Here is a 72089-nt window from a genome sequence, read left to right as displayed (position 1 = left end):
TCGTACGTCTTCACGATCCGACCGATCAAGTACCAAACGCACGGCACCTCCGAGTTCAGCACACGTTCAGCTCGATGACGTCCCTCGAACTCTGATCCAGCCGAGTGTTGAGGGAGAGTTTCGTCAGCACGACGGCGTGGTGACGAAGATGATGTTCTACCGACGCAGGGCTTCGCCTAAGAACCGCTATGATATTATCGAGGTGTAATATGGTGGAGGGGGGCACCGCACACGGCTAAAAGATCAATAGATCAATTGTTGTGTCTATGGGGTGCCCCCTGCCCCCGTATATAAAGGAGCAAAGGGGGGAGGTGCGGCCAGCCTTGGGGCGCGCCAGGAGGAGTCCTACTCCCACCGGGAGTAGGACTCCCCCCCTTTTCCTAGTTGGATTAGGACTTGGGAGGGGGGAAAGAGAAGAGGGAGAAGAAGGAAGGGGGGCGCCGCCCCCTTCTCCTTGTCCTATTCGGACTAGGGGGGAGGGGCGTGCGGCCCAGCCCTAGCCGCCTCTCCTCTCTTCCACCTAGGCCCACTAAGGCCCATTAAGTTGCCGGGGGGTTCCGGTAACCTCCCGGTACTCCGGTAAAATCCCGATTTCACACGGAACACTTCCGATATCCAAACATAGGCTTCCAATATATCAATCTTTATGTCTCGACCATTTCGAGACTCCTCGTCATGTCCGTGATCACATCCGGGACTCCGAACAACCTTCGGTACATCAAAACATATAAACTCATAATATAACTATCATCGAAACGTTAAGCGTGCGGACCCTACGGGTTCGAGAACTATGTAGACATGACTGAGACACGTCTCCGGTCAATAACCAATAGCGGAACCTGGATACTCATATTGGCTCCCACATATTCTACGAAGATCTTTATCGGTCAGACCGCATAACAACATACGGTGTTCCCTTTGTCATCGGTATGTTACTTGCCCGAGATTCGATCATCAGTATCTTAATACCTAGTTCAATCTCGTTACCGGCAAGTCTCTTTACTCGTTCCGTAATACATCATCTCGCAACAAACTCATTAGTTGCAATGCTTGCAAGGCTTAAGTGATGTGCATTACCGAGAGGGCCATAAGATACCTCTCCGACAATCAGAGTGACAAATCCTAATCTCCAAATACGCCAACCCAACAAGTACCTTCGGAGACACCTGTAGAGCACCTTTATAATCACCCAGTTATGTTGTGACGTTTGGTAGCACACAAAGTTTCCTCCGGTAAATGGGAGTTGCATAATCTCATAGTCATAGGAACATGTATAAGTCATGAAGAAAGCAATAGCAACATACTAAACGATCGAGTGCTAAGCTAACGGAATGGGTCAAGTCAATCACATCATTCTCCTAATGATGTGATCCCGTTAATCAAATGACAACTCATGTCAATGGCTAGGAACATAACCATCTTTGATCAACGAGCTAGTCAAGTAGAGGCATACTAGTGACACTTTGTTTGTCTATGTATTCACACAAGTATTATGTTTCCGGTTAATACAATTCTGTCATGAATAATAAACATTTATCATGTATTCACACAAGTATTATGTTTCTGGTTAATACAACGAGCTAGTCAAGTACGACTACATCAACCGCATTGTGTTAACGCTTCCGCTTTCGGTCTACGAGGGTACGTGGACAACACTCTCCCCTCTCGTTGCTATGCATCACCATGATCTTGCGTGTGCGTAGGAATTTTTTTGAAATTACTACGTTCCCCATCAGTGGTATCAGAGCCTGGTTTTATGCGTAGATGTCATATGCACGAGTAGAACACAAGTGAGTTGTGGGCGATATAAGTCATACTGCTTACCAGCATGTCATACTTTGGTTCGGCGGTATTGTTGGATGAAGCGGCCCGGACCGACATTACGCGTACGCTTACGCGAGACTGGTTCTTCCGACGTGCTTTGCACAGAGGTGGCTGGCGGGTGTCAGTTTCTCCAACTTTAGTTGAACCGAGTGTGGCTACGCCCGGTCCTTGCGAAGGTTAAAACAGCACCAACTTGACAAACTATCGTTGTGGTTCTGATGCGTAGGTAAGAACGGTTCTTGCTAAGCCCGTAGCAGCCACGTAAAACTTGCAACAACAAAGTAGAGGACGTCTAACTTGTTTTTGCAGGGCATGTTGTGATATGATATGGTCAAGACATGATGCTAAATTTTATTGTATGAGATGATCATGTTTTGTAACTGAGTTATCGGCAACTGGCAGGAGCCATATGGTTGTCGCTTTATTGTATGCAATGCAATCGCCCTGTAATTGCTTTACTTTATCACTAAGCGGTAGCGATAGTCGTAGAAGCAATAGTTGGTGAGACGACAACGATGCTACGATGGAGATCAAGGTGTCGCGCCGGTGATGATGGTGATCATGACGGTGCTTCAGAGATGGAGATCACAAGCACAAGATGATGATGGCCATATCATATCACTTATATTGATTGCATGTGATGTTTATCTTTTATGCATCTTATTCTGCTTAGATCGACGGTAGCATTATAAGATGATCTCTCACTAAATTATCAAGGTATAAGTGTTCTCCCTGAGTATGCACCATTGCGAAAGTTCTTCGTGCTGAGACACCACGTGATGATCGAGTGTGATGGGCTCTACGTTCAAATACAACGGGTGCAAAACAGTTGCACACGCGGAATACTCAGGTTAAACTTGACGAGCCTAGCATATAACAGATATGGCCTCGGAACACTGAGACCGAAAGGTCGAGCGTGAATCATATAGTAGATATGATCAACATAGTGATGTTCACCATTGAAAACTACTCCATTTCACTTGATGATCGGTTATGGTTTAGTTGATTTGGATCACGTGATCACTTAGATGATTAGAGAGATGTCTATCTAAGTGGGAGTTCTTTTATAATCTGATTAATTGAACTTTAATTTATCATGAACTTAGTCCTGGTAGTATTAGCATATCTATGTTGTAGATCAATAGTTCGCGATGTTGCTCCCCGTTTATTTTTTATATGTTCCTAGAGAAAACTAAGTTGAAAGACGTTAGTAGCAATGATGCGGATTGGATCCGTAATATGAGGTTTATCCTCATTGCTGCACAGAAGAATTATGTCCTTGATGCACCGCTAGGTGACAGACCTATTGCAGGAGCAGATGCAGATGTTATGAACGTTTTGACAAAAGCTCGGTATGATGACTACTTGATAGTTAAGTGCACCATGCTTTACGGCTTAGAATCGGGACTTCAAAGACGTTTTGAACGTCATGGACCATATGAGATGTTCCAGGAGTTGAAGTTAATATTTCAAGCAAATACCCGAGTTGGGAGATATGAAGTCTCCAACAAGTTCTATAGCTAAAAGATGGAGGAGGATAGCTCAAGCAGTGAGCATGTGCTCATATTGTCTGGGTACTACAATCGCTTGAATCAAGTGGGAGTTAATCTTCCAGATAAAATAGTGATTAACGGAATTCTCTAGTCACCATCACCAAGTTAGTAGAACTTCGTGATGAACTATAATATGCAAGGGATAACGAAAACAATTCCCAAGCTCTTCGCGATGCTAAAATCGGCGAAGGTAGAAATCAAGAAAAACATCAAGTGTTGATGGTTGACAAGAGCACTAGTTTCAAGAGAAAGGGCAAAGGGAAGAAGGGGAACTTCAAGAAGAATGGCAAGCAAGTTGCTACTCAAGTGAAGAAGCCCAAGTCTGGACCTAAGCCTGAGACTAAGTGCTTCTACTGCAAAGGGACTGGTCACTAGAAGCAGAAACACCCCAAGTATTTGGCGGATAAGAAGAATGGCAAAGTGAACAAGCTATATTTGATATACATGTTATTGATGTGTATTTTACTAGTGTTCGTAGCAACTCCTCGGTATTTGATACTGGTTCAGTTGCTAAGAGTAGTAACTCGAAACGGGAGTTGCAGAATGAACAGAGACTAGTTAAGGGTAAAGTGACGATGTGTGTTGGAAGTGGTTCCAAGATTTATATGATCATCATCGCACACTCCCTATACTTTCGGGATTAGTGTTGAACCTAAATAAGTGTTATTTGATGTTTGCGTTGAGCATAAATATGATTTGATCATGTTTATTGCAATACGGTTATTCATTTAAGTTAGAGAACAATTGTTGTTCTATTTACATGAATAGAACCTTGTATGGTAATACACACCAACGAAAATGGTTTGTTGGATCTCGATCGTGGTGATACACATATTCATAATATTGAAGCCAAAAAGATGCAAAGTTAATAATGATAGTGCAACTTATTTATGGCATTGCCGTTTAGGTCATATTGGTGTAAAGCGCATGAAGAAACTCCATGCTGATGGGCTTTTAGAATCACTTGATTATGAATCACTTGATGCTTGCAAACCATGCCTCTTGGGCAAGATGACTAAAACGCCGTTCTCCGGAACTATGGAGCGAGCAACAGATTTGTTGGAAATCATACATACTGATGTATGTGGTCCGATGAATATTGAGGCTCACAGCGGGTATCATTATTTTCTGACCTTCACACATGATTTGAGCAGATATGGGTATATCTACTTAATGAAACAGAAGTCTGAAACATTTGAAAAGTTCATATAATTTCAGAGTGAAGTGGAAAATCATCGTAACAAGAAAAATAAAGTTTCTACGATCTGATCGTGGAGAAGAATATTTGAGTTACGAGTTTGGTCTTCATTTGAAACAATGCGGAATAGTTTCGCAACTCACGCCACCTGGAACACCACAGCGTAACGGTGTGTCCGAACATTGTAACTATACTTTATTAAATATGGTGCAATCTATGATGTATTTTACCGATTTACCACTATAGTTTTGGGGTTATGCATTAGAGACAGCTGCATTCACGTTAAATAGGGCACCATCTAAATCTGTTGAGACGACACCATATGAACTGTGGTTTGGCAAGAAACCAAAGTTGTCGTTTCTTAAAGTTTGGGGTAGCAATGCTTATGTGAAAAAGTTTCATCCTGATAAACTCAAACCCAAACTGGAGAAATGTGTCTTCATAGGATACCCAAAGGAGACAGTTGGGTACACCTTCTATCATAGATCCGAAGGCAAGACATTCGTTGCTAAGAATGGATCCTTTCTAGAGAAGGGTTTTCTCTCGAAAGAAGTGACTGGGAGGAATGTAGAACTTGATGAGGTAATTGTACCTTCTCCCGAATTGGAAAGTAGTTCATCACAGAAATCAGTTCTAATGATCTCTACACCAATTAGTGAGGAAGCTAATGATGATGATCATGAAACTTCAGATCAAGTTACTACCGAACCTCGTAGGTCAACCAGAGTGAGATCCGCACCAGAGTGGTACGGTAATCCTGTTCTGGAGGTCATGTTACTTGACCATGACGAACCTACGAACTATGAGGAAGCGATGATGAGCCCAGATTCCGCGAAATGGCTTGAGGCCATGAAATCTGAGATGGGATCCATGTATGAGAACAAAGTATGGACTTTGATTGACTTGCCCAATGATCAGCGAGCCATTGAGATTAAATGGATCTTCAAGAGGAAGACGGACGCTGATAGTAGTGTTACTATCTACAAAGCTAGAATTGTCGCAAAAGGTTTTTGACAAGTTCAAGGTGTTGACTATGATGAGAGTTTCTCACTCGTATCTATGCTTAAGTCTGTCCGAATCATGTTAGCAATTGCCGCATTTTATGAAATCTGGCAAATGGATAAACAAAACTACATTCCTTAATGGATTTATTAAAGAAGAGTTGTATATGATGCAACTAGAAGGTTTTGTCAATCCTAAAGGTGCTAACAAAATATGCAAGCTCCAGCAATCCATCTATGGGCTGGTGCAAGCATCTCGGAGTTGGAATATACGCTTTGATAAGTTGATCAAAGCATATAGTTTTACACAGACTTGCGGTGAAGCCTGTATTTACAAGAAAGTGAGTGGGAGCACCACAACATTTCTGATAAGTATATGTGAATGACATATTGTTGATCGGAAATAATGTAGAATTTTCTGGAAAGCGTAAAGGAGTATTTGAAAGGAGTTTTTCAAAGAAAGACCTCGGTGAAGCTGCTTACATATTGAGCATCAAGATCTATAGAGATAGATCAAGACGCTTGATAAGTTTTTTCAATGAGTACATACCTTGACAAGATTTTGAAGTAGTTCAAAATGGAACAGTCAAAGAAAGAGTTCTTGCCTGTGTTACAAGGTGTGAAGTTGAGTAAGACTCAAAGCCCGACCACGGCAGAAGATAGAAAGAGAATGAAAGTCATTCCCTATACCTCAGCCATAGGTTCTATAAAGTATGCCATGCTGTGTACCAGATCTATTGTATACCCTGCACTGAGTTTAGCAAGGGAGTACAATAGTGATCTAGGAGTAGATCACTGGACAGCGGTCAAAAATTATCCTTAGTGGAATAAGGACATGTTTCTCGATTATGGAGGTGACAAAAGGTTCGTCGTAAACGGTTACGTCGATGCAAGCTTTGACACCGATCTGGATGACTCTAAGTCTCGATCTAGATACATATTGAAAGTGGGAGCTATTAGCTAGAGTAGCTCCGTGCAGAGCATTGTAAACATAGAAATTTGCAAAATACTTACGAATCTGAATGTGGCAGACCCGTTGACTAAACTTCTCTCACACGCAAAACATGATCACACCTTAGTACTCTTTGGGTGTTAATCACATAGCGATGTGAACTAGATTATTGACTCTAGTAAACCCTTTGGGTGTTGGTCACATGACGATGTGAACTATGGGTGTTAATCACATGGTGATGTGAACTATTGGTGTTAAATCACATGGCGATGTGAACTAGATTATTGACTCTAGTGCAAGTGGGAGACTGAAGGAAATATGCCCTAGAGGCAATAATAAATTTATTATTTATTTCCTTATTTCATGATAAATGTTTATTATTCATGCTAGAATTGTATTAACCGGAAACATGATACATGTGTGAATACATAGACAAACAGAGTGTCACTAGTATGCCTCTACTTGACTAGCTCGTTGATCAAAGATGGTTATGTTTCCTAACCATAGACATGAGTTGTCATTTGATTAACGGGGTCACATCATTAGGAGAATGATGTGATTGACTTGACCCATTCCGTTAGCTTAGCACTTGATCGTTTAGTATGTTGATATTGCTTTCTTCATGACTTATACATGTTCCTATGACTATGAGATTATGCAACTCCCATTTACCGGAGGAACACTTTGTGTGCTACCAAACGTCACAACATAACTGGGTGATTATAAAGGTGCTCTACAGGTGTCTCAGAAGGTACTTGTTGGGTTGGCGTATTTCGAGATTAGGATTTGTCACTCTGATTGTCGGAGAGGTATCTCTGGGCCCACTCGGTAATGCACATCACTATAAGCCTTGCAAGCATTGTAACTAATGAGTTAGTTGCGGGATGATGTATTACGGAACGAGTAAAGAGACTTGCCGGTAACGAGATTGAACTAGGTATTGAGATACCGACGATCGAATCTCGGGCAAGTAACATATCGATGACAAAGAACAACGTATGTTGTTATGCGGTCTGACCGATAAAGATCTTCGTAGAATATGTAGGAGCCAATATGGGCATCCAGGTTCCGCTATTGGTTATTGTCCAGAGAAGTGTCTCGGTCATGTCTACATAGTTCTCGAACCCGTAGGGTCCGCACGCTTAACGTTCGTTGACGATATAGCACTATGAGTTATGTATGTTGGTGACCGAATGTTGTTCGGAGTTTTGGATGAGATCACAGATATGACGAGGAACTCCGGAATGGTCCGGAAGTAAAGATTGATATGTGGATAGTAGTGTTTGATCTCCGGAATGGTTCCGGAATCCACCGGAAGGGGTTCCGGATGTTTCCCGAAATGTTTGGGTACGAGAACACTTTATTTGGGCCAAAGGGGAAAGCCCACAAGGTTTTTGGAAAGCACAAAAGGAAGTTTTGCGGAGTCCAGGGGCCAGACGCCGGGAACCCTGGCGTCTGGCCCTGGAGTCCGAGAAGGACTCTTGCCTTTCGGGTGAAACCGACTTTGTGGAGGCTTTTACTCCAAGTTTCGACCCCCAAGGCTCAACATATAAATAGAGGGGTAGGGCTAGCACCCAAGACACATCAATAAACACCAAGCCGTGTGCCGGCAACCCCGTCCCCTCTAGTTTATCCTCCATCATAGTTTTCGTAGTGCTTAGGCGAAGCCCTGCGAAGATTGTTCTTCACCAACACCGTCACCACGCCGTCGTGCTGTCGGAACTCATCTACTACTTCGCCCCTCTTGCTGGATCGAGAAGGCGAGGACGTCACCGAGCCGAACGTGTGCAGAACTCAGAGGTGTCGTGCTTTCGGTACTTGGATCGGTCGGATCGTGAAGACGTACGACTACATCAACCGCGTTGATATAACACTTCCGCAAACGGTCTACAAGGGTACGTAGACAACACTCTCCCCTCTCATTGTTATGCATCACCATGATCATGTGTGTGCGTAGGAAATTTTTGAAATTACTACGTTCCCCAACATTATCACCACCAAAAACAATCTTAGGCGACATATTGGCCTATGATAGATGACATTCTCGACTGTCACCGAAAATGGCCATCAGTGACAATTTTGGGTTCGTACCTAAGACACGATCTTGCATGATGGAGGAAGTGGTGCCATCAATATTTTATATTTATGACGACACTTCAGTGACGATGGGGGTAACGGGCGAAAAACATCACCGGGGTATTTTCCGTGATGAAAAACGGTTTTACGTGACACAAGTGAAACATCACAGAATAAACAAGATTTTGTAGTGACTGAGCACCACATTGTGACACTTTAGCACTTGTAATCCCCCATATCAATGAAGAACATGACATAGAGTTTTATGCTATAAATGGCGGCTAGAATTTCCATATCAATGAAGAACATGAAATAGTGTTTTATGCCATCAATGGTGGCCAGAACCTGTATAAAATCCTTTTGCCTTCTGTTTTCCTAACCAAGAAATCAAGAGCGTTTTAGTCCCTGGCCAAACACAAAAATACAGGGTATCCTTGATCCCTGGTGTCCCGAGTTTGCACTCCAACACCTCCCTTGATTTAAAGCCTGCCTTTCAAACACCCGACCTCTCCAAATCCAACAACCCATCCTATGGGAGTCTAAGTGTGAAGGAGATTATCTTTTGAAGCACAAGCAAGGGATTCTGTTGGGGAACGTAGCATGCAATTTCAAAAAAATTCCTACGACCACACAAGATCTATCTAGGAGATGCATAGCAACGAGAGGGGGAGAGTGTGTCCATGTACCCTCGTAGACTGAAAGCAGAAGCGTTAGGTTAACGCGGTTGATGTAGTCGAACGTCTTCACGATCCAACCGATCCAAGTACCAAACGTACGGCACCTCCGTGTCCAGCACACGTTCAACTCGATGACGTCCCTCGAACTCTTGATCCAGTAGAGGGTCGAGGGAGAGTTATGTTAGCACGACGGCGTGGTGACGGTGATGGTGATGTGATCCGCGCAGGGCTTTGCCTAAGCACTACATGAATATGGCCGGAGGAGCAAATTGTGGAGAGAGACGCTGCACACGGCTTGGAACAATTGTTGTGTCTCCAAGGGGTGCCCTGCCCACGTATATAAAGGAGGGAGAGGGAGGAGGCCGGCCCTAGGGGGTGCGCCATAAGGGGGAGTCCTACTAGGACTCCTAGTCCTAGTAGGATCCGCCCCCCCTTCTTTTCCTTCTCATGGAGGTGGAAAGGGGGAAGGAGAGGGAGTGGGAGAAGGAAAGGGGGGGTGGCGCCCCCTTCCCTAAACCAATTCGGCCTCCTCCCTTGTGGGGGGCGCACCAGCCCCTTGTGGGCTGGTTATCCTCCCTCCTATGGCCCATATGGCCCATATCTTTCCCCGGGGGGTTCCGGTAACCCCTCCGGTACTCCGGTATGTACCCGATACACTCCGGAACCCTTCCGGTGTCCGAATACTACCTTCCAATATATCAATCTTTACCTCTCGACCATTTCGAGACTCCTCGTCATGTCCGTGATCTCATCCAGGACTCCAAACAAACTTCGGTCACCAAAACACACAACTCATAATACAAATCGTCATCAAACGTTAAGCGTGCGGACCCTACGGGTTCGAGAACTATGTAGACATGACCGAGACACATCTCTGGTCAATAACCAATAGAGGAACCTGGATGCTCATATTGTCTCCTACATATTCTACGAAGATCTTTATCGGTCAAACCACATAACAACATACGTCATTCCCTTTGTCATCGGTATGTTACTTGCCCGAGATTCGATCGTCGGTATCATCATACCTAGTTCAATCTCGTTACCGGCAAGTCTCTTTACTCGTTCCGTAATGCATCATCCCGTAACTAACTCATTCGTCACATTGCTTGCAAGGCTTTATAGTGATGTGCATTACCGATAGGGCCCAGAGATACCTCTCCGATACACGAGTGACAAATCCTAATCTTGATCTATGCCAACCCAACAAATACCTTCGGAGACACCTGTAGAGCATCTTTATAATCACCCAGTTACGTTGTGACGTTTGATAGCACACAAGGTGTTTCTCCGGTATTCGGGAGTTGCATAATCTCATAGTCAGAGGAATATGTATAAGTCATGAAGAAAGCAATAGCAAAAAAACTAAACGATCATTATGCTAAGCTAACGGATGGGTCTTGTCCATTACATCATTCTCTAATGATGTGATCCCGTTGATCAAATGACAACACATGTCTATGGTCAGGAAACTTAACCATCTTTGATTAACCAGCTAGTCAAGTAGAGGCATACTAGGGACACTCTGTTTTGTCTATGTATTCACACATGTACTAAGTTTCCGGTTAATACAATTCTAGCATGAATAATAAACATTTATCATGATATAAGGAAATATAAATAACAACTTTATTATTGCCTCTAGGGCATATTTCCTTCAGATTCATCCACCAAGCAACCTTATCTTATTACTTTTTGAAGGGTGTGTGTAAAACCCTGGCATCTCACTCAGACTAATGGTTGTTCCTCCTAACGGGACCTAGACTGGCCTCACAGACCAACGCTAGTCTTTCCCGCGCAGTTTTTCCTCACTTATGTGCACCTGGGAACAACTTCCTAGTCGGTCACCCATCCTCAAATTACCCTAGGCAAAGCACACTTAATCTGGATGTTCTATGGAGATGAGCTCCAGAAAAAAGAAGGTGCACCTTATTTATATGAGTAGTCTATAAATCCTGTTAACCAGGATGTCACATACACCCCTTAAAGGATTCGACATCCTCATTGGCCCAACAGGAATGTTCCCTCTTAGAAAATGCCCATGTGTCTAGTGTCGGTACATGTGCCATGACCATACGCCCCATGGACGCACCCGTGTAACCGAGAGGGCCGGCGCTGGTACCATTCTCTCACACTCTAGCCTCTCACCTCGACCGGTGGTCGTTACTCATAAGATGATCTAAACTGGCCAAAAAACCAACACTAGTCTTTGTTGCGCACTTTGTTCTCACTCATGTGCACCCGGGAATAACTTCCTGGTCGGCCACCCATCCTCAAATTATCCCAAGCCAAGCGCGCTTAACCTGGAGGTTCTTTGGATGAGATTTCGAAAAAGAAGGTGTGCCTCCTATGAGTAGTCTATTAGTCCTATTAACTAGGATGTCATGCCTCCTTGATTAGCTAGGTATGATGGGAATTTCAAGATGTGAAGGAACATTTTTTTGTGTGATGGCTTGGAGATCACCTACTTCGTGAAAATCTATCCCAAGTAAGGCATTGACCTTGGTGGTATCAAGCCATGGTGGCACATGTGGGCATCAAGCCCTTTCTTGGGAGTCACATGAACTATCCTTATCAGTGGCCTATGTAGCCTAACTTTCACCCTAATCCCGACGAAATCCCCCATGCCCCCTTGATCAAGCCTCAAAATCCTCCTACTTTTTTTTTGCTAAGCAGATCTCCGACAAATTTTTAATCAACCCACTAAAAACCATCATGTAAACAAAAACCTCCAATGAGTACATATTCGAGGTATAGACCTAAAAAAAACCATCATATTCCTACATAAGAACCGCACAAATCCACATCCCTCCTCCACGGCCTGGTGCCAATCGCCAAAGCATTGGAATTGCACCATAAATGCGTCAATTTCAACCACATGATAGCGAACCTGGCGCCCTAGAGCTCACACAAAGTTCATCAACATAATGATTGAGTTAGTGGTATGGATCTTCGCAGTCACGATCCACCTCGCTTCCTTTTAAGTTTCCGTACATGCTTTATGTACATGTTAGTGGTATGGACACGCGCGACGTTATCAGTCAGTTGATGCCTAGTGTTTCCGAAAAATATATGTTTAAAACCTTCATTCGACGATGAATCTAAAAATATATTTTCGTGATATACAACACATTTTCCCCTAAATCGAAGACCTAAAAATCAATGCCCGATTCATATCTCCATCCGATGGGAGTATATGCGATTGTTTTGAATCACAAATGGATGACCGGTGCCACCAAAAGAAATATTCCCTCTAATAGCACTCAAATATATTTAGGTACATTCATTTCAGAGACAACTAGGAATATAATACTCGCAGTAACGCTATGTACACCCGCAGTAACGGTATGTACAAAATGCAAGAAACACTATAAAAATGTAGTAATTATGAAATATTTTTCTTACTAACCAAGTTTTTAATTTAGTACATTGTCAAAAAAAGTTACTATATTTTTTATGCTACGTTACTATATTTTGTATGGAGCATTACTAGAGGTGTAGAATAAACTATTCTACACTCATATTTAGTTTACTGTTACTCATTGCTATTCCTATATATATGAATCAAAAGGCCTCAACTTATAAAAAGCCTAGGGTTTTCTCTGCCTCCCGTCGGCGTTGCCGACGATCCGCCTCGTCTCCGGTGGCCTTAGGTTGACGTGGTGGATCCCGGCCCTTGCCGACGGGAGGGCTCCGATTTTAGATATTCCTTTGAGTTTTTTTAGGGTTTGTGTCCTACTCAGAAAGACAAGACAGTTGCGCCTTCCTGAAGATGAAATAAGGTTCTCTCCACCTAGCCCCGTCCCGTGGTGCGTCTAACATCGTCGGTGGGCGTGTGGAGATGTGTCTCCAGCGGATCTATCATTGGTGGATTTGCTCGGATCTGGTCGTAGTTCGTCTATGTTTGCACGTCTTTAAGTTGGATCCTTCCGATCTACACTACTCTTCAACGACGGCGGTTGCTGTTCTGGTGCGCTGATCCTATGGAGTCTTAGCACGACGACTCCAGACTGTCTACTACAATAAGTTTTGTCCGGCTCTGCGAGGGAGGGGCGATGACGGCGGCGTGCCCTCGCTTCAGTACTTGTAGTCGTCGCTAGGTGGTATATGAATCTGAATGTAATTTTTATTATTTTTTATGTTAGTTGTACTACCATGATTGAAAATGAATACATTCGTAAGTATTTTAAAAAAAGCCTCAACTTAGGTGGTCCTACATGATTTCTCCTTCGTGAGGCGTCAAGCAGTGTTGGCTCCACATCGCGCACATACACAGGGAGTGAATCAGAGGGGTACAGTCTCCCTGCGTACGTGTAAGCATAAGCATCTACAATAAATAGTGGGAGTATAAAAACCAAAATAAGATTTGGCCGTAGCAAGTGCATAATTTGCACCTGTGACGCAGACCAAAAGCTGGAATTCTCTGTGGCGCCCGTGTGCAGCTGCCCCCCGCACTGCATTGCGACTCCCTCTCTCCTCGTATATGCTGTGGCCCGGTTCTTGTGTTGCCCAACTTGCTGCTGCATGCCGTCACAAAATTCAAGCATTTCCCACTTTTGGAACCAGGCAAGTGGCCTAAAGGCAACCAACTTGTTTCACCATGATTTTGAAGTAACTTTTTATCTATTTATTTTTTACGAGAATATTACTTCTATATTATAGTGATCTAAACAATCTTATATTTTTTTATAGAGGGAGTACGATCTAATAATAGGCAACACGAATTCACAATGTCCATGACCATCGCACAACTAGCTTATTTGCTCTCTCTAAAAAAATAGCTTTAGAGAATTCTGGCATACAAAATCGTAGATGAGCTCAAGGATTGGAGAGCCGCACGGAATGGAGTAGGAGGTTTACAACATTTCTTGAGAGAGTAGCTTAATTAGTTCCTTCTTCCTTGGAGTGGGGGCACCGATGATGATGTTCACATCTTGTTAGGTTTCTTGTAATCAATTTTTTCTATTAATACGGTACACAATTTGCGTACTCTCGACAAAAAATAGCTTTAGCCAGTCTACAGTCTAAACCATTTCCAACAGAGCCAACTATACAAAGTTTAATAATAGAAGAACCATGCAAAAAAAAAAAAAATAGAAGAACCAAAAAAATAACAACAACAAACTTTAATAAATAGTACACCCCAATCAAATGAAGAAGAAAAGGACACCCCAATCTCGAGGGAGAGCCTTTCGTGAAGCATTTTGGTAACAATGTGATCGTAGAAGCAGCATAACACAAATGAGATGGCTTCAAATTCATTCATGAAAATATTGATGTTGAGTCTCTTCCAAATATTCCAGAGAGTTGAGATCTTGCACAACTAGTTTACTAAAAAAGTACTCATGTGTCCCAAAATATAATACATTTTATAGTTCAATTTGAATTGAAAAATGTCCTATATTTTCAGACAAAGGTAGTACTAGTTAGCAAAAATAAATGTGTTGCATGAAAAGGAACAACACTAACACCATGTTACCGGACTGGAGCAAACATACCCAACATCCCAACTGCCGTAGAAGCAAAACAACTAGTTTTTCTCATTGATAAAATACCATTTTTTATAAAGTATATATGTATTAATCTTTTTGAAGGGCCTGTACGCTTGTAATGGATACTACTAGTTACATTTTTGCAAGGACACTATTATTCATTAATCTATGTGAATAAAAACTTGCTACACGTAGCTCTGTTTTTTTTAGAATCATAGTACAGACGTAGATGTTGATATTACATACACACCTATGAGAGAGTGAGTCGGCGGGTCTTGAGATTGACAAAGTCACCACAGACGCATCGCTATCGACAAGAACGTCGCCTCCACTAATCTTCTTCCGTATTCGTAGCAACAATCTAAGGTTTGGTTTCCTAGCAAAAGAAAGATTAAAAATCAAATTATGGGTAGTTCAAAAGCAAAAAAATATGAATTCCACTTGTACAACGGGGTAGACATTTATCACCTTAATACTCTATGTGTTTTTACCCGTGAAAAGATACTCTATGTTTTATACGCCTAACTAGTTCTTATAGAAAATAATTTTCCGCCCTACAAAAATACCTAAATATGCATACTTTTTCCTGGACAAACATAGGCGGGGCCATATTGTGGTTGGCCATAGACGATGATGCTCTGAAAGAGGGCATTGTAATTATTGGAGTGGGCTCCAAAGGTACCTAATGAAAACAGTGGGCCCCAGGTTGAGAGGGACGTGTGTTTGGTGGTGGCCTCTGATGGAAGACGACTCTCACTTTCGTGAGCTGATGAGGGTGAAATAAAGCATGAAAACGTCTCCTCCCAAGTCCTACTAGTGTGTATTATTTATATATTTTCCACCATATATTCTAACCCATCACCTTAATTGCCAAAGGAGACCAAGCACAAATTGATGGAAGGAAACATCATATCACATGATTACAACTTCATTTTTATGCCATAATTAAGGTGGATCAGAAGATAAATACTTTATGGGATTCATATAATTTACCCATAATATTAAATTGTGCACGAGAACCAATGGTTGAATGGTTAAGAGTGTGGTGGCACCTCAAGCACACAAAGGGATCAACTTCAAGTTTGACGTTTTAATGTCTCATTATGTGGATTGTTCTTTCAATAGAAGGCAATGTTCTCGCCCATAACATATGGTGACTTTGTTAATTTTCAAGTTCCCAAACTCAACTCCGGTCTTTGGTAGGGTTGTGTGTATGATGGTGTGAGTGTGTGCGTCTACGTTATAATTCGTATTCCAAAAAAGAAAATCAAAGTGTGCACATGTAGATTTGTTAGATGGGTCCTTGATATTATATGCAAATTATATAAATGTGACCTCCATTTTTTCTGCTTGTAATAACAAAATAATAATAATAATAGTGTCAAAAACGTTCTTATATTATGAGACGGAGGGAGTAGCTATCATGTTTTAATTTTCAAAACACTATGTACACATACACACATACTTTTGTAGGTGCTCATAGGGCGTGCATGCTTTTGTAGGTGTGAGTGTATGCGCGTGCTTGTGAACATCTATGATTGTACTGTGCTAAAAAAGATTTTGCTCCTAGTTTTTCTTTCAAGATATTTTACTCCTAGCTAGCACAATGAGTTATGCACTTATATAAAGAAAGATATAAAGACATAATTTTACAGGCACATACAAAAATGTGCACACACGCAAATAAGGGTGTGAATGCGAATCTCTCCTGTCATTTATTCGAACAAAAACCAAATCTAAACATACGATTTGTGTAGATGTCTATCGATCCAATGCCACCCCCTCACCATCATCTCCGAAAAATGGCTCAAACCGATTAATGTGAATCTCTCCTCATTTATTCGAACAAAAATCGAATCTGAACATATGATTTGTGCAAATATCTATCGATCCGACAGCTACCCCCTCATTATCATCTCCGAAAAACATCTCAAACCGATTATGTGGTTGGAGCAACAAATAGTGATCCATCATCACAATAAACAGGCCTTTCAACACAAACCATCCGCAACGAGCTCAAAACCTCCAGCCAAGCCTTGTGTAAAATGTGTAAAAAAGGGTCACATGTTAGTGGTGCACCTGACCTAGGGTGAAACAGCAAAAAATTACCCAACAAATTTTGTACTGCCAGCAGTGGGTTTGTTCCCCTCTAATAAAACCATGTTTCAATAATGCGTAAAGTACCACCACCCCCGCTTTTCAGTTGGGTTTTCCCCTTTTTAAAAGATTTAAATAGCCCAGAAACGCAGCGCAGGCGAATCCAGCGCCCCTAAAAAAGTTGCCAGAGAGAGAAGAGAGGCGAGCGTATTTCTTCTTCCCCCTCTCGGAAGAGGAGGAGGGCTCCGTCCGCAGTCGCAGGGGCTTCTCGCGAGCGAGGCCAGGCGAGGCTCCTCCCACCACCACCCCGTTCACCAGCAGCTCATCGCCACCTCCGGCCGCATACTATTATTACCATCGCCCCCGCAAATCCTCGCCCCCTCCCCGTTCGTCCTCCGGCTGATTGATTGATTACCCCCCGCCCCTAAGAACCGAAATAAGAAATAAAGATCTCCGCTTTGGCCGTCGATCTCCGGTGAGGACCCGCGCCGCCCGCTCTCGATTTGTTTTTTTGGTTTTCTTGCTTTCCGGGGCGTTCGTCCGTCGGGGATCCGATGCCCGGCGCCGCGCCTCCTTTTGCTCACCCGATTCCGATTTGTGTTCCTGCAGGTGGTTGATTCTGTGAGCGTCCGCTGCTGGTTCGTCCAAACCGTTCGGCCGGCTCCTCTCTTCGGTTTCCTTTCTCAGGTGAGTTGGATTCGCTCTGTTGGCCTCAGCTGTTTCTTTCTTCTCTCTTCCCCTGATTCGTCATCGTAATTGCGCGCCTGTTTCCGTTTCGCAGGTTGGATCGAGCGCATTAGGCAGGAGATGGACGTGGAGGGCAAGATGAATTTGGAGGTGAGTGGTCACTCTGAATCGGAATTCTGATGAATTATTCCATTTCTCTTTGAGTTCCAATTGGAAAGCCTGATGGGTGCTCTGTTGATTTGGGAGTAGATTGGATCCAAGGACATGGAGGTGGAGAGCAGGAACCTGAAGCTGGAGGAGCCACTGCCTTCCTCCGCGATGGACATGGACGAGCCTGGTGTTGCTGAGAGTGGCGAGGTGGATGACAGCAATGGCAGCTCCAAGGAGTGCCCCTTGACCCCCAGGGATTCCATGGCCTCCAAGGTTCCTGTGGCCAAAGAGCCGAGATCAGTCAGCACCGACTTTGGGGATGAGCTGGACCTTGAGCTTGGGAGTGGAGAGCCAGAGCCCGGCAGGCAGCAGGAGAGGAAGCTCTCAAGGCAAGACCGGATGGAGCTCAGCCAGTTGTTCCAGCATGCCGTGAGCTCTCATGATTGGGAGTGCGCTGATGGCTTGCTGGCCAAAGCTGATGCACAGGGACTCAATGATGTGCTCTGCGTGGCGGTCGATGCCATTTGGTTCTTGAGCGACAAGGAGGAGCTGTATGCCATCGTCGCCTTGATCAAGAGGATTGTGTCGGCGGGTGCGAATGATTTCACACGCGCCGCGCTCCGGACATCGTTCCTGGCATCGTGTGTGTCGGCATGCAGGGGGCGGACGACCAGCCTCGCCGATGCCGTGAGCTTCATGGGTCAAAAGTAAGTCTCTCCAAAATGGTTTGTGATCGTTACAGTTTGTCTTGAATCACATGCTTTGCAATTGTATTACTTGTGTCGAATTCGATAATTCCAATTCATGGATTTGATCGTTACAGTTTGTCTTGAATCGCATGCTTTGCAATTGTATTACTTGTGTCGAATTCGATAATTCCAATTCATCTTTACACCTTATATAGTGTACTGTTGTGACGCGGCCTTTGAATAATTCTTAGGTTGCATGAACGCCTCCAAGAATCCCATGGCGATGAGGTATTGAAGGCAGAGGCAAGTGCAAAGGTACATAAGTTCACAGAATGGGCTCTGAAGTGCATTGGATTACACGCCCGTGTGCGGGCGAGTAGGGGCAAAGGAAACCATGGCACAATCATTGAGGTTCAGCTTCAGCTATCTGCTTTCAAGACATTTCTGGATATTGCTGATAATGATCTTACCGGGAAAGATTTCACTGAGGCCTTTGATGCTGCATGCTTTCCTCTTACACTGTTCTCAAGCACCTTTGACCAAGGATGGGCAGCAGGGATCTCGGCAGCTGCTATACAAGGTCTGTTAGAGCTGTTGGTAGAGGGTGGCGCAGACAATGTGAACCAATGCTTTCTTGAAGCTGCACGCTATGGAAGCACTGAACTCGTCCGCATCTTACTTCAGGTAATGACAAAGCATCGTCCCCATGTGCATCTTATTCTTACTTCAGGAGATCATAAATCATAGCGAGACAATTTAGGTTAATGACACCTGTTGAGCAGATAATGTAGGTGCAACACAACTAAATGGTTGTTAGTTGCTTCCAGCACACAGTAGTCCCCTGGTATACATGTATATGGAAAGTCTGAAACATTTTCTGGCTTACCTTATTTCCTCTGCTAGTAACTGGACCTTTTCTTTTGACTGGGAATCAGACCTTTCTTGTGGAGCTTGCCATCATGTTTGAATGTATTCGGCGTAAACTGCTTCAGTCTTCATGCACAATGCATTGTGAATATACATGCGCCTAAACGACTGAACCTTTAAAAATTGTGTGTAGACCATATAATTATTCTCATGAATCAGTTCATAGACTGCTTACTGATGACGGTCTCATCCAGATCTGTAATGGAATCTACTTCATGTGGTGTTCATCATGGCAATTTAGGTGGAATGGCTCCTGCTTACCTTAGAGAGCCTCAGAAATTTGTGTGTTACTAAGTTGAGTTAGTGCTTTGAAGATATTAAAGTAAATATTTGAAATAGTAATTGAAGATGGTCATCTTGATGGCCAATCTTCCCATTATATAGAAAAATAACTAATTTTATACTTTTACTTGCATGGATGATCAAACGTATTAGAATGGTGGAAGATATTACAGAGTTGACCTGGAAAGCATGATACAATATTTAGGCAGTTAACACAAACGGAGACATTGATTATTTTCGCAACTCATTTCTGTATTGCATTGCTATTTAGGCCAGATTAAGAAAGCTATGTAGGTTCACTATGTATAAGGCATGAGGCAAAAATGAGCAAAGCTTTGCATACTCCCTCAGTTTCCTTTCTAAGGCATATTCTTTTCCTCGTTTTATTTCACTCTCCTTTTACTATCTCTCCCCCATTTCAATGGTACTTACGACAAGGATAACATGAACATTTGCTCATTTTAATATATGGTCAACTTAATCCATGCCCCACCTAAAATATGAGTTGTATGTTTGGAATGAAGGTAGTAAATTTTATCATTTGTTTTTTAAATTAGAGTAAATTTTACAATTGTTAGGACATTTTTCAAATATGGCAGGTGGTGATATTAATTTAGCGCGCTTATGGATTTAAATCATTTGCTTCCTTCCCTTTTCTAATATATGTAAGAATCCTCTAAAAAATATTTATGAGGATTAACACTTTCCTCTAAAAGTGTATATAAATTTTTTGAACGCCGTATTTAGAAGCTATATATCTTTTTAAGAAGGTTTTCCTATTTATCTTGTGCTTTCTGACATATGAGAATTTTTCTTTTTCTCTTGGCACAAATGTATCGTCAATCATTGGCAGCATTTAACATATTTAATGTTTTCACTTTTGTTCAGATTGCTCAAAGGAACAGCTTGGACATTGATGTGGATCTAGCCCTTGGTTTTGCTGCCCACTACGGGAAACTCGAAACCATGGGGTGCTTAGTTGAGGAAGGTAATACTGTCGCCTTCCTTGGCCCTTTAATGCGGGCAGCTGAGCGTGGATGCTTTCAAGTTGTGGAATGGTTTGTGAACCGTGGCTGTCGGGACATGGAGCTTTGCCTGGCCCTTACTGCTGCCACCTCTAGTAGCCAGGTTGAAGTTGCTGCCTATCTCCTGCCTCTAGTCCCCCAACTTGTTCTTGCCCCACTCAGCATCGAGATTGTGAAGGCTGCTGGCGAGAGGAGCACAGGTTCCCTCCAAGGTGTGGATTTTCTTCTCCGGTCGGACTTCCTCAATGACCCAGCCGCCACATATGCTGTAGCAGACAGCATAGCAAGATGCGCTGATGAGGCTGTAGATGCCAAGCTTAGGCTGTTCATGCTCGAGCAGTGGTCAGAGGAAGCCTTCAACAAGGGATTCGTGTCTTCACAAGAGCACTTTGTCAACATTACAAGGATAATGCAAAGGGGTGAGTCGCCGGTCGTCCTGAGACAGCTCCCGCTTCAGCTGGTGATCGCCATGGCCTACCTGCCACTGTACAGGGAATGCGTCGGGTCAGGTGGGCGGCTTCTGCCGCAGAGGCTAAGAGGCCAGCTCGTGGAGGCTGCAGGCAGGCTGGAGGGCCGGCAACTGGACAGGGGCACCCAGCAGAGCGAGCTGCTGGCCATCCTGGAGCACCACCTCCCGCGTTTTCTCGTTCAGACTTGAATGAAGGTCGCAACCTGCACTCAAACCGCATCGGCATCGGCACCGTCATCGTCATCGGTCATCGCAAGCAAGTAGCGAAGGGCGTCGCACCCACCATCCATCCTCATCGTACCCTGCTTGTCGACATCCGCAATGATAGCACCACCCTGAGAGGCTCACCCCCCCTGACTCTCCTGCAGGCGCTCTTCGGAGAGTATATAGTTTTGGTACAAGGTGTTGTGTTGTGTCGTGTGTGTGTGTGTGTCGTCTGTGTGTGTCTTGTGCGAGGCGTCTGTTGAGTATTTACCGGAACCGCAACCGTCAGAAAAAAAATGATATAAGCGTCGTCGAGGACATGTTTCTCCAGTTTTCGGTAAACCATACATATGGCCTTGTTTGCTGCTGCTGCTGCTGTTGTTGTCTACCTTCCCAAACATAAAACTGAAACCAAATGAAAAATGTCTGCTCTCTCAGTTGTCATCTCTTGATGGGTGGCTGTTCCTGTGACCGTGCTGCATCTGAATGTACGCACACACTGCCTGAGCGAGTTAATTTGCTGAAACCAAAACTGATGGAGCCTGAGATCTACACAGCCTCCATTCATTCATTCACTGGATGTCTTGCAAGTTGCAACCAACAGGTCATGGGTAGTACTGGAACTTGTTCAGACGGGGGACCCTCGCCCGGGCGTAAATGGTCTTTAGATGTCCTGTCCCTTGATGCCAACTGAAACCCTGCAATGAGTGAGAGAGGAATTCAGAAATTTGGTCAGTCGAAAAGTCCCAAGTCGCTGTGACAGAGAAATGTTCTTTAGGAAAACAAATGATGCAATATTTGATTATTATTGTTGTTATTTTCTGGCGTCGAAGGAATATATATCGTGTATGTAGTGGAGCTGAAAAGGGAACAAAAGCAAGCAAAGGTTAGGAGAGGAAAAACGATAGGTGTCGCTGTCGTCGCGCTTCAGAGATTCCTTGAGTATATTGCTTGCGAGTCGGGGTCAGTGACGAGTTCAAATTTGACAGCGCGGGAGAAAAGATAATGAGCTTCGGCGTGTGTGTGCTCAGGATGTGACACCAGTCAAGGGCAGGGCTATAATCAATGGTGACTAGGAGTACATGTTTATTTAAGCTCTTATATGAGCCCTAGGTGTTTGCCGTATGGCTGCAGACTCTGCAAAGGCTTTTCCTCCGGCAGCAGCAGTTCTGGTCCATGGCTGGCAATAAGAGCATGTCTCCAATAAATCATGTCAGTTAACCTAGGTCGTTTGCGCCATCTTGGTGCCTTCTTCATATGCAAGCACATGCTTCCCGGGGTGTTTCGGAAAAAGTTAGCGACATTTGCAAATTCAGTTTGAAAAGGACTTTTTTCCCTCTGTTTTGAAGCTGCCCAACAAAACAATAATAATTCAAGTTATGCAAAAATGGACGGCCTACATGGTGGGCTGGTGGGTGATTAGGCCGCGTAAGGTGATCCATAGGAGCTGGTGCAGTGTGAAATTTGCTGTATTTTCATTTTGTTTGTGAAGAATCCATTTAACCCTCTCAAGTAGACTAAGAAAAATCCCCTAAAAAAGTAGACTAAGAAAAATAAACCTCTCAAGTATTCACTTCGACTTCACTTCCTGCCTTTCAAAAAAAAAATACTTTGCTTCCTCGACTATTCTTGGGGACATCCTACCTTCTGAACATTCAATACTGCTACAAATAGTCTGGCCAAAGAATTACCAAACAAAGGTTATTCAGAGGGTGGGATGCCCCAAATGACAATTGACGAGGGAAAAGTGGCTGAAGAAAAATACTTGAGGGCGTTAAATGGGCTTTTCTCAAGACATTTTTATGATAGGCTGAAAAAGAACATGAAGTCACTGGGCCTCACTAATAGGCAATCTATAATCCTTAGCTCAGTCCATCAGTTATTGCACATTGGTTGCCTAAAAAAAAGTTATTGTACATTGTTGGGCACAAAATTCTCAACCTTTCAAGGCCCTGACCACACCACACCAGGCTGGGCTCAAATTCTAGTTTTAAGTGAGAAAAGTTTGGCTCATTCTTCTTCTTCACTTCTCCTTTTATTTTATTTTTTGCGAAAATGATCCATATCCATTATCAAAGTTTAGCGGAAGTACAAAACATCTCGAACATAATAGAAATTACATTGAGATTCCAAGACCCCCAAACGTTACTACTGCCGCCAGAACGAGCCGCCGACGCACCGCTGTTGCCGCTCCCCTACCGGAGCCGGCCTGACCTTATCGATGACAGTCGGGAAGTCTTCGTGCACGTGCCCCTAAGGACCAACGCCCTGGAGCCACATCCGTCGCCGTTGAACCCTTGCATAGATCTGAAGCACCTTAAACCAAATCTCGCCACAAGACGAGAAACCCTAACCTCACCGCCCCAAAAAGATGGCAGGAACTACGCTGGAACTCCGTCGAGTACGTCCAGACAGACGTACTAGAGGAGGATCGGAGCCCGGAAGACAAACTCAAAAAAGTAGCTCCGCTATCCGCCCGAACACCGCACCTACGAGGACTAAAAAGACCCTAACCTAAACTACTAACCAGAGCGGAGGCACCGGGATTCCCCTCCCCACCACCGGCCGTCGGAGCGGCAGTTAGAGGGGAGGCAAATCCACGGGCTCGCCAACGAAGTTTTGGAGTGAAGAGTTTGCCCTAGCCGCCGAAAACTTACCTCCTTTTATTGTGTCTAAAGAAATCCTCTTTTATTGAGCTGTTTTATGCTTCATTACAGGAGGAAAAAAAATTCTCCTTTTATTGAGTAGTTTACAGATTCTTCCAGATTGGCACAACAGCAACCCCTAATGTCGATCGTTTTCTGAACTTTGATAATGGTGTTTTTTCTATCAAGATCTAAAGTTCAGTCCCCCCGCAAAAAAAAAAGATCTAAAGTTCAGTTTCAAGGCTCTGTGTAAATATCTGCGGCAAATGAGTTTAAATTTTACCTACAGCCCTACAATTGATTTGTCTTTGGGAATTATTCTACTGATCTAAGATATAAATATTACTAAAGTGGATGCTACATCATTGTTGCAAAACAAAATTAAATAATAAATAAACAGTTTTTTTTAGAAGAGATAAATAAACAGCTGTGGTGCTATAATCAGTTGGTGGGCCGGTGGGTGATCGGGCCGCGTAAGGCGATCCATAGGAGCTGTTGTAGTGTGAAATTTGGTAAGCGTAGTCGAGAACATGTTTCTCCGGTTTTCGGTAAACCGTACATATGGCCTTGTTTGTTGTTGTTGTGACTGAAACATGGACTAGTCATCTGTAATCTTGCCCTCCCAAACATAAAACTGAAACCAAATGAAAGATGGCTGCTCTCTCAGTTGTCAATCTCCTGTGACTGTGCTGCATGTACGCATCCACTGCCTGAGTTAGTTTGCTGAAACCAAAACTGATGGAGCCTGAGATCCACACAGCCTCCATTCATTCATTCATTCACTGGATGTCTTGCAAGTTGCAACCAGCAGTCGGGGTTGTACTGGAACGCCTTCAGATGGGGGACCCTCGCCCGGGCGTAAACGGTCTTTAGATGTAGAATTCAGAAATTTGGTCAGTTGAAAAGTCCAACTCGTTATGACAGAGAAATGTTGTTTTTAGAAAAAACAAATCATGCAATCTTCTCTGATTAATAATGCAATCTTTGATTGTTATTATTGTCTGGTGTAGAAGGAGTATATCATGTAGATGTAGTGGAGCTGAAGGAGAATAAAAGCAAGAAAAGGCTAGGAGAAGAAAAATGATAGGTGTCGGTGTCGGTGTCGTCGCCCTTCAGCGATTCCTTGGTTTTCTCTGCTTGCGAGTTCGGGTCAGTGATGATTTCGAATTCGACAGCACGGGAGAGGAAGAGAATGAACTTGGGCGTGTGCTCACGATGTGACACCAGTCTAGTGCCTTCTTCTTCTTATGCAAACACATGCTTCCGGGCTTGTTTGGGAAAAAAACTTAGCAGCGTCCGAGCACTGAGCATTACCAAATTTATTATAGTGTTATTAACTGTATTCGTAATATAATTTTTTTATTTGCAAATTCAGTTTGAAAAGGAGTGTTTGTTGCTCTGTTTTGAAGCTGCTAAAAAAAACCAAGTTATGCAAAATGGATGGCCTACGTGGTGGCCGGTGGGTGATCGGGTCACCTAAGTCACTTCTACTTCGCTTCCTCGACTATTATTTTTGGGAACATCCTATCCTCTGAACTTTCAACACTGCTGCAAATAGTCTCCTAGTTCGGATTTAGAGGGCGGTCTGGCCACAGAATACCAAACAAAGGCTATTCAGAGGGTGGGATGGCCCAAGTGACAGTTGAAGGGGGCGTGGTGGGGGTGGTGGCTGAAGAACAATACTTGAGGGTGTTAAATGGGCTTTTTTTTTCAAGACATTTTTATGGGAGGCCGAAAAAGAACACGAAGTCACTGGGCCTTGCAAATAGCCAATCTATTATCCTTAGCTCGGTCCATTAGACCCAGACCCAGTAGTATTAATACTAGATGTTGTGTTAACAAAAAAAACATTAGATGTAAGCAGCACTTTGGTCCATTAGTTATTGGTGGTGCACAAAATCCTCAACCTTTCAAGGCCCTGACCACACCAAACCAGGTTGGGCTCAAAATTCTAGTTTTAAGTGAGAAGAGTTTGGCTCATTTTTTCTTCTTTTCTTCTTTTATTGAGCTGTTTTATGCTTAATTACAAACGAAAATGTACTCGGTTTTCTGAACTTTGATAATGGCGTCTGTTCTATCAGGATCCGAAGTTCAGTTTCAAGGCTCTATATAAATATTTTGCTGCAAATGAGTTTAAATTTTACCTATAGCCCTTCAATTGATTTGTCTTCTGGAAATTACTTTATCGATCTAATATATAAATGTTAATATGGGCGCAACATCATTGTTGCGAAACAAAAATAAATAATAAATAAACAGTTGAGGTGCTATAGTACTTATTGCCAGGATACATTCAGCTGCTGACCATGTAATGATAGTAACACCTTCTGAAATTTCTTCATCTCAACAAAATTTCATAGGTCATCTTGTATGGTTCAAAAAAAAAAACAGAATAACACAAAATGTCAAAGTCTTACAAACCTTGTCCATGCTCCTGGGAGAATATAAAACCTGTGATTTATAATTTATCTCCCATGTTCTATTTCTTGTAGTGAACCCTACTTATATTGCTTACTGTGATAGCAACCCTCCGGTTGCTTGTAATGGTCAGTCATTATGCGTTCTTGGACCGAAACAGCCCCTCCATGCTTACTTAGGCTAGAATCAACCTCTGAAATGAATCAGTCAACACTCAACATTGCGTTGCCATTTGAGACAACCTGATAGTATTACAGTGACAGAAACTGTCGAGGCAACACAATTCTTTGGGAGCTTGCTGGAGCACAAACTGAGGAACCTGCAATTATGTTTTGTCACTAACAATAAACCACTTGCAGATCGACCTAATAATAATCTAACCAAGCTAACTTGACGCCGCATAATATAACGTTCTAAGCATGCATAAATGCCTCAGCACGTTACTGAAAGTGGACATTTCAAAACATTTGACTAGACGGCCCTGCTGAGTGAAGCCAAATCATGATACAAATAAGATTTAGGATACATTGACAAATGAACTTAAAAGAACTATGTGTACTTTGCTGGTCAACATAAGAGAATAGTCACTTATCAAGAACTAATATAAATGGTTAAGTTGAGGTGGATGTAAATCCAATATAGCAGAGGCTGTTAATTTACTCAGTAGATTGGTTCCATGACAGAAAATCTGCACAATCTTGTTCAAGCAATGCACCAAAATCTGCACAATCTTGTTCAAGCAATGCACCAAAATCTGCACAATCTTGTTCAAGCAATGCACCACAATCTTGGCCAACCAATACCCTGTAAAGTTACTAAACTTCACCGTTCAAAATATAATATTCTGATATAAAGATGCTTCATATTGCACTCATCTTATGCCAACACACAATCAGAAACAAAAAGCACGCAGCAAGCCTATTTACAAGTAAGAGGTGGCCATGCTCCGCACATCGGTCGGCATGAAGGCCAACACCATCAACAGGATGAGCAAGCAGACCGGCACGAACAGCAGCAGCGAAGGCGGTGGGGGCAATGGAGGCAGCACCAATGGCAGTATGAGCAATGAAACGGTGAGGCAGGCGAGCACAAAGAACGCTTCGACGCCGAAGTAGTTCGGTATGACAACCTTCTTGTCAGCAGCATTTGCCCTCTGCTGCTGCAGATGCCTCTTTGCAGTATTTGGTCTGGCTAACACAGGGCTCCTCCTCTGCCTACTACCTCCTCTTTCCATTGCACCGAACTGGCTATCCATCTATTGTTTGGTGAGTGCAGATCAGCAGCTATCCAGGAACTGAGATGAATGAGAACTCTTGTGGTTTCTGAAGGTTTTTAACAGATCTGAAGTCTCTGTGAGTCTCTGACTGAACTGCACATCATCTGCTTTGGAAGAACTGCACCGCAAGTGGCAATACCTGTGGGGCGAAGAAAATTGTTAGAGAACAAGAAAATCATGTTCAACTATTAACCAAACATTCAGGTATATTTTTCTATGCCATCCAAAGCAAGAAATACTAGGTGAAAGGTCATACTTCTCCACGCAAATTTGTATAAACAACCTAGCTACATGAGCCGACGAACCGATGGACCAACCAAAACTAAAATATGGCAACAGCGTGGACAATCAATCAAGCATAAGAAAAAAGGTAGTACCTTCGATCCTGAAACTTGCATTTTGGTGATGTCCGTACCACGCATCCACCTCTGCCCCAAGAGCCCCTCTCTCCTCCAAACCAACACTCCCAACCAAGAAAGATACCAAGATCACGAACGGGGGGACGGCAGCGGAAAGAAATCAATACTCCCGTTCCGAACACGATGCTCTCGGATTGGATTCCGCCGCCTACCAGCAGCAGCCGCGAAACGGGATTAGTTTACGGTGGCGCGGGAGAAAGGAAGAGACCGGCAAAGGCGCGCGGATCCCCCTGACGGCGAAGCAGATATCGTGCGCGGGGGCGGTGCCTCGTGTATCCCCTGTGGCGACGCTGCTGCTGTGGAGGGACGGAGACGGAGATGGGGATGGGGATGGGGGGAGGAGAGGCCAAGCATGATGACGGAGGAAGCGAGAGAGGGGAGACAATTTTATGAGTGGGGTTTGAAATCTCGGGGGAGCTTGGAGGGGAGGCGAAGGGGGGCGGATACATTGCATCAAGGACCAACTTGAGGGGGCAGGCAAGCTATGCATGCATGATGGAACAGGGGGTGGGGGGTGGGGTGGGCCATAAGCCTCCTTCCTCTCCTTTTGGCAGTGGATGTTACTGTTGTCTTGGTGACTTGGTTGGGTTTACTTCCCCTAATTGCAGTTAGCATCTAGTATTTGTTAGCACTAAAGCATGAAGCATTTTACTCTTAGTGTGAATCTAGAAGATTCTTATTAGTTGTTGGTGGAGGTAGGCTCGTTGATGTGGCATCTACATGGGTCTTGTTGTCGGTGTAAAGGTTAGCAGGTTAGCGGTGAAGCGTCACAAACCCTATGTCGACTCGATATTTTCGTCCTCGCGACAAACGATGGTGGAAGATCTAGAATCATTATGTTGATCCTGAAACTAGCCTTTGAATGCAGTTAGAAATTTGAAAAAGGGATGAGGAAATTCTGTAATATTTGTAGTGTGTTAGGATTGACATTGTTAATTTGTTACTAACCAGAGTTGCATTTATACTCCCTTATGTTCTACAAAGATTTATTGTATAATCTTTTGATGACAAGGGTATTTTGACAATTTTGGTGAAAAACATTGACAAATTTCTTAGGGAACTTTACAGGACAAGCTTTACGTTGTTATGGTGGTTACTAAGAGTGTATTCTATGTATTTGTACCAACTCAGACATTGTTTAAGTTTAGCGGTGAAGAGCCACAAACCCTAAGTCGACGACATATTTTAGTATGTTGTATGTATTTGTGCTGACCCAAGTAGTGGTGTAAATGATGGCAGTGAAGCGCCGCAAACCCTATGTTGACGGGATATTTTTGTTGTCGAGACAAATGACGGTGGAAGAGCATTAAGAATTACTATTATTTTAATCCTAAAGGTAGCCTTTGTAGTTGAGAAATAAGGATGGATGAGCAAATTATGTAAAAAAAATTAATGTCAGGATGGATATTATGTAATTTGTTACTAACAAGAATTGCATTTGTCTACCTTATAATCTTTGGAAGTCATTTTTCAACCATTGTGACGGAAAACATTGACATGAAGATGATAAATATCTTTGTTCTTGACAAGACAAGAGCTTTAATTTGTTACGACGATTAGTAGGAATATCTTGTATGGATTTGTACTGACCCAGTCACATGTGTAAAGGTTAGCACTGAAGCACCAAAAACTCTACGTCAATTGAATGTTTTCTCTCTGCTACAATAAGTCTTGTCGAGATAAAATAAATAAATGGTGAAGAGTATCAAGAATCAAATCCTAATGTTAGCCTTTTAATGTAGTTGAGAATAAAGAAGTCATGGGTAAATTCTATTATATTTGGTGTGTTAGGATTGATATTGTGTATCCCTCCAAAAAAAAAAGTTTGAGATTGTGTAATTTGTTAGTAATAACAATCACATTTGGACTTCCATTTTGTTTTTTTAAACGGAGGCAAAAGCTTTGCCCCATCTCACTAAATAAGGAGAAAGAACATAGTTTTTGTCATTACAGGACCACACAAGTCCGAAATAAAGGGATTACTCTCCCGGTAAAATAATTCCCAAAAATATTGCCCCTGCTATCACCCAAGTCTTTGCCTCTTCTCTAATCGTCGCCGCTACCCGCGAAGGCGGGGAATACTTGTTGCAAAAGACCCTAGCATTCCTTTCGTTCCAAATCTCCGAGTAGATGAGCATTTGCAAAGAGTGGATCACCTTCCGAGAGTAACCTAGTTGGCCCTCGCTCGAAATCCACCATTGGTTCACCGTCCGAAGGTCACACCGGGATGGGGTCGCCGATTGCCAACCCAGCCAACCGAAAATGAAGTTCCACACCCTGATAGTGAAGCGGCACTTGAACATGATATGCGCCGTCGATTTTGGTTCCCTTTTGTGTAGCTGAGAAAGATCGCAATTTGGCCAACCTCTGAGCTGGAGCCTATCGGCCCTCCATTCTGTCTTGCAGGACAAGCCATGAGAAGAATTTAATCTTCGGGAGGTGCTCAGATCTTCCAAACCATGTGAGGCATTGCAGACGTGATCAAACCAGCAAACTGCATCCTGTAAGCAGTGGCGACAGAGTAGCATCCATCCGCAGTGAACTTCCAACGGATGCCATCCTTAGTACCTGGAGTCAGATGCACCGCCTGAGTTTGGCACCAAAGGTCATAGAATTGTTGGATCAGAACAACCAAGAGTCCGCCTTGCATGTTAATGTGTGTGACCCAAGCATTGTTGGCCATCGCCTTGGGGACGCAAATGTGTGTGACCCGATGCGATGTATTTTGGTTTTGCCCATTAATCCATGGAGAGTGCCAGAAGCTCGCCGACAGGCCGTCGCCGATGGTGATTGTCGTGGCCGCATAGAAAAGGTTCTTGTCCACGTCATCACATGGGGTTTCAAGGCCAAACCAGACCCTCTGAGGGTCCACCCAAGCAAACCATAGCCATCTAAGTCTAATCACCTGGGTGAACTTGTCGAGGTCAAGGATGCCCAGGCCACCCAAATTTGTAGGGCGACACACAGTTTTCCAATTGATCTTGCATTTGCCGCTCGATATCTGATCCGTTCCCGCTCATAGAAATGCTTGTTGTATCTTGGTGATGCTTTGCTTGATACCCAGTGGCATATCAAGCACAGTGATGTGGAAAATTACAAGAGATGTTAAGGCTGACTTGACCAGGGTCATCCGACCAGCTGTGTTGATGTTATTCCCTTGCCACGGCGGAAGCTTGGCCGCCACCTTATCCACCAGGAACTGACAGCCAGCACTCTTGAGACTGTGAGTTGAGAGTGGGAGGCTTAAGTATCTTAGGGCAAAACCCATTCGCTTAGCGAGGAAGCTCTGTAGAATTGCATCGAGGTCAAGGTTGCCACAACGTATAGGGGCGACCACACTCTTGAGGGGATTAGCGACCAGGCCCGTGACCTCTCTGAAATTGATCAGGATGGCCGCCAGCTGATCAATGTCCTCCTTGATGGGGGCGACGAAGGTTGCAGTGTCATTAGCGTATAAGGAGGTGAACAATGTGGTAGCGCGTAGAATGATTTATAATACAATCTCTTTTTTTTGTCATGAAAAATGCGTTTTTGACAATTATATGGGAAAAAGTTGACATATAAAGCTAATGAAGTACACCCTCCGATCCATATTAATTGTCACCGCTTAAGTACAATACTTAAACGGTGACAATTAATATGAATCGGAGCTTAAGTACAATATTTAAGCGGCGACAATTAATATGGATTGGAGGGAGTATTTTTTTTGAGACATCTTTGAACCAAGCTATGTGGCACTGGTCAGTAGCCAGTAGGAGTATCTCGTATGGGTTTGTGTTGACCCCTTCTGGTAATGTTAGACTAGTAAGATCTTTCCTACGAGATTGTCCGTCAAATCAAGTATTTTGCTTGAGGAATATATTCCATAAAATACGATGTTTATATATCATAACAAGTGGAACTGAAGTTCACTCCTGTCTGCATTTGGTCACATGTCTTGTCTCTCCTAGAGTGCGGTACAAATATCATTACTCCAAGCAATTCCCCTCGGAGAGGTCGGTCTTATGTGCAAGGGTTCCTCTCCCCTGGTTGCCTTTTTTGTGCATACCCAATCCTTTACAACATGCAAAGTCTTTGTTCCGGCCACCTTGTCAACTCCTACGAACCTAGACATCACACGTTTCCTTCCTTTTTTTCCCACTTGAGAAACCTCGAAAAAACAAAGATAGAAATGACTGATTTATCCCGGCCAAAAATTCCTACACCCACACTTGGCTATCCTAGTCATCCTCCAAATTCAGCAACCGAATGATTTCATGTGAAGAAATCTCATAACAGGTCTTCAAGCGCAGCTGTTAGCTACAGGATAGGAGCATCCACTTGCCACCTGTTACTATAGACATGCACATTTTACGTAGTTTCCAAGATATTGCTTTCAAAAAAATTGGTTCCATGAGACTGCGAAAATCTACATTTGTTTTACGGTTTTGCTGAATGTCAATCGTGTGAGATTTTCTAGGTGCTGATCGACAGTGAGAACCACCAGCCAACGTTAAGATTCATGCAAGATTTTACATTTTCTGAACTATGTACATTTTTTTTGTCTTTTCTTTTCTCACTAGGATACAAATCGCACAGTGAACAGTTTTCTAGATCCTCATAAAAAGAAGTTTTCTAGGTTGTATGAACAAAATTGTAAAGTTGATTGGAATAAGGCCATATACTAACTATTTACAGTGATGAGCAAATTATTACAGCACAGTCAGCATCATTTTAGATCTGTATGAATACATTTATAAAGTCGATTGAGAAATGAGGTTTTCAGTTGACTGCGATATAGGTAAACGCTTCGTTTTATATTTCTGCTTGGTGTATCTCCAAAAAAAAAACTTGGTGGCTTACCATCTTCTAAGGGATAGTTTGGCACTTCCGTTGTTAAATCGTCCAACCCACTTGTAGGTTCGAAAATTTTGATGGAGGGAAACCAGCTACCTTGGTGCCATAGGCGATGAAAGTACATCATGTTTTAGAAATATTTTTCAAGTATGTCTTTAAAAGTAACTTGGAAGCAAAAAATTGAACAATTTTCAAGTAAAAAACCGGATATTCAATGGTGCCCGGACTCATCTGCACCCGATGAACAGTAAAAGGAAAAAAAATAGCAAAAACTAAAAAAATGTATGATTTTTTTATGCAAGATGATTCGGTGCGTCAGATGCGTGCAAAATTTCGTGGCTAAATGACATTCAAGGAGCTCGTGGCAAAAAAGACAAAATAAGCTCTGAACAGTGTTGTTTTCCAAAGTTTCTCACATATCTGAAATTTATCTTTTTTGCCGAGAGCTACTGAAATGTCTAAACTCCACGAAATTTGGCGCATTCACGCCCATGAGCATCTCGCATCACAAAATAAAAACAGAGTTTTTAAATTTTTTTAACAATTTTACTGTACCCGCGGGTGCAGATGCACCCGAGCCAAAACGCCGCTCCCCCCAAAAAAACGCCAATCTATACTAATGAGCCCGTCACCCGGCCGGCAGATTTTGAACTGTTTCAGTGGCAACATTTCAACCACGATTGCTCAGTCCTTACTGTATTCAGCAGAGCATATGTTTGGAGAATTCTGTTCAACATGGCTGACTTGTCAAGTTGTCGTTGTCAGAAAGATTGTTCCATCAAGTGCTATTTCTTAGGGCAAAATTGGGGTTTAATTATCATGGATACCCATACAACTTTGAGTCATCCCTTTGCAATTGGTCAATTGGCCACGTGAAGTTGTGCTCTTAGAAAGGAACAGAGCAGTGAGTCATGGCACGGCTCAAGTTGCATTGGCACCACTACAGTTCGCACTGTTGCATTATCCCATCCTATGTCATGGATTTTGGTTACAGATCATTAACGAAGCCCGCTGAAAGATACCCAAACCCAACTCACAAAAATTTAAAATAAAATAAACCCCACCATCACGAGATCGGTCTTCTCCCCTTCTCTGTGCCTCTGAGTCTCTCTCTTTTCTTTTCTTTTCTTTTTTGAAAAGGATGATAACCCCTGACTTCCGAGTCTCTGACCCTCACTCTGGCATCATGGATTGGTGCCGGAGGGTAGGTGAATCTCTTCTCTCGTCCATTTTTATACTGGCTTTTGGTGTCGCGGCGATGTTGCTCCGACAATGATGACAGTGTTATTGCTAATAGATGTCCTTGGCTTCAATTCCCTTTCGGTGGCGCTTAGTGCGGTGTTGTTGGGAGCTTGGGGTTTTTGCCCCCTTTGTTCTTCATGAACTATGGTTGGTTATCTATGTTGTCTGTCCACATTGCTCCATGGTCATTGTTGGAGCAACATCGTCTTCTTCAATAACCATTTCATCGAGTCCTAGCAAATAAGGTGGTCAGACTGGTCCGGCGATACTAACGGGCTTGCTTGTTATCCCCTGTGCTCACTGGAGTTGAAACGATAGAATTTACATGTAGGATATAAAGTGCAAGTCTTATGAGATCTACGAGTGAAGTGCTAATTTTTTATGAGAATTAATAATGTATTGTCTAACACTTATGTTATTTTAGTTTACATGGAGATAAGTGCGGATTTTTTTGTTTTTCTACTCCCTCTGTCACGTAAAGCTGCCTTAGTGAGTAGTATCATAAGTTTGTATCATCCATATGATATTTGAGTATGATACTACATTCCTAGTGCATAACATTATAAATTAGTATCTTAGATGAATGGCTCAGATAAGCCCGAGGATGAACAGTAAAATAAAATAAAATAGAATTTCTTTCCAAAAATATCTATTTTTCGGTGGTGCAACATGCTCCTGTGCGTGAATTCCGTGCAAAATTTTGTGAAGTTGGACATTCGAGGAGCTCATGAAAAAAAAACAAATTTCGAGTATCTGAGAAACTTTTAAAAATTACACTGTTCACACCCGACTTTGTCTTCTTTGCCTCAAGCTCCTCAAGTGTCCAAACTTCACAAAAATTTGCATGGAGCCCACACACACGAGCATTGTGCACCACAAAAATTGGATTTTTTTTTAAATCTTTTTTCTATTTTATTTGATTTCATTGTTCATCGGGTGTGTTAGGGCATGTCTCTTCCTTAGTGGTTTTGGTGTTGATGACAATGCGTTTTGCGGACTAACCGAGTGCATTGAGCATTTTAGAGATTCATATTGATGGCACAAGACAATTTGTTTCCCCTCAGATAAGCAAAGAGGAAAGACGGGTTTTTGGGCAGTTCTTTTCATTTGATTTGACTTGTAGGGAATCCGTAATATAAAGAGGGGGACCCCATTGGAAGGTATGGGTCGAATCAACACGTACACAAACTAAATGCGCCCACTTTCTCTTCCCCCTGCCTTGGAGTGGTCCTTCCATTGTGTTCTGTTTTTCCTGTTGAGTATCTGGCGGTAGTACCGCTTGCGCGGTACTTCCGCTGGCTGCCACGGTTACTACCGGGAGGGTCTCTGTTACTCTCATGGAATTCGCAATAGTACCGCTTATTCCTAGCGTACCGCTTGTGTTGTACTATTGCTTGAGTACAACGCGTACTACCTTGGATTTCTCTATTACTCTTCTTGGAATTCACGGTAGTACGCTTGCTCCTAGCGGTAGTACCGATTGTGCAGTACTTCCTTTGGAGTATCGCGCGTACTACCATGGAAGTTTCTGTTCCCCTGGCTAATTTGCGATAATACCGCTTGTTAGAGGCGGTAGTAGTCACGCTGGTCCATTAAGGGTCTCAGCAATTACCTGTGTGCTTAGCGGTAGTACCGCTTAACCCCAGGCAGAACATAACAGCTAGATTTTTTAAACCCCCCCACCAGTATAAAAGGGAGTCTTCTTCCCCAAGAGAACTACCTCCCCTTTGACGAAAAAGGGTTTCCCCCCGCTTTATATTATAAAGCACCCAACTACCTCCCCTTTCCCCATTTGCTCCATTGTTGCCCAAAATCAAACTCGCCCGATCTCCCTTCCTAGCAACCAAAAAATGTTGATTAGAAGGCCCCGATCTAAACTTTCATCGAGAGAAATTTGATTCCCCCTACTTTCTAGAGAAAAGGCATCAACCGAGCCCAAGTGGGGCTCGGGCCTAGCCCGACTTTGAATTAACAAAGCCATCAACCAGACAGGATTACAAGCACACACCCTCAGGCAAAGAAAATGAAATACATGACGATAAGGTGCACAAACGATGGAAAACATCACACTACGATAACTGAAGATAAGCAATAGAGGATGAAGCCGTTGACGCCGAGGTCCTCAACTGAGAATGTTGCACCAGGAGTAAGATCACACATGCTCAAAGGAGAGAGGAACCGGCACTACTGGGGCATGCCATCGATCGCCATGCACCTACGGACCCCGGCACGACACATTCGACACACCATCTTTGAAGAAGGCCACTACCTCCTGGCCTGGATCGAAGGCGCCACACTGTCGCAAGATGGGGTGGATGCCGCCGAAGATGGCCACATAGAGAGGGTCAGCGCATCCCCCACGAGCCACTAGAGGCTCTACTTGATCAGAACAACACCGCTGCAGACATCCAGCACTGGAAGAGGGGAAGCATCACACCGGGACGAAGAAGGCTGTCGCCACCGACCACCCACATGTGCCCACCGACCACAAGGCTCCCAAGGCAGCGCATTCAAGAAGGGAGCGACACAGGGAATGCCGCCGCTGCCCAACAGAGTTAGGGCTTTCGCCCGGTAGACCTTGGGAAAGGGGAAGTGGGGGACAGTCCATACCGATGCCTCCAAGGAGGGGAATGACACCCTTGGGCGTCGCCGTGGACGCGACCGGCCAGGGATTTCGCCCAGACTGCCCCCACGCCACCAGCTGCACCCTCCTGACCAGGAACCAGCGACCAAAGGAGGCACAACCCGGCCAAGGGGACCCGCACGCAAAACAGGGGAGGGGGGAAGGCGCCAAATCTCACGCCACTAGCCGCTGGAGCATCCACCAGCCGCGCACCCCCTCCACAAGATGACGCCCCCACGCGACTAGGGACCTCAGATCCACCTTCTGCATTGTTGGTCACCGCAGATCCGGTGATGCCTCACCATAGGAGCCGCCACTCTAGTTCCAGGGCTCCCCACGCGAGGGCAGGACCACGGAAGGCCTCGCCGCCACCATCCTTGGCAGCGCCGCGGGCTTGCGCGACGACTGTCTCAGGCGGCGGTGAGGAAGGATGGGAAGGGGCCCGCCCAGCGGAAGCCTAGGGTTGTCGCCCCCCGAGTCGCCCAAGCGGGGCAACACGGGGGTGGGTGGGAGTTTTTCCTGTTTTGACCGATCCCCCTGCCTTCCTTTGTGGATCTTGTTACTCCTGGTTGTTTGGGCACCCTAGATGGAAGAGGTCACCTCAGAGCGACATTTCATTACGATGAAGCTTCAGTGTGTTGTTGGGAGCCTCCAATTGAGTTATGGAGAGATCCCCAACCTTGTTTGTAATGGTCCGATCACCGCCTCAAGGGCACCACTAGTGAAATCACGACATCTTGCATTGTGTGAGGGCGTAAGAAGAATAAGGTGATCCTAGTGACATCTTAGCGACCACTGTGCCTCCACACCTCTTCAACGGAGATGTGCCTCCCCCAAAGGAGAGAACTTCGACAACACATCCTCGTCTCCATCGACTCCACTTACGGTTACTTCGTGCCTTTACTTCATGCAAGCTTTTATCTTTTGTTTTACCTTGTGCTTGTGTTTGTTGTTGTTGTAGTGCTTATGATATAGGTTGTCCATCTAGTTGCATATCTAGACAACCTACTTTCGTGTTGAGCCTAATTTGTTAAAGGAAGTTAAAAATCGTTAGTCACTTATTCGCCCTCCCTCTAGTAAACCATACCAATCCTTTCAGGGTGCATCTAAGCTCGAGCTCAGAAGTCAAAATAATGTGTTGCATATGAGCAATCTGAAGATGCCGGATTGTCCGGCCCAACCCAGACAAATCTTTGGTCAAAGGCCGGACAAAAGGTCAGAGGATAAATATGTCTTGCTCAAGCCAGACAAATGACTCGAAAAAAGTCAAAGGATTTATTTGTATAGCTAAAGTTTCGGGGCTTTCAATTGCAGCAGTTTGAAAATGAGCCTAAGCTAGCGTCTTCAATATGACCACAAATAAAAAAACTTTCAACATGAAAATTGTTGGTCTCGTCGAAATGAATAAATTTGCGTTTGATGACATCTTCATACGATGTCATATGCAACCTATGGAGCCCAAAATTGCGTTGTTGTACGGAAACTTGGGGATGGCGGGACTTTCCGTCCTGGTGCTCGTGGTCATTCCAAGTTAGGTCAATTTTTGGCACTTTAGGTAGGAATTGAAGTCCTTTTCTTGTATGGAAAGTCCAACCGCCCATTATATAGATTAGAAGTGACGGTCAATTGAAGAACCCACAATCGATCAAGCAATCTACCAATTTTTAACTTTGCCCTTTTTCCTTCTCTCTCATTTTTCTTCTTCTTCTTCTTCTTCATGTTGCGGGGCAGTGAATCACGAGGCCTTAGGTGCAATCTGGTCAACCTAGTCCAGCCCATAGCCAGTGCACTCCGTGAAGGGGCCCCTTTCGGTCTTGTGGGGTTTCAGATCTCTAAATGATCTCACCAACATGTCTTGCATATCGTGCTCCTGGCAAGACTCCTCCGGCAATGTGTCTTGTGTACCGTACCCGACCCCACAGGTACACGGTGAGATGTTAGCATGTGAACAATTGCCAACACTCCCTAGCATCCCATGCCAGTCATTTTCTTCATGCATCTCTAGAAGTCTGGTCGTGTCATCGGTACAAGGGTGCTCCACCCAATGGAGATAAAGCACGGGGATCCGCTGGGTGCTAGCAGAAACTGCTCTCCATAAACCCACAATACAGTTTCAGCGCACACTTTAGTGCACTTCATAATTGTATTTTTGGCCATTCGAAGTGTCTCATCCCATGAATCTGCAGGAGAACCATATGCAATCATCCTAAGTGTCATGGTCCCCTTCTAAAAAGAAGAAAAACCCAGGAGACCGACGATATGTCTCCACCGTTGGAAGAAGATTCGTTGGCTTTCATGTCCTCGACAATTTGACAGAATATCCATCCAGTAATGCGGAAACATTGCCGAAACATGTACGGATGGAAGGTACAACCTGACACAAAGTAGTTGAGCATGAGTCACTCGTGGCCTACGATTTTGTTCTTGTGAAATGTCGCCTGACCAACCTACGACCCCGGACATTTCCTCTTTGTTCCGGTTGATGCTATCCATTCAACAACCATCAATATTACTTCGACGTCCATGATTTCACTCTCGGACTCGTAGCTCGAATCCGACGAAGAATCATCAAAAAACATAAGCTCCGCCATTGGATCCATCTACACATAATGTGAATCCTATGCCATCTGCACAAATATACGAGTCGCTAAAATAAATCTACAAGAACTGGTTAGGGAAATTTACCTCCGGGCAAGGGATCGAATACCTTGAGGTCGCGCGGCGGAAGGGGTGGTGCAGCCGGACGGCGGGAAGAAGGAGCGACACTACAGTGAAGCGTGGGAGGTTTGGGAATGGCTCAACAAAGGTGACAACGGCCAAACCGCGATGGTCCTGGCTTTGGAGGTGGCAAGAAATGAAGGTGGCATGGGGATATGGGCTACGACCGAAGGGAGCTCGTGTCCTGAAATGCATGTGGCGCCAGTATTTCGGTGGATGAAGGGCACACTACATTGCCTCATCCAACATCTAAATATGGAGGCTCGTTGAGTGGATTTGCAGCGCCTCCAAGAATTAAAACGACCGAGGACGGCATGACGACTCTGCTAGAGTGGATCTTCAGACAAAATTGATATAATGATGGTTATTATGAAGATCGGGCGAGATGGACACTATACTAAAATTGCTCTTATATCACTGCATGCACAACTACAAACCTCAAAATTACCACAAGTGTGAGAAAAGACGTGACGAGTAGACATCCTCCAACCTCCATCCCTTCTAGATAGTCCGTGCTGACCTGTGCAAGCGATTATCCACCCTACCCGTCCTAATAAAGCCGGTGGAGCGAGCATTTCACGCAATTAGCTGTGACTCGACCAGAAAGGAAAGGAGAGTGTGACGCGAATCAACTAGCTACGCACCTCCCGCTGCAAGGTTCAGTGCACCTCTCTCTCCCTCGAATCAAATCAAAATACCATAAAGGCGCTCCGCTTCCGCTGCTGCTCTTGGGCGGCCGGCGTGTGTCCAGGTGCGCGTCATGCTGCCGCCCGGCCGCTTGCGTGCATCACTGGACCAGAGTGTGGTCACGGCCACGAGGATCACGGCCGGCCGGCCGGCTCGGCTTGCTGCGCGACCGTGGCTGATGTCCACGTTAACTAAATTTTCTTGTTTCGGGCAAGCTAGACGCTGGTCCTGGCCTGCCACGGTCAAATCTCAGGTGTTGACGTCTGATGTTCACTAATATGGATTGTTCCGTCAAAAAAGATTAATATGAAGCATTATTTTAGTAGATAAAACAATACCCGTGCGTTGTAATAGAATAGAAAATAAATATTCTAATATGTTAGCTTGTGATTTACTTACCCATGTTAACGGGATTGCGTAGATAAATGTCTATCAAATTCTGCACGTGGTTTACCTTATTTTGACGAGAAGTTGGCTAAGTATAAATTAAAGTGAAAATAGTTTAGAATGTAAGTAAATTATAAGGTGATTCATTATCATACGAAGAAGGTTGGACAAAGAAATGATGGGAAGAAAAGTGAACACGGAAACTTATATTCTTTTTAAGCAAGTAGAGATAGGGGAAGGTGACGCTCTTGTCAACAGCAAGACGATTATGGTGGGTCTTTTTTTTTTTAACCTTGAAACACCATGGCTTTACTTTCCAGCAAGTATTGTGCATTTTTGTGTGATGGTGTGTGGGTGTACATCTACAATGTATTCAATGTTTTCTAATAAAACTCGGTCTAGCCGGACCCCTATATTTAACTCTCTAAGAAAAAATGATCAATTGTTTTAGACTTTGTCACATACATTCCAAACAATTACACGGTGTTATCAATCATTCGAATGATTCAAGTTGGACATACACAAGAAATCAACCATAAACATGCATATAGTTCATCTAATCGAGCAATTCGAATTTAAACATGCATAGTGTTCATCCAAAAGACACCACATCAATCAGTTTGATCCAAAATCACCACAACATATCATGTCTTATGTCATGGATCGAGCCCTACCAAAGGCTTTTCAACACGAACTCAAGCACTTTTGTGCTCATCAACACCACCATCACCTCCAAGGAAATCATCACCACCCCCACGGCCACGACCATCACCACCACGAGACCCATCTGATTAGGCTATGATCTCTAAACGAGTGAGCTCCCAATACTTCCTTGTCGTTGCATCAGTCGTGCATGGTTTCATGAACATGATAGCCTGCTCTCCGACCTTCTTCTCTTTTGCAAGCCTCTCCTCCTTGAGAGCAATTCGATGCTCCTCTACCGTGACCTTCCTCTCTTCGGCGGCCAACTTTGATCTCAATTTCTTGTCCTCCAAGCACTTAAGCTCGTTCCACCTAGTCGTCTTCTCTTCTTTGTGTTCGGCCGCCAATGGTTTTTTGGTCTAAATCATAGCACAAAGCTCCTCCTTGTAGGGCGTCGACACCTCCACGGCTCTTCCTCTCTATTGTAAGGGTTTTTTCATCCGGCCGCTTGTATGGACTTTCATCCTCCTCGTCATTGGCTTCCATGGATATGCTAATCCATGATCTCTTTGGCATGGTCTCAAAGTTCCTCCAGATCCACTTATCATTGCCAAGTAGTTCCTTGTAGCAATGGTGCAATGTGAAGGCCTTGCCGCCGTTCTTCTTATTATGTTTCTTGCAGAAGGCTGGGATGATAGGCCCATACTTTGTTATTTGCACCCCACTCACTGGTGCATGGTCGACTTGATCAATACAACCAGACCACCAGTTGCATTTGAAGGAAATATGCCCTAGAGGCAATAGTAAAGTTGTTATTTATATTTCCTTATATCATGATAAATGTTTCTTATTCATGCTAGAATTGTATTAACCGGAAACTTAGTACATGTGTGAATACATAGACAAAACAAAGTGTCCCTAGTATGCCTCTACTATACTAGCTCGTTAATCAAAGATGGTTAAGTTTCCTAACAATAGACATGTCTTGTCATTTGATGAACGGGATCACATCATTAGGAGAATGATGTGATGGACAAGACCCATCTGTTAGCTTAGCATTAAGATCGTTTAGTTTTATTGCTATTGCTTTCTTCATGACTTATACATGTTCCTCTGACTATGAGATTATGCAACTCCCGAATACCGGAGGAACACCTTGTGTGCTATCAAACGTCACAATGTAACTGGGTGATTATAAAGATGCTCTACAGGTGTCTCCGAAGGTGTTTGTTGAGTTGGCAAAGATCAAGATTAGGATTTGTCACTCCGTGTATCAGAGGGGTATCTCTGGGCCCTCTCGGTAATGCACATCACTATAAGCCTTGCAACCAATGTGACTAATGAGTTAGTTGCGGGATGATGCATTACGGAACGAGTAAAGAGACTTGCCGGTAACGAGATTGAACTAGGTATGAGGATACCGACGATCGAATCTCGGGCAAGTAACATATCGATCACAAAGGGAACAACGTATGTTGTTATGCGGTTTGAGCGATAAAGATCTTCGTAGAATATGTAGGAGCCAATATGAACATCCAGGTTCTGCTATTGGTTATTGACCGGAGATGTGTCTCGGTCATGTCTACATAGTTCTCGAACCCGTAGGGTCGGCACGCTTAACGTTCGATGACGATTTGTATTATGAGTTATGTGATTTGATGACCGAAGTTTGTTCGGAGTCCCGGATGAGATCACAGACATGACGAGGAGTCTCTAAATGGTTGAGAGGTAAAGATTCATATATTGGAAGGCTATATTCGGACATCGGAAAGGTTTCGAGTGATTCGGGTATTTTTCAGAGTACCGGGGAGTTACGGGAATTCACGGGGAGAAGTAATGGGCCTTATTGGGCCATATGGGAAAAGAGGAGGCAGGCCAAAGGGGAGGTGGTGCGCACCCCCCATGGGTCTGAATTGGACTAGGGGAAGGGGCGGCGCCCCCTTGCCTTTTCCTACTCCCTCTCTCTTTCCCTCTTTCCTTCTCTCCTACTCCGAAAAGGAAAGGGATTCCTACTAGGACTTGGAAGTCCTAATAGGACTCCATACTCTTGGCGCGCCCCTAGGGGGCCTGCCTCTCTCCCTCCCTCCTTTATATACGTGGGCAGGGGGCACCCCAAAGACACAACAGACAATCTCTTAGCCCTGTGCGGTGCCTCCCTCCACAGTTACACACCTCGGTCATATCGTCGTAGTGCTTAGGCGAAGCCCTGCGCCGGTAACTTCATCATCACCGTCGCCACGCTGTCGTGCTGACGGAACTCTCCCTCGTCCTCAACTGGATCAAGAGCTCGAGGGACGTCATCGTGCTGAACGTGTGCTGAACACGGAGGTGCCGTACGTTCGATACTTGGATCGGTTGGATCGTGAAGACGTTCGACTACATCAACCGCATTATTAAACGCTTCCGCTTTCGGTATACGAGGGTACATGGACACACTCTCCTCGCTCGTTGCTATGCTTCTCCTAGATAGATCTTGCATGTTCGTAGGATTTTTTTTGAAATACTACGTTCCCCAACAGCATTACTATTTGATAGTGCCCCAACAATGTCCAAGAGAGCCTTGAGTGCGGTGGGATGAGACGGTTACAAACTCACGGTGTTGAAATAGTAGTCTCAATCCTGCTCCAAAATCTGTCCTTGGTTTGGTCTGTGCCTACCAATGCATCAGGTGACACGTTCATCCAAGCATGGCACAAAACAAGTCTTCGTCTTGGGAGTAGTTTTTTTGTCTTTGATCTCTCGGTGCTTGCTTGAGTATCCACGGGATATTAAATCTCCTCCACACCGGGATCATTGTTCTCCTCGGAATCTTCTTCTTGAGCATACTATCACTATTATAATCTAGATCGTCGAGGCCTTGGATGTGTGGCACATGCAATTAAGACATAGAGCTTGCAACATCCCCCTTCTCCACACTACAATAAAAAAACAATAAACTCAAACCTCACGATCGCAAACCATCATCAATGTGTCGGCCAAAAAAGAAAAGGCACAAAAAAACTCTTCGGAATATCATCACTTGACAGTCATGATCCTCGATCGCGACTGCAGCGGCCGAACGCACCGGAGGAGTGTAGGGGTTTACCGGACCTGGGCTACAAGCCACCAAACGAGAAGAAGGCGGTGTAGGCATCAGTCTGACCACCTTCTTATTCTTCTTCTTCGTCACCTCGGTGAGCGTATTCATCGCCTCCCTTGGCATCCTTGCCCGCTTGCTGCTAGTCGGAGCAGCGGGAGGGCAACTGGGCGTCATCGCACCCACTATGGCCTTTCCACCAGTCTTTGATGATGGCACGTCTGTTCAGAGCATTTTTTGTCCCCAACCTCTTCCTTCGTGTAGGCGGTGATAATCCCCAAGTGCAAGGAATCATTGTAGCATTTCCAAAGATGGAAGTGTTAAGTATTGAGTGTCGAATCCACAAGGAGCTAAAGGTAAGATCAATATTCTCTCAAGTCCTATCTTCCACTGATACGACTCTACGTACACCGAACGTTTGCTTCCATCTAGAAACGAGAAATAAAACTACGTTGTGGGTATGAAGAGGATAACTTTGCATGATACCGGAGAACTAAAATATAAAAACTAGGTGCTGTTAACATAATGTTAGAATATATTACAATATATTATAAATAGCAGGTGTGGAATGATGATGGGTCGGCGTGCGGAATTGTCCTAGGCAATTGTTAACAAGATCGGTAATCATTATTGCAATTTTATATGAGGGAGAGGCATAAGCTAACATACTTTCACTACTTGGATCATATGCACTTATGATTGGAACTCTAGCAAGCATCCACAACTACTAAGGATCATTAAGGTAAAACCCAACCATAGCATTAAAGTATCAAGTCCCCTTTATCCCATACGCAAACAACCCCCTTACTCGGGTTTAAGCTTCTGTCACTCTAGCAACCCACTATAAGGGAATCATGAGAATATTGCAACACCCTACAGTGGGAATCCTTCACATGTGTGCGGCACGGAAGTCACCATAGGACAGCACCAAACTAAAACATACAACTCAAACCAATCTAGATCATCAATCAACCCAAAAGACAAAAGAAATCTACTGAAAACATCATAGGATGGGTACACGTCACTGGATCATAATATGTGGCATAAAGCACCATGTTCAAGTAGGGGATTACAGCGGGGTGCGGGAGAGTGGACCGCTTAAAAGAGATGAGGAAGGTGATGAAGATGGTGACGTTGATGAAGACGATCACCGCGGCGGCACTCCGGTGCCACCGAGAGAGAGAGAGAGAGAGAGAGAGAGAGAGAGGGAGAGGGAGAGAGGGAGAGTCTCCCCCTTGTGCTTCCTCCTCCATGGCCTCCCCCTAGATGGGTAGAGGTTCTCCCTCTGGTCATTGGCCTCCATGGTGATGATGGCCCCTTCCAGTTTCCTCCTCCATGGCCTCCGGTGATGATGGCCCTCTCCGGCAGGGTGCCGGAGAGGGCCTAGATTGATTTTCATGTCTACACAGGCTTGCGGCGACGAAACTTCCGATCTAGGGTTCTTTTCGGAGGTTTGGGTATCTATAAGAATTTTTGGCGTCGGTCTCACGTCAAGGGGGTCCACGAGGCAGCGGCAAGCCGGGAGCACCCTCCCGGGAGGGGGGGGGGGGGGTAGGACGTGCCCCCTGGCTTGTCGCTTCCTTGTGAAGCTTCTGGTCCAACTCTTATGCTTTGGGGGTCTCTTTTGGTCCATAAAAAAATCATCGTAAATTTTCAGCCCATTCCGAGAACTTTTATTTCTGCACAAAAAATGACACCACGGTAGTTCTGCTGAAAACAGCGTCAGTCTGGGTTAGTTCTAATCAAATCATACCAAAACCATATAAAATTGTTGTAAACATGGCATGAATACTTCATAAATTATAGATACGCCGGAGACGTATCAGCATCCCCAAGCTTAATTCCTGCTTGTCCTCGAGTAGGTAAATGATAAAACAAATAATTCATGAAGTGTGAATGCTAGCATAGTGCATAAATTTGATCAATGATAGTTCCAAACACATTTTCTAGCATTATTCTTTATCATAAACAGTAGCTCATTTCATAAAACTTCTCATGATCAAGTAGCAAGCTATTCACATGTTAAAGTATAGACCATAAAGTTTCTTGAAAACTAACAAACTAGGCTTTCAGTCACCGAACAATTGCAATTCATCTCATTTTCAGGAAGGGTCTATGTAAGAGCTTTGATTTAGCAAATTCCACATACTCAACTATCATATAGTCTTCCATGATTGCTAACACTCAAAGCATATTTTTAGAACAAATAGCATCCGTCAAACACAGAGAAAGATAGGGGCTTAATGTTTCGCCTCCCAACTTATTTATCATATAGATAATTGTCAACAATAATAATTCATGATCAAATATATTTGAATGGCCATATATGCTTGGATCATTCCCATCACATGATGCTTGCCAACTAAAGAATGATTGATGTTGAAATAAGAAGGAATACTATTGACTCTTGCATAAAAGTAAATACATGAAAGTAAAAGATAGGCCCTTTGCAGAGGGAAGCAGAGGTTGTCATGCGCTTTTTAATTTTGGATGTGCAAACCCTTAATGCAAAGAAACGTCACGTTGTATTTCCCTTTGTGATAGCAACCTTTATTATGCAGTCCGTCACTTTTATTTCTTTACCATCACAAGTTCGTACAACGCTTATTTTCCCTTACAATAAAAGATCATACATATTTAGGAGCGATTTTTATTGCTTTTTGCACCGGTGACAACTTACTTGAAGGATCTGATTCAATCCATAGGTAGATATGGTGGACACTCATGGCATGAAACGGGGTTTAAGGGTTTTGGAAGCACAAGTAGTATCTCTACTTAGTACAAAATTTTGCCTAGCAAAAGATCCTAAGCAAGCACCACATGTTGGAGGATCCATAACAATATAACTTCTATACAAATAAACCCAAACATAACTCATTACGTTGTCTTCCTTGTCCAACTTTAACTAATTTGCTCAATTTTGAAAATAATTAATGGGGCTCATAATCATAGAAGATGTCCATGATAGTATATTTATACGTGAAATCTCTCTTCCTTCAATATTCTTTCATGAACTGTTCAAGTGGCCAATGTTGTGTTTGCTAACTTTCAATAAATTTTACCACATATAGTTCTTATATGTGAAGTCATTACTCCCCATGGGATAAGCCTATGAAACATATATAATTTCAGATTTATGATATTCAATTCATTTAACCATTTACTCATAGGATATAAGTGAAGCACGAGAGTGAATGACAAACTACTCCAGAAAGATATAAGTGAAGATCAATGAGTAGTCAAGTAGGTAAATAGCCATGTGAGGACTCTCTCTCTCTCTCATTCAAGATTTTAGATCCAATGATTTTATTCAGACTGCTAGTAAAATGAAAATGCGCTCCAAGTAAAACACATATCATGTGACGAATAAAAATATAGCTCCGAGTAAGGTTTACCTATAGTTTTGAAGAAGAAAGAGGGGATGCCTTCCGGGGCATACCTAAGCTTAGGAGCTTGAGTCTTCCTTGAATGTTACCTTGGGGTGCCTTGGGCATCCCCAAGCTTAGAGTTTTTCCACTCCTTATTCTCCTCATATCGACATCTCACTCAAAACTTGAAAATTTCAGTCACGCAAAACTTAACGGAACTTCGTGAGATGGGTTAGTATGATAAAGACAAATCATTCACTTTGGTACTATCGAGATAAGATTAATAATTTTTCTCACACAATGCCTACTGTACCATGTCATTTCTACAATTTATATTGAGCAATATAAGCCATAGAAACTAGAAAACAAGCAAACTATGCATTGAAAACGGAATGTGTCAAAAACAGAACAATCTGTAATGATCTGAACATTAACCATACTTCTGTAAATCCAAAAATCCTGACAAATTAGGACAACTTATGAAATTTGCATACCAGTCATGTGTAAAAAATTCAGAATTTTATCGTGCTCCAGTGAATTTAAACAATTCTGTTACTGGAAGCAAAAGTGTCTGTTTTTGCACAGAATCAAGCCAACTATCATCCATGCTATCCCAAAGGCTTTACTTGGCACTTTATTGAAACAAAAACTATAAAACATGATTACTACAAGATCAATATTCTCTCAAGTCCTATCTGCCACTGATACGACTGTACGTACACCGAACGTTTGCTTCCATCTAGAAACGAGAAATAAAACTACGTTGTGGGTATGAAGAGGATAACTTTGCATGATACCGGAGAACTAAAATATAAAAACTAGGTGCTGTTAACATAAGGTTAGAATATATTACAATATATTATAAATAGCGAGTGTGGAATGGTGATGGGTCGGTGTGCGGAATTGTCCTAGGCAATTGTTAACAAGATCGGTAATCATTATTGCAATTTTATATGAGGGAGAGGCATAAGCTAACATACTTTCTCTACTTGGATCATATGCACTTATGATTGGAACTCTAGCAAGCATCCGCAACTACTAAAGATCATTCAGGTAAAACCCAACCATAGCATTAAAGCATCAAGTCCCCTTTATCACATACGCAAACAACCCCCTTACTCGGGTTTAAGCTTCTGTCACTCTAGCAACCCACTATAAGCGAATCATGAGCATATTGCAACACCCTACAACGGGAATCCTTCATGTGTGCGCGGCACGGAAGGCACCATAGGACAGCACCGAAATAAAACATACAACACAAACCAATCTAGATCATCAATCAACCCAAAAGACAAAAGAAATCTACTCAAAACATCATAGGATGGCAACACATCATTTGATCATAATATGTGGCATAAAGCACCATGTTCAAGTAGCGACTTACAGCGGGGTGCGGGAGAGTGGACCGCTTAAAAGAGATGAAGGTGATGAAGATGGTGACGTTAATGAAGACGATCACCGCGGCGATGGTTCCCCCGGCGGCACTCCGGCGCCACCGAGAGAGAGAGGGGGAGAGAGTCTCCCCTTGTGCTTCCTTTTCCATGGCTTCCCCCTAGATGGGGAGAGGTTCTCCCTCTGGTCCTTGGCCTCCATGGTGATGATGGCCCCTTCCAGCTTCCTCCTCCATGGCCTTCGGTGATGATGGCCCCCTCCGGCTGGGTGCCGGAGAGGGCCTAGATTGATTTTTCATGGCTACAGAGGCTTGCGGCGGCGGAACTTCCGTTATAGGGTTCTTTTCGGAGGTTTGGGTATTTATAAGAATTTTTGGCGTCGGTCTCACGACAAGGGGGTCCATGAGGCAGCGACAAGCCGGGAGCACCCTCCCTGGGGGTAGGGCACGCCCCCCTGGCTTGTCGCTTTCTCGTGAAGGTCCTGGTCCAACTCTTGTGCTTCGGGGGTCTCTTTTGGTCCATAAAAAATCGCCATAAATTTTCAGCCCATTCCGAGAACTTCTATTTCTGCACAAAAAACGACACCATGGTAGTTCTGCTGAAAATAGCGGCAGTCCGGGTTAGTTCTAATCAAATCATACCAAAACCATATGAAATTGTTGTAAACATGGCATGAATACTTCATAAATTATAGATACATCGGAGACGTATCAACGGCGGCGGAGGGTTGATTCTGGCGGTGTCGAGCAGCAGGGTAGCGGAGTCGGCTTCCAGTTCCATTTCGATTGGAATCAAGGGAAGTTGTGGTGGCGACGACGAGGTTGGATGGTGGTGGCGGCATGATGAAGGAAATATGCCCTAGAGGCAATAATAAAGTATTATATATTTCCTTATATCATGATAAATGTTTATTATTCATGCTAGAATTGTATTAACCGGAAACATAATACATGTGTGAATACATAGACAAACAGAGTGTCACTAGTATGCCTCTACTTGACTAGCTCGTTAATCAAAGATGGTTATGTTTCCTAGCCATAGACATGAGTTGTCATTTGATTAAACGGGATCACCTCATTAGGAGAATGACGTGATTGACATGACCCATTCCGTTAGCTTAGCACCCGATCGTTTAGTATGTTGCTATTGCTTTCTTCATGACTTATACATGTTCCTATGACTATGAGATTATGCAACTCCCGTTTACCGGAGGAACACTTTGTGTGCTACCAAACGTCACAACGTAACTGGGTGATTATAAAGGTGCTCTACAGGTGTCTCCGAAGGTACTTGTTGGGTTGGCGTATTTCGAGATTAGGATTTGTCACTCCGATTGTCGGAGAGGTATCTCTGGGCCCACTCGGTAATGCACATCACTATAAGCCTTGCAAGCATTGTGACTAATGAGTTAGTTGCGAGATGATGTATTACGGAACGAGTAAAGAGACTTGCCGGTAACGAGATTGAACTAGGTATCGAGATACCGACGATCGAATCTCGGGCAAGTAACATACCGATGACAAAGGGAACAACGTATGTTGTTATGCAGTCTGACCGATAAAGATCTTCGTAGAATATGTGGGAGCCAATATGGGCATCCAGGTCCCGCTATTGGTTATTGCCGGAGAGGTGTCTCGGTCATGTCTACATAGTTCTCGAACCCAAAGGGTCCGCACGCTTAAAGTTACGATGACAGTTATATTATGAGTTTATGTGATTTGATGTACCGAAGGTTGTTCGGAGTCCCGGATGTGATCACGGACATGACGAGGAGTCTCGAAATGGTCGAGACGTAAAGATTGATATATGGGACGACTATATTCGGACACCGGAAGTGTTCCGGAGAAGTTTCGGATTAAACTGGAGTGCCGGAGTGTTACCGGAACCCCCGGGGAAGTATTGGGCCTTGGTGGGCCTTGAGGGGAGAGAGAGGGCAGCAGCCATGAGGTGGCGCGCCCCCTCCCAAGGGGAATCCTAGTTGGACTAGGAGAGGGGGGCGCAGCCCCCTTTCCCTCTCCCTCTCCCTCTCTTTCCTTCCCCCCTTCTTTCCTAGTAGGACTAGGAAAGGGGAGTCCTACTCCTACTAGGAGGAGGACTCCCCCTCTCTCCTTGGCGCGCCTAGGGCAGCCGGCCTCCCCCTTGCTCCTTTATATACGGGGGCAGGGGGGCACCTAAGAACACACTTGATATACGATATTTTAGCCGTGTGCGGTGCCCCCCTCCACCAGATTACACCTCGATAATACCGTCGCGGAGCTTAGGCGAAGCCCTGGGTCGGTGGAACATCATCATCGTCACCACGCCGTCGTGCTGACGAAACTCTCCCTCAACACTCGGCTGGATCGAAGTTCGAGGGACGTCATCGAGCTGATCGTGTGTAGAACTTCGGAGGTGCCGTGCGTTCGGTACTTGATCGGTCGGATCGTGAAGACGTACGACTACATCAACCGCATTGTGATAACGCTTCCGCTGTCGGTCTATGAGGGTACGTGGACAACACTCTCCCCTCTCGTTGCTATGCATCACCATGATCTTGCGTGTGCGTAGGAATTTTTTTGAAATTACTACGTTACCCAACAGTGGCATCCGAGCCAGGTTTTATGCGTTGATGCTATGCACGAGTAGAACACAAGTGAGTTGTGGGCGATATAAGTCATACTGCTTACCAGCATGTCATACTTTGGTTCAGCGGTATTGTGAGATGAAGCGGCCCGGACCGACATTACGCGTACGCTTACGCGAGACTGGTTTCACCATTCGGAGCACTCGTTGCTTAAAGGTGACTAGCGGGTGTCTGTCTCTCTCACTTTAGTTGAACCGAGTGTGGCTGCGCCCGGTCCTTGCGAAGGTTAAAACAGCACCAACTTGACAAACTATCGTTGTGGTTTTGATGCGTAGGTAAGAACGGTTCTTGCTAAGCCCGTAGCAGCCACGTAAAACTTGCAACAACAAAGTAGAGGACGTCTAACTTGTTTTTGCAGGGCATGTTGTGATGTGATATGGTCAAGACATGATGTGATATAATTTGTTGTATGAGATGATCATGTTTTGTAACCGAGTTATCGGCAACTGGCAGGAGCCATATGGTTGTCGCTTTATTGTATGAGATGCTATCACCATGTAATAGTTTTACTTTATCACTAAGCGGTAGCGATAGTCGTAAAAGAAATTATTTGGCGAGACAACAACGATACTACGATGGAGATCAAGGTGTCGCGCCGGTGACGATGGTGATCATGACGGTGCTTCGGAGATGGAGATCACGAGCACGGTGCTTCGGGGATGGAGATCACAAGCACAAGATGATGATGGCCATATCATATCACTTATATTGATTGCATGTGATGTTAATCCTTTATGCATCTTATCTTGCTTTGATTAACGGTAGCATTATAAGATGATCTCTCACTAAAATTTCAAGATGAAAGTGTTCTCCCTGAGTATGCACCGTTGCAAAAGTTCTTCGTGCTGAGACACCACGTGATGATCGGGTGTGATAAGCTCTACGTTCAAATACAACGGGTGCAAAACAGTTGCACACGCGGAATACTCAGGTTAAACTTGACGAGCCTAGCATATGTACAGATATGGCCTCGGAACACAGAGACCGAAAGGTCGAGCGTGAATCATATAGTAGATATGATCAACATAGTGATGTTCACCATTGAAACTACTCCATCTCACGTGATGATCGGACATGGTTTAGTTGCTTTGGATCACGTAATCACTTAGATGATTAGAGAGATGTCTATCTAAGTGGGAGTTCTTAAGTAATATGATTAATTGAACTTAAATTTATCATGAACTTAGTACCTGATAGTATCTTGCTTGTCTATGTTAATTGTAGATAAATGGCCCGTGCTGTTGTTCCGTTGAATTTTAATGCGTTCCTTGAGAAAGCTAAGTTGAAAGATGATGGTAGCAATTACACGGACTGGGTCCGTAACTTGAGGATTATCCTCATTGCTGCACAGAAGAATTACGTCCTGGAAGCACCGCTAGGTGCCAGGCCTCCTGCAAGAGCTACGCCAGAAGTTATGAACGTCTGGCAAAGCAAAGCTGATGACTACTCAATAGTTCAGTGTGCCATGCTTTACGGCTTAGAACCGGGACTTCAACGACGTTTTGAACGTCATGGAGCATATGAGATGTTCCAGGAGTTGAAGTTAATATTTCAAGGAAATGCCCGGATTGAGAGATATGAAGTCTCCAATAAGTTCTATAGCTGCAAGATGGAAGAGAATAGTTCTGTCAGTGAGCATATACTCAGAATGTCTGGGTATAATAATCACTTGATTCAACTGGGAGTTCAACTTCCGGATGATTGCGTCATTGACAGAATTCTTCAATCACTGCCACCAAGCTACAAGAGCTTCGTGATGAACTATAACATGCAAGGGATGAATAAGACTATTCCCAAGCTCTTCGCAATGCTAAAGGCAGCGGAGGTAGAAATCAGAAAGGAGCATCAAGTGTTGATGGTCAGTAAAACCACTAGTTTCAAGAAAAAGGGCAAAGGGAAGAAGAAAGGGAACTTCAAGAAGAATAACAAGCAAGTTGTTGTTCAGGAGAAGAAACCCAAGTCTGGACCTAAGCCTGAAACTGAGTGCTTCTACTGCAAGCAAACTGGTCACTGGAAGCGGAACTGCCCCAAGTATTTGGCGGAAAAGAAGGATGGCAAGGTTAACAAAGGTATATGTGATATACATGTTATTGATGTGTACCTTACCAATGCTCGTAGTAGCACCTGGGTATTTGATACTGGTTCTGTTGCTAATATTTGCAACTCGAAACAGGGGCTACGGATTGAGCGAAGATTGGCTAAGGATGAGGTGACGATGCGCGTGGGAAATGGTTCCAAAGTCGATGTGATCGCCGTCGGCATGCTACCTCTACATCTACCTTCGGGATTAATATTAGACCTAAATAATTGTTATTTGGTGACAGCGTTGAGCATGAACATTATATCTGGATCTTGTTTAATGCGATACGGTTATTCATTTAAATCAGAGAATAATGGTTGTTCTATTTATATGAATAATATCTTTTATGGTCATGCACCCTTGAAGAGTGGTCTATTTTTAATGAATCTCGATAGTAGTGATACACATATTCATAATGTTGAAGCCAAAAGATGCAGAGTTAATAATGACAGTGCAACTTATTTGTGGCACTGCCGTTTGGGTCATATCGGTGTAAAGCGCATGAAGAAACTCCATACTGATGGAATTTTGGAATCACTTGGTACTTGCGAACCGTGCCTTATGGGCAAGATGACCAAAACACCGTTCTCCGGTACTATGGAGAGAGCAACAGATTTGTTGGAAATCATACATACAGATGTATGTGGTCCGATGAATATTGAGGCTCGTGGCGGATATCGTTATTTTCTCACCTTCACAGATGATTTGAGCAGATATGGGTATATCTACTTAATGAAACATAAGTCTGAAACATTTGAAAAGTTCAAAGAATTTCAGAGTGAAGTTGAAAATCATCGTAACAAGAAAATTAAATTCCTACGATCTGATCATGGAGGAGAATATTTGAGTTACGAGTTTGGTCTACATTTGAAACAATGCGGAATAGTTTCGCAACTCACGCCACCCGGAACACCACCGCGTAATGGTGTGTCCGAACGTCGTAATCGTACTTTATTAGATATGGTGCGATCTATGATGTCTCTTACTGATTTACCGCTATCGTTTTGGGGTTATGCTTTAGAGACGGCTGCATTCACTCTAAATAGGACACCATCGAAATCCGTTGAGACGACGCCTTTTGAACTATGGTTTGGCAAGAAACCAAAGTTGTCGTATCTTAAAGTTTGGGGTTGCGATGCTTATGTGAAGAAACTTCAACCTGATAAGCTCGAACCTAAATCGGAGAAATGTGTCTTCATAGGATACCCAAAGGAGACTGTTGGGTACACCTTCTATCACAGATCCGAAGGCAAGATATTCGTTGCTAAGAATGGATCCTTTCTAGAGAAGGAGTTTCTCTCGAAAGATGTGAGTGGGAGGAAAGTAGAACTTGATGAGGTAACTGTACCTGCTCCCTTATTGGAAAGTAGATCATCACAGAAATCAGTTTCTGTGACACCTCCACCAAATAGTGAGGAAGTTAATGATAATGATCATGAAACTTCAGATCAAGTTATTACTGAACTTCGTAGGTCAACTAGATCAAGATCCGCACCAGAGTGGTACGGTAATCCTGTTCTGGAGGTCATGTTACTAGACCATGGCGAACCTACGAACTATGAAGAAGCGATGGTGAGCCCAGATTCCGCAAAATGGCTTGAAGCCATGAAATCCGAGATGGGATCCATGTATGAAAACAAAGTATGGACTTTGGTTGACTTGCCCGATGGTCGGCAAGCCATTGAAAACAAATGGATCTTCAAGAAGAAGACTGACGCTGACGGTAATATTACTGTCTATAAAGCTCGACTTGTTGCGAAAGGTTTTCGACAAGTTCAAGGGATTGACTACGATGAGACCTTCTCACCTGTAGCGATGCTTAAGTCTGTCCGAATTATGTTAGCAGTTGCCGCATTTTATGATTATGAAATTTGGCAAATGGATGTCAAAACTGCATTCCTGAATGGATTTCTGGAAGAAGAGTTGTATATGATGCAACCGGAAGGTTTTGTCAATCCAAAGGGAGCTAACAAAGTGTGCAAGCTCCAGCGATCCATTTATGGACTGGTGCAAGCCTCTCGGAGTTGGAATAAACACTTTGATAGTGTGATCAAAGCATTTGGTTTTATACAGACTTTTGGAGAAGCCTGTATTTACAAGAAAGTGAGTGGGAGCTCGATAGCATTTCTGATATTATATGTGGATGACATATTACTGATCAGAAATGATATAGAATTTCTGGATAGCATAAAGGGATACTTGAATAAGAGTTTTTCAATGAAAGACCTCGGTGAAGCTGCATATATATTAGGCATTAAGATCTATAGAGATAGATCAAGACGCTTAATTGGACTTTCACAAAGCACATACCTTGACAAAGTTTTGAAGAAGTTCAAAATGGATCAAGCAAAGAAAGGGTTCTTGCCTGTACTACAAGGTGTGAGATTGAGTAAGACTCAATGCCCGACCACTGCAGAAGATAGAGAGAAAATGAAAGATGTTCCCCATGCTTCAGCCATAAGCTCTATCATGTATGCAATGCTGTGTACCAGACCTGATGTGTCCCTTGCTATAAGTTTAGCAGGGAGGTACCAAAGTAATCCAGGAGTGGATCACTGGACAGCGGTCAAGAACATCCTGAAATACCTGAAAAGGACTAAGGATATGTTTCTCGTTTATGGAGGTGACAAAGAGCTCATTGCAAGGGGTTACGTTGATGCAAGCTTTGACACTGATCCGGAAGATTCGAAATCGCAAACCGGATACGTATTTACATTGAACGGTGGAGCTGTCAGTTGGTGCAGTTCCAAGCAAAGTGTCGTGGCGGAATCTACGTGTGAAGCGGAATACATAGCTGCTTCGGAAGCAGCGAATGAAGGAGTCTGGATGAAGGAGTTCATATCCGATCTAGGTGTCATACCTAGTACATCGGGACCAATGAAAATCTTTTGTGATAATACTGGTGCAATTGCCTTAGCAAAGGAATCCAGATATCACAAGAGAACCAAGCACATCAGAAGACGCTTCAATTCCATCCGGGATTTAGTCCAGGTGGGAGACATAGAAGTTTGCAAGATACATACGGATCTGAATGTTGCAGACCCGTTGACTAAGCCTCTTCCACGAGCAAACCATGATCAGCACCAGGACTCCATGGGTGTAAGAATCATTACTATGTAATCTAGATTATTGACACTAGTGCAAGTGGGAGACTGAAGGAAATATGCCCTAGAGGCAATAATAAAGTATTATATATTTCCTTATATCATGATAAATGTTTATTATTCATGCTAGAATTGTATTAACCGGAAACATAATACATGTGTGAATACATAGACAAACAGAGTGTCACTAGTATGCCTCTACTTGACTAGCTCGTTAATCAAAGATGGTTATGTTTCCTAGCCATAGACATGAGTTGTCATTTGATTAAACGGGATCACCTCATTAGGAGAATGACGTGATTGACATGACCCATTACGTTAGCTTAGCACCCGATCGTTTAGTATGTTGCTATTGCTTTCTTCATGACTTATACATGTTCCTATGACTATGAGATTATGCAACTCCCGTTTACTGGAGGAACACTTTGTGTGCTACCAAACGTCGCAACGTAACTGGGTGATTATAAAGGTGCTCTACAGGTGTCTCCAAAGGTACTTGTTGGGTTGGCGTATTTTGAGATTAGGATTTGTCACTCCGATTGTCGGAGAGGTATCTCTGGGCCCACTCGGTAATGCACATCACTATAAGCATTGCAAGCATTGTGAATAATGAGTTAGTTGCGAGATGATGTATTACGGAACGAGTAAAGAGACTTGCCGGTAACGAGATTGAACTAGGTATCGAGATACCGACGATCGAATCTCGGGCAAGTAACATACCGATGACAAAGGGAACAACGTATGTTGTTATGTGGTCTGACCGATAAAGATCTTCGTAGAATATGTGGGAGCCAATATGGGCATCCAGGTCCCGCTATTGGTTATTGACCGGAGAGGTGTCTCGGTCATGTCTACATAGTTCTCGAACCCAAAGGGTCCGCACGCTTAAAGTTACGATGACAGTTATATTATGAGTTTATGTGATTTGATGTACCGAAGGTTGTTCGGAGTCCCGGATGTGATCACGGACATGACAAGGAGTCTCTAAATGGTCGAGACGTAAAGATTGATATATTGGACGACTATATTCGGACACCGAAAGTGTTCCGGAGAAGTTTCGGATTAAACCGAGTGCCGGAGGGTTACCGGAACCCCCCGGGGAAGTATTGGGCCTTGGTGGGCCTTGAGGGGAGAGAGAGGACAACAGCCATGAGGTGGCGCGCCCCCTCCCAAGGGGAATCCTAGTTGGACTAGGAGAGGGGGGCGCAGCCCCCTTTCCCTCTCCCTCTCCCTCTCTTTCCTCCCCCCTTCTTTCCTAGTAGGACTAGGAAAGGGGAGTCCTACTCCTACTAGGAGGAGGACTCCCCCTCTCTCCTTGGCGCGCCTAGGGAAGCCGGCCTCCCCCTTGCTCCTTTATATACGGGGGCAGGGGGCACCTAAGAACACACTTGATATACGATATTTTAGCCGTGTGCGGTGCCCCCCTCCACCAGATTACACCTCGATAATACCATCGCGGAGCTTAGGCGAAGCCTGCGTCGGTGGAACATCATCATCGTCACCACGCCGTCGTGCTGACGAAACTCTCCCTCAACACTCGGCTGGATCGGAGTTTGAGGGACGTCATCGAGCTGAACGTGTGTAGAACTTCGGAGGTGCCGTGCGTTCGGTACTTGATCGGTCGGATCGTGAAGACGTACGACTACATCAACCGCGTTGTGATAACGCTTCCGCTGTCGGTCTACGAGGGTACGTGGACAACACTCTCCCCTCTCGTTGCTATGCATCACCATGATCTTGCGTGTGCGTAGGAAATTTTTTGAAATTACTACGTTACCCAACACATGAGAGGGCAATGGTCGATAATACTCATATGTGGCGTCGGTCAAGTATATTTGAGAGATTTGGTCTGCCTTTTGGGGATAACTCCTTAAAAATTTACTACTCTAAATTTGTAAGAGTTCAGCTAGGTGCGGTTAGCTTCTTATTTTGCCCCACTAAAGGTTTTTAGGGATCAGCTTGAGATGACCTTAGGTCATGGTTATTGTGCATAGAGTAGACGAGGAGAGTGTGACCATTCTGTCCATTCTTAGATGGTGTGCATTCCTCCTAGGGCACTTGTGTGCTGCCCTTCATGCACCATCCAATCTTTCAATTGTGGTATGGTTTACTTTGTTGTCAATATCAGCCGGTGCTTTGTGTGTCACATTTGTGCTATCTACTGAAGTATATGATTGATGGACCTTATTAAGCATGGGGGTATAAAAATAAGGTGATTTTGCTCCTGTTCCGCGTATGCATGGTCTCAAAACTTAAAGTCGCCAATGGTAAAAAGCGACGGGCTTAGCTAATGTGCATTAGAAAACCTTTTCTCTCTCCTCATTGCTTCTCTTGAAAGTCGCTCGTAGATCCCCAGCTCCTCTCCCATCTTCTCTAACGTTCTAGCCGGCCGAAGTGGCGATGGGAGATAAGGTTGGGTCACGGTTGTAAATAGTAGGTCTAGATTTAGTTTTCCCCTTGTTGCGGCTGGTGTTATGATGCCATGGAGCTTTGCTTCGATGCCAGCAAGCAGCATCGGGTATCTACATGGTTATGCTTTCGACCATTTTTCAATGCGAAAGCTATTGCGTGTTAGCGCATCCATTTTTTGGACAACTGCTGCTAGAGGTAGATTTGGCGGGAGCTTCAAGAATAAACTCGGTAGCCCGTTAGATCAAGCTGAATCGTATTCCCCATCCCCTTTTTTTCTTCGTCGTCATGGAGACGAAAGGTGATAGGGATGCAAATCCTCGTTCCGGCCCTTCCGATCTGGAGCATTGTGGGTATAAGTAAGTTGGCATGGATGTTGTTCATTTCTCTTAGAACTCTGTAGTGACCTCAATGGTTAGAGTTGATCAACTCATTAAGTATCTTTGTGTAATTATTGGCATGCTAGGGTTGATCACTGTCATCCTACCCTTTGTTGTCGCCATTTTCAACCTTCAGTCTAGGGAGGCTCACCTACCAATGGCATGGTTTTTGGTCAGAGATGGTGGCCAAAACATTTGTGACGAGGTCACAGTTTGCGTCAGGACTGGATTGTCTTTTTCTATCTTCTTCGGGGTCATGTCTGCAAACAGGAAGAGCTTGATCAGAAAATTACTTTCTTTGGTCCTTTGTGCATTGTTGCAATGATTTGCAATATTAATGCCAGCCTTTGGAACCTTCAAGTCCCCTATTTAAAAAAAAGGTTTCATCTAATTTTGAATGTAACGGACATTAAAAGTACTTTTTCTGCATTCTTTGAAGGATGCGTTCTTTTCTTGGCACGACTATCACTGTATTTTTATTTGATAGCATAGAATTCATGCCAACAAATTTATACAAAAATAGTTGCCAATAGTTATGAAAATGTATGGATAGGCTATGTTCTACTCCCCCCTTCACAAATATAAGATGTTTAAACTTTTTCTGAATTGAATGTATATAGAATGTTCAATGTGTTTGTTCACTTATTTTATACCATATGTAGTTCATATTATAATATCCAAAAACATCTTATATTTGCGAATGGAGGGAGTTTGGGAGTCCTGGACTAGGGGGACCTTGGGGGGGGGGCAGCCTATCTCTCATGGGCCGGACTGTTGGGCCGCGCCATATCTGGATTAAAGACTTCTTATGCCTTGAAGTGCACCCCAAGTCATGATGGACGATCTGATGTTTACTTCATGTAACCGACTATCTATAAACCCTACTACCCCTAGTGTCTATATAAACCAGGGGGCTTAATCCGCAGAGGAGAGAGGAACAATTCCCATCCTACTAGTTAGGGTTTAGTTCGTCTGATCACGTGGTAGATCTACTTTGTAACCCTCTTATACACAAGCAATATAATCAAGCGGGGCATAGGGTTTACCTCCTAGAGAGGGCCCGAACCTGGAAACATCGTGTCCTACGTCTACTGTTCCCCATCGATCCAAGGTCCACAGTTCGGGACCCCCTACCCGAGATCCACCAGTTTTGACACTGACATTTGTGCTTTCATTGATAGTTCCGTTGTCGGATCGCCAAAGGATCGATGGCTCGCATGATCATCGGAGACAACATCGGCACCGGATACATCTTCGTCCCCGGGCAACTTTTCACGTTCGGCAGCATCGTTCTACATGCCGACGCGACCAGTCACCTCAACCAGATCGACAATTTCGCCCCTGGACGCCAGATCAGGTTCGGCAACTTCGAGTATATCACCAATGCTCGAGGCGATCTGATCTTCTCGGGCTTCTCAGCCTCACATGCAACAGCCATGGCCACCGAAGTATTGGCCTTGGGGGCTATTCCCGATCCGATCTCCAGATCGGCCCTTACAACGCAACCAGCGTCAAGCTCGGAAGCGTCTCCCATGTCCGAAGACCAGGAGTCAACCCTGTTCGGACCATCCCTCCTCGACGAGGATTCAGCCTTGAGCCTTGACAAGGATTTAGTGTCTGAAGATAGGGAGTCAACCCCCGCCAAACTCGCCCTTCTCCGCCTTGACGCAAGTACGGCGCCCAACAATCAAGGTTTTGCCCTGACCGAACCCGTGCCTCACCCCACCACCGCGACGGAGGACAGCTCCAAGGAAACTTCATATGCCACTCCGACCAGCCTCGCCTTGTTGAGCGAGGTTCTTGACCGGATCCAGATGATGGCTGTTATAGTCGGCCCATCCTTGGCTCATGCCCAACGGAGCCTCGAGGTAGGCCACATGGAATTTTATGTCCCACCCACCACCCACTTGATAGCCATTGTTGAAGATTTAACCGACATGTTAGAATATGCCTCTAAGGAGGCCGATGACATGGACGATGACGAGGAGGCCACAACTCACATAAACACCGCCCCTCCCATCACGGGCCGCTGGACGGCCACATCCACCTATGACATTGTTGGGGAACGCAGTAATTTCAAAAAAATTCCTACGCACACGCAAGACCCATCTAGGGGATGCATAGCAACGAGAGGGGAGAGTGTTGTCCACATACCCTCGTAGACCGAAAGCGGAAGCGTTATGACAACGCGGTTGATGTAGTCGTACGTCTTCATGATCCGACCGATCCTAGTAACGAAAGTACGGCACCTCCGCGATCTGCACACGTTCAGCTCGGTGACGTCCCACAAACTCTAGATCCAGCTAAGGTCGAGGGAGAGTTTCGTCAGCACGACGGTGTGATGACGGTGATGATGAAGTACCGACGCAGGGCTTCGCCTAAGCACTACAACAATATGACTGAGGTGGAAATCTGTGGAGGGGGGCACCGCACACGGCTAAACAATCAACTTGTCTATCTATAGGGTGCCCGCCCTCCCCCGTATATAAAGGAGTGGAGGAGGGGAGGGCCGGCCCTCTCATGGCGCGCCCAAGGGGGGAGTCCTACCCCCGGTGGGAGTAGGATTCCCCCTTTCCCTAGTTGGAGTAGGAGAAGAAGGAAGAGGGAGAGGGAGAGAAGGAAAGGGGGGCCGGCCCCCCCTCCCAATTCGGATTGGGCTTGGGGGGATCCACCTTGGCCGCCTCCTCCTCTCTCCCACTAAGGCCCATTAAGGCCCAATGACTCCCCGGGGGATTCCGGTAACCCCTCGGTACTCCGGTAAATGCCCGAACTCACCCGGAACCATTCCGATGTCCAAACATAGCCTTCTAATATATCGATCTTTATGTCTCGACCATTTCGAGACTCCTTGTCATGTCCGTGATCACATCCGGGACTCCGAACAACCTTCGGTACATCAAAACACATAAACTCATAATACCGATCGTCATCGAACGTTAAGCATGCGGACCCTACAGGTTCGAGAATTATGTAGACATGACCAAGACTCGTCTCGGGTCAATAACCAATAGCGGAACCTGGATGCTCATATTGGTTCCTACATATTCTACGAAGATCTTTATCGGTCAAACCGCATAACAACATACGTTGTTCCCTTTGTCATCGGTATGTTACTTGCCTGAGATTCGATCGTCGGTATCTCAATAGCTAGTTCACTCTCGTTACCGGCAAGTCTCTTTACTCGTTCCGTAATGCATCATCCCGCAACTAACTCATTAGTCACATTGCTTGCAAGGCTTATAGTGATGTGCATTACCGAGAGGGCCCAGAGATACCTCTCCGACAATCGGAGTGACAAATCCTAATCTCGATCTATGCCAACTCAACAAACACCATCAGAGACACCTGTAGAGAATCTTTATAATCACCCAATTACGTTGTGACGTTTGATAGCACACAAAGTGTTCCTCCGGTATTCGGGAGTTGCATAATCTCATAGTCATAGGAACATGTATAAGTCATGAAGAAAGCAATAGCAATAAACTAAACGGTCATCGTGCTAAGCTAATGGATGGGTCAAGTCAATCACATCATTCTCTAATGATGTGATCCCGTTAATCAAATGACAACTCATGTCTATGGCTAGGAAACTTAACCATCTTTGATTCAACGAGCTAGTCAAGTAGAGGCATACTAGTGACACTCTGTTTGTCTATGTATTCACACATGTACTAAGTTTCCGGTTAATACAATTCTAGCATGAATAATAAACATTTATCATGATATAAGGAAATATAAATAACAACTTTATTATTGCCTCTAGGGCATATTTCCTTCAGTCCCCCACTTGCACTAGAGTTAATAATCTAGATTACACAGTAATGATTCTAACACCCATGGAGTCTTGGTGTTGATCATGTTTTGCTCGTAAGAGAGGCTTAGTCAACGGGTCTGCAACATTCAGATCCGTATGTATCTTGCAAATCTCTATGTCTCCCTCCTTGACTTGATCGCAGATGGAATTGAAGCGTCTCTTGATGTGCTTTGTTCTCTTCTGAAATCTGGATTCCTTTGCCAAGGCAATTGCACCAGTATTGTCATAAAAGCTTTTCATTGGACCCGATGCACTGGGTATGACACCTAGATCGGATATGAACTCCTTCATCCAGACTCCTTCATTTGCTGCTTCCGAAGCAGCTATGTACTCCGCTTCACACGTAGATCCCACCACGACGCTTTGCTTAGAACTGCACCAACTTACAGCTCCACACTTCAATATAAGTACGTATCCGGTTTGTGACTTAGAGTCATCCGGATCAGTGTCAAAGCTTGCATTGACGTAACCATTTACGACGAGTTATTTGTCACCTCCATAAACGAGAAACATATCCTTAGTCCTTTTCAGGTATTTCAGGATGTTCTCGACCGCTGTCAAGTGATCCACTCCTGGATTACTTTGGTACCTCGCTGCTAAACTAATAGCAAGGCACACATCAGGTCTGGTACACAGCATTGCATACATGATAGAACCTATGGCTGAAGCATAGGGAATGACTTTCATTTTCTCTCTATCTTCTGCAGTGGTCGCGCATTGAGTCTAACTCAACTTCACACCTTGTAACACATGCAAGAACCCTTTCTTTGCTTGATCCATTTTGAACTTCTTCAAAACTTTATCAAGGTATGTGCTTTGTGCAAGTCCAATTAAGCGTCTTGATCTATCTCTATAGATCTTGATGCCCAATATATAAGCAGCTTCACCGAGGTCTTTCATTGAAAAACTCTCATTCAAGTATTCTTTTATGCTATCCAGAAATTCTATATCATTTCCAATCAACAATATGTCATCCACATATAATATTAGAAATGCTACAGAGCTCCCACTCACTTTCTTGTAAATACAGGCTTCTCCAAAAGTCTGTATAAAACCATATGCTTTGATCACACTATCAAAACGTTTATTCCAACTTCGAGATGCTTGCACCAGTCCATAAATGGATCGCTGGAGCTTGCACACTTTGTTAGCATCCTTTGGATTGATAAAACCTTCGGGTTGCATCATATACAACTCTTCTTCCAGAAATCCATTCAGGAATGCAGTCTTTACATCCATTTGCCAAATTTCAGAATCATAAAATGCAGCAATTGCTAACATGATTCGGACGGACTTAAGCATCGCTACGGGTGAGAAGGTCTCATCATAGTCAACTCCTTGAACTTGTCGAAAACCTTTCGCAACAAGTCGAGCTTTGTAGACAGCAACATTACCGTCAGTGTCAGTCTTCTTCTTGAAGATCCATTTATTCTCGATGGCTTGCCGATCATGAGCAAGTCAACCAAAGTCCACACTTTGTTCTCATACATGGATCCCATCTCAGATATCATGGCCTCAAGCCATTTCGCGGAATCTGGGCTCATCATCGCTTCCTCATAGTTCGTAGGTTCGTCATGGTCAAGTAACATGACCTCCAGAACTGGATTACCGTACCACTCTGGTGCGGATCTTACTCTGGTTGACCTATGATACGTCTCCAACGTATCTATAATTTTTGATTGCTTCATGCTATATTATATTCTGTTTTGGATGTTTAACGGGCTTTATTATACACTTTCATATCATTTTTGGGACTAACCTATTAACCAAAGGCCCAGCCCAGAATTGATGTTTTTTTTCCTATTTCAGTGTTTCGCAGAAAAAGAATATCAAACGGAGTCCAAATGGAATGAAACCTTCGGGAACGTGATGTTCGGAACGAACGTGATCCAGAGGACTTGGACCCTATGTCAAGAAAGCAACCAGGAGGGCACGAGGTAGGGGGCGCACCTACCCCCTGGGCACGCCCTCCACCCTCATGGGGCCCACGTTGCTCCACCGACGTACTTCTTCCTCCTATATATACCTACGTACCCCCAAACCAACAGAGGCATCCACGAAAACCTAATTCCACCGCCGCAACCTTCTGTACCCGTGAGATCCCATCTTGGGGCCTTTTCCGGCGTCCTGCCGGAGAGGGCATTGATCACGGAGGGCTTCTACATCTACACCGTAGCCTCTCCGATGATGTGTGAGTAGTTTACCTCAGACCTTCGGGTCCATAGTTATTAGCTAGATGGCTTCTTCTCTCTCTTTGGATCTCAATACAAAGTTCTCCACGATTCTCGTGGAGATCTATTCGATGTAATCTTCTTTTGCGGTGTGTTTGTTGAGACCGATGAATTGTGGGTTTATGATCAAGTTTATCTATGAACAATATTTGTATCTCCTCTGAATTATTTTATGTATAATTGGTTATCTTTGCAAGTCTCTTTGAATTATCAGTTTGGTTTGGCCTACTAGATTGATCTTTCTTGCAATGGGAGAAGTGCTTAGCTTTGGGTTCAATCTTGCGGTGTCCTTTCCCAGTGACAGTAGGGGCATCAAGGCACGTATTGTATTGTTGTCATCGAGGATAACAAGATGGGGTTTATATCATATTGCATGAGTTTATCCCTCTACATCATGTCATCTTACTTAAAGCGTTACTCTGTTCTTTTGAACTTAATACTCTAGATGCATGCTGGATAGCGGTCGATGTGTGGAGTAATAGTAGTAGATGCAGGCAGGAGTCGGTCTACTTATCGCGGACGTGATGCCTATATACATGATCATACCTAGATATTCTCATCTATGCTCAATTCTGTCAATTGCTCAACAGTAATTTGTTCACCCACCGTAATACTTATGCTCTCGAGAGAAGCCACTAGTGAAACATATGGCCCCTGGGTCTATTTTCCATCATATAAATCTTCCAACACTTAGCTATTTTTATTGTCTTTTATTTTACTTTGCATCTTTATCATAAAAATACCAAAAATATTATCTTATCATATCTATCAGATCTCACTCTCGTAAGTGACCGTTGAGGGATTGACAACCCCTTTATCGCGTTGGTTGCGAGGTTCTTGTTTGTTTGTGTAGGTGCGAGGGACTCGTGCGTGGTCTCCTACTGGATTGATACCTTGGTTCTCAAAAACTGAGGGAAATACTTACGCTATTTTACTGCATCACCCTTTGCTCTTCAAGGGAAAACCAACGCAGTGCTCAAGAGGTAGCAAGAAGGATTTCTGGCGCCGTTGCTGGGGAGATCTACGCCAAGTCAAGTCAAGTCAAGACATACCAAGTACCCATCACAAACTCATCTCCCTCGCATTACATTATTTGCCATTTGCCTCTCGTTTTCCTCTCTCCCACTTCACCCTTGCCGTTTTATTCGCCCTCTCTTTTCCGTTCGCCTCTTTTTTGCTTGCTTCTTGTTTGCCCGTGTGTTGGATTGTTTGCTTGTCACGATGGCTCAAGATAATACTAAATTGTGTGACTTTACCAATACCAACAACAATGATTTTCTTAGCACTCCGATTGCTCCTCTTACCGATACTGAATCTTGTGAAATTAATGCTGCTCTGCTGAATCTTGTCATGAAAGATCAATTCGCCGGCCTTCCTAGTGAAGATGCCGCCATCTAAATAGCTTCGTTGATTTGTGTGATATGAAAAAGAAGAAAGATGTGGACAATGATATTGTTAAGTTGAAGCTATTTCCTTTTTCGCTTAGAGATCGTGCTAAAGCTTGGTTTTCGTCTTTGCCTAAAAATAGTATTGATTCTTGGAATAAGTGCAAAGATGCTTTTATCTCTAAGTATTTTCCTCCCGCTAAGATCATCTCTCTTAGAAACGATATTATGAATTTTAAGCAACTTGATCACGAACATGTTGCACAAGCTTGGGAGAGGATGAAATTAATGATACGTAATTGCCCTACACATGGTTTGAATTTGTGGATGATTATACTAAATTTTTATGCCGGATTGAATTTTGCTTCTAGAAATCTTTTAGATTCGGCCGCGGGAGGCACTTTTATGGAAATCACTTTAGGAGAAGCTACTAAACTCCTAGATAATATTATGGTTAATTATTCTCAATGGCACACTGAAAGATCTACTAATAAAAAAGTGCATGCGATAGAAGAAATTAATGTTTTGAGTGGAAAGATGGATGAACTAATGAAATTATTTAATAAAAGTGTTTCTTCCGATCCTAATGATATGCCTTTGTCTACTTTGATTGAGAATAATAATGAATCTATGGATGTGAATTTTGTTGGTAAGAATAATTTTGGTAACAACGCGTATAGAGGAAACTTTAATCCTAGGCCGTACCCTAGTAATTCCTCTAATAAATATGGCAATTCCTACAACAATTATTATGGAAATTTTAATAAGATTCCTTCTGAATTTGAGACTAGTGTTAAAGAATTTATGAATTCGCAAAAGAATTTCAATGCTTTGCTTGAAGAAAAATTGCTTAAAGTTGATGAATTGGCTAGGAACGTTGATAGAATTTCTCTTGATGCTGATTCTTTGAAACTTAGATCTATTCCTCCTAAGCATGATATCAATGAGTCTCTCAAATCCATGAGAATTTCCATTGATGAGTGCAAAGAAAGAACCGCTAGGACGCGTGCTAAGAAAGATTACTTTGTGAAAGCGTGTTCTTCTAGTTTCTATGAAAATAAAGATGAAGATCTAAAAGTTATTGATGTGTCCCCTATTAAATCTTTGTTTTTCAATATGAATCTTGATAATGATGGGACTGAATATGATCCACCTTTACCTAGAAGGCGTTCCAAAAATTCGGAGTTGTTAGATCTTGATGCAAAAATTGGTAAAAGTGGGATTGAAGAGATCAAAACCCTAGATATTAATGAACCCACTATTTTGGATTTCAAGGAATTTAATTATTATAATTGCTCTTTGATAGATTGTATTTCCTTGTTGCAATCCGTGCTAAATTCTCCACATGCTTATAGTCAAAATAAAGCTTTTACTAAACATATCATTGATGCTTTGATGCAATCTTATGAAGAAAACTTGAGTTGGAAGTTTCTATTCCTAGAAAACTTTATGATGAGTGGGAACCTACTATTAAAATTAAAATTAAAGATCATGAATGCTATGCTTTGTGTGATTTGGGTGCTAGTGTTTCCACGATTCCAAAAACTTTGTGCGATTTGCTAGGTTTCCGTGATTTTGATGATTGTTCTTTAAACTTGCACCTTGCGGATTCCACTATTAAGAAACCTATGGGAATAATTAATGATGTTCTTATTGTTGCAAATAGGAACTATGTGCCCGTAGATTTCATTGTTCTTGATATAGATTGCAATCCTTCATGTCCTATTATTCTTGGTAGACCTTTCCGTAGAACGATTGGTGCAATTATTGATATGAAGGAAGGGAATATTAGATTCCAATTTCCGTTAAGGAAAGGCATGGAACACTTCAATAGAAAGAAAATAAAATTACCTTATGAATCTATTATGAGAGCCACTTATGGATTGCCTACCAAATATGGCAATACCTAGATCTATCCTTGCTTTTATGCCTAGTAGGGGCGTTAAACGATAGCGCTTGTTGGGAGGCAACCCAATTTTATTTTTAGTTTTTTACTTTTTGCTTCTGTTTGGGAATAAATATTTGATCTAGCCTCTGGTTAGATGTGTTTTTATGTTTTAATTAGTGTTTGTGCCAAGTTAAACCTATAGGATCTTCTTGGATGATAGTTATTTGATCTTGCTGAAAATTCCAGAAACTTTCTGTTCACGAAAATAATTGTTAAAAATCACCAGAACGTGATAAAATATTGATTCCAATTGCTTCTGATCAATAAACAAAATTTCTAGGTCGTCCTATTTTGTCTGAATTGTTTGAGTTCCAGAAGTTTGCGTTAGTTACAGATTACTACAGACTGTTCTGTTTTTGACAGATTCTGTTTTTCGTGTGTTGTTTGCTTATTTTGATGAATCTATGGCTAATAAAATAGTTTATAAACCATAGAGAAGTTGGAATACAGTAGGTTTAACATCAATATAAATAAACAATGAGTTCATTACAGTACCTTGAAGTGGTGTTTTGTTTTCTTTCGCTAACGGAGCTCACGAGATTTTCTGTTAAGTTTTGTGTTGTGAAGTTTTCAAGTTTTGGGTAAAAGATTTGATGGATTATGGAACAAGGAGTGGAAAGAGCCTAAGCTCGGGGATTCCCATGGCACCCCAAGATAATCTAAGGACACCAAAAAGCCAAAGCTTGGGGATGCCCCGGAAGGCATCCCCTCTTTCGTCTACTTCCATCGGTAACTTTACTTGGAGCTATATTTTTATTCACCACATGATATGTGTTTTGCTTGGAGCGTCTTGTATTATTTGAGTCTTTATTTGTTAGTTTGCCACAATCATCCTTGCTGTACACACCTTTTAAGAGAGACACACATGATTCAGAATTTATTAGAATACTCTATGTGCTTCACTTATATCTTTTGAGCTATATAGTTCTTGCTCTAGCGCTTCACTTATATCTTTTAGAGCATGGTGGTGGATTTGTTTTATAGAAACTATTGTTCTCTCATGCTTCACTTATATTATTTTGAGAGTCCTACAAAACAGCATGGTAATTTGCTTTAATTATGATAGGCACTCAAGATTAATAAATTTTTTCTTATGAGTGTGTTGAATGCTATGAGAAGTTTGATGCTTGATAATTGTTTTGAGATATAAAGATGGTGATATTAGAGTCATGCTAGTTGAGTAGTTGTGGATTTGAGAAATACTTGTGTTAAAGTTTGTGATTCCCGTAGCATGCACGTATGGTGAACCGTTATGTGATGAAGTCGGAGCATAATTTATTTATTTATTGTCTTCCTTATGAGTGGCGGTCAGGGACGAGCGATGGTATTTTCCTACCAATCTATCCCCCTAGGAGCATGCGCGTAATACTTTGCTTTGATAACTTGTAGATTTTTGCAATAAATATATGAGTTCTTTATGACTAATGTTGAGTCCATGGATTATACGCACTTTTCTTCCTTCCACCATTGCTAGCCTCTCTAATACCGCACACTTTTCGCCGGTATCATACACCCACCATATACCTTCCTCAAAACAGCCACCATACCTACCTATCATGGCATTTCCATAGCCATTCCGAGATATATTGCCATGCAACTTACCACCGTTCCGTTTACTATGACGCGCTCCATCATTGTCATATTGCCTCGCATGATCATGTAGTTGACATCGTATTTGTGGCAAAGCCACCGTTCATAATTATTTCATACATGTCACTCTTGATTCATTGCATATCCCGGTACACCGCCGGAGGCATTCACATAGAGTCATATTTTGTTCTAAGTATTGAGTTGTAATTGTTGAGTTGTAAGTAAATAAAAGTGTGATGATCATCATTTTTAGAGCATTGTCCCAAGTGAGGAAAGGATGATGGAGACTATGATTCCCCCATAAGTCGGGATGAGACTCCGGACTAAACAAAAAAAAGAGGCCATAAAAAAAGAGAAAAGGACCAAATAAAAAATGAGAGAAAAAGAGAGAAGGGACAATGTTACTATCCTTTTACCACACTTGTGCTTCAAAGTAGCACCATGATCTTCATGATAGAGAGTCTCCTATGATATCACTTTCATATACTAGTGGGAATTTTTCATTATAGAACTTGGCTTGTATATTCCAATGATGGGCTTCCTCAAAATGCCCTAGGTCTTCGTGAGCAAGCGAGTTGGATGCACACCCACTTAGTTTCTTTTGTTGAGCTTTCATATACTTGTAGCTCTTGTGCATCCGTTGCATGGCAATCCCTACTCACTCACATTCATATCTATTAATGGGCATCTCCATAGCCCGTTGATACGCCTAGTTGATGTGAGACTATCTTCTCCCTCTTTTTGTCTTCTCCACAACCACCCTTTCTATTCCACATATAGTGCTATGTCCATGGCTCACGCTCATGTATTGCGTGAAGATTGAAAAAGTTTGAGAACACCAAAATTATGAAACAATTGCTTGGCTTGTCATTGGGGTTGTGCATGATTTAAATACTTTGTGTGGTGAAGATAGAGCATAGTCAGACTATATGATTTTGTAGGGATAACTTTCTTTGGCCATGTTATTTTGAGAAGACATAATTGCGTAGTTAGTATGCTTGAAGAATTATTATTTTTATGTCAATATTAAACTTTTGTCTTGAGTCTTTCGGATCTGAATATTCATACCACAATTAAGAGAATTACATTGAAATTATGCCAAGTAGCATTCCGCATCAAAAATTCTGTTTTTATCATTTACCTACTCGAGGACGAGCAGGAATTAAGCTTGGGGATGCTTGATACGTCTCCAACGTATCTATAATTTTTTATTGCTTCATGGTATATTATATTATGTTTTGGATGTTTAACGGGCTTTATTATACACTTTTATATCATTTTTGGGACTAACCTATTAACCGGAGGCCCAGCCCAGAATTGCTGTTTTTGCCTATTTCAGTGATTCGCAGAAAAAGAATATCAAACGGAGTCCAAAGGGAATGAAACCTTCGGGAACGTGATTTTTGGAACGAACGTGATCCAGAGGACTTGGACCCTACTTCAAGAAAGCAACCAGGAGGGCACGAGGTAGGGGGCGCGCCTACCCCCCTGGGC

General features: G+C 43.5%; 1 protein-coding gene and 1 long non-coding RNA gene across 3 annotated transcripts; one reads left to right on the top strand and one right to left on the bottom strand.

The window, feature by feature from the left end:
- The first annotated feature begins 16976 nt into the window (after positions 1 to 16976).
- On the top strand, positions 16977 to 21671 carry LOC109732290 (ankyrin repeat protein SKIP35). Of its 2 annotated transcripts, XM_020291478.4 has the most exons (6): positions 16977 to 17345; positions 17480 to 17557; positions 17652 to 17707; positions 17807 to 18414; positions 18648 to 19080; positions 20494 to 21671. In XM_020291478.4, exons 3-6 carry the CDS (start codon positions 17678 to 17680, stop codon positions 21286 to 21288), a joined length of 1866 nt encoding a protein of 621 aa, XP_020147067.1. In that variant the 5' UTR covers positions 16977 to 17345; positions 17480 to 17557; positions 17652 to 17677; the 3' UTR covers positions 21289 to 21671. The 2 variants fall into 2 exon arrangements, with proteins under 2 accessions (XP_020147067.1, XP_020147070.1); XM_020291481.3 differs by lacking the exons at positions 16977 to 17345; positions 17480 to 17557 and having other exon boundaries at positions 17634 to 17707.
- A 5466-nt stretch (positions 21672 to 27137) lies between these two features.
- On the bottom strand, positions 27138 to 28421 carry LOC141021195 (uncharacterized). Its single transcript, XR_012181353.1, has 2 exons — positions 28020 to 28421; positions 27138 to 27781 (listed from the first exon to the last, which is right to left on the bottom strand). It is a non-coding gene; the product is annotated as an uncharacterized lncRNA (long non-coding RNA).
- Positions 28422 to 72089: the final 43668 nt, after the last annotated feature.

Source organism: Aegilops tauschii, chromosome 4 (genome assembly GCF_002575655.3).
Source record: "Aegilops tauschii subsp. strangulata cultivar AL8/78 chromosome 4, Aet v6.0, whole genome shotgun sequence".
Classification (NCBI taxonomy): Eukaryota; Viridiplantae; Streptophyta; class Magnoliopsida; order Poales; family Poaceae; genus Aegilops; species Aegilops tauschii.
This window is presented reverse-complemented; position numbering and strand designations above follow the sequence as displayed.

Coding starts and splice junctions, on each gene's coding strand:
- LOC109732290 (XM_020291478.4), top strand. CDS start 17,678: ATGGACGTGGAGGGCAAGATGAATTTGGAG. Junction 17,708..17,806: donor AGGGCAAGATGAATTTGGAG/GTGAGTGGTCAC, acceptor ATTTGGGAGTAG/ATTGGATCCAAGGACATGGA. Junction 18,415..18,647: donor GTGAGCTTCATGGGTCAAAA/GTAAGTCTCTCC, acceptor AATAATTCTTAG/GTTGCATGAACGCCTCCAAG.